Source organism: Symsagittifera roscoffensis, chromosome 7, assembly GCF_963678635.1.
Source record: "Symsagittifera roscoffensis chromosome 7, txSymRosc1.1, whole genome shotgun sequence".
NCBI lineage: Eukaryota > Metazoa > Xenacoelomorpha > Acoela > Convolutidae > Symsagittifera > Symsagittifera roscoffensis.
The window spans coordinates 30,029,758-30,101,846 of record NC_087068.1 but is presented as its reverse complement, the minus strand read 5'-3'; the positions used below and the strand labels follow the sequence as shown (position 1 = coordinate 30,101,846).

At 38.2% G+C, this 72,089-nt stretch overlaps 2 protein-coding genes across 3 annotated transcripts; both read right to left on the bottom strand.

The window, feature by feature from the left end:
• Positions 1-20,170: 20,170 nt before the first annotated feature.
• On the bottom strand, positions 20,171-66,635 carry LOC134851118 (dynein axonemal heavy chain 7-like). 2 transcript variants are annotated; one of them, XM_063867055.1, is made up of 55 exons: positions 66,316-66,635; positions 65,931-66,070; positions 65,549-65,674; positions 64,995-65,161; positions 64,424-64,624; positions 61,255-61,571; positions 60,775-60,937; positions 60,102-60,352; positions 59,614-59,759; positions 57,559-57,715; positions 57,306-57,474; positions 56,706-56,945; positions 56,023-56,268; positions 55,543-55,775; positions 55,070-55,262; positions 54,824-54,847; positions 54,245-54,365; positions 50,740-50,852; positions 50,330-50,497; positions 49,953-50,066; positions 44,427-44,603; positions 44,313-44,342; positions 43,940-44,077; positions 43,370-43,531; positions 42,791-42,957; positions 42,311-42,497; positions 40,089-40,246; positions 39,689-39,826; positions 38,257-38,501; positions 37,637-37,874; positions 37,030-37,222; positions 36,335-36,500; positions 35,728-35,918; positions 35,225-35,358; positions 34,809-34,971; positions 34,007-34,591; positions 33,145-33,422; positions 32,487-32,780; positions 31,756-31,970; positions 31,305-31,462; positions 30,707-30,934; positions 30,161-30,319; positions 29,704-29,858; positions 29,290-29,493; positions 28,613-28,757; positions 28,123-28,273; positions 27,428-27,650; positions 26,462-26,660; positions 24,301-24,438; positions 23,901-24,125; positions 23,384-23,653; positions 22,432-22,535; positions 21,943-22,147; positions 20,957-21,189; positions 20,171-20,480 (listed from the first exon to the last, which is right to left on the bottom strand). In XM_063867055.1, the coding sequence occupies exons 1-55, from the start codon at positions 66,585-66,587 to the stop codon at positions 20,192-20,194; spliced, it is 10,506 nt and encodes a 3,501-aa protein (XP_063723125.1). In that variant the 5' UTR covers positions 66,588-66,635; the 3' UTR covers positions 20,171-20,191. The 2 variants fall into 2 exon arrangements, with proteins under 2 accessions (XP_063723125.1, XP_063723126.1); XM_063867056.1 differs by lacking the exons at positions 20,171-20,480; positions 20,957-21,189; positions 21,943-22,147; ... (3 more) ...; positions 24,301-24,438; positions 27,428-27,650 and having other exon boundaries at positions 26,552-26,660.
• Positions 66,636-66,760: 125 nt separating this feature from the next.
• Positions 66,761-71,384, bottom strand: LOC134851985 (dynein axonemal heavy chain 12-like). Its single transcript, XM_063868260.1, has 4 exons — positions 71,067-71,384; positions 68,122-68,284; positions 67,732-67,826; positions 66,761-67,213 (listed from the first exon to the last, which is right to left on the bottom strand). Exons 1-4 carry the CDS (start codon positions 71,382-71,384, stop codon positions 66,761-66,763), a joined length of 1,029 nt encoding a protein of 342 aa, XP_063724330.1.
• Between the last annotated feature and the right edge of the window lie 705 nt (positions 71,385-72,089).

Sequence of the window (72,089 nt, the reverse complement as noted above, 5' to 3'; positions counted from 1 at the left end):
AATTGATATGTTAAAAAAAGATGTTCTCTTCCAAAACAGGCAAGTTTGTCCTCATGATCCAATCCTTGCAAAAAACTGTAATGGACGAAACCTTAATCGGGGTTTTTTCAAATATATGTACAATTGAGACTTTTCAAATATCTAAAAATCAAAAAAAAGACTCTCTCAGAGTGGATGAATATTGCGATCACTGTAAACCAGTGTTTGAAGCTATGGGAGGCTATTACTTTTTCTATTGCTGTCAGGAAACTCAACGAATCTTGAGTGATGACAATATCGAGAAGGGAAAAAAGAATAGATGATGATTTGAGACGGAAATAAATTTGCGAAAAAAGATTCAAAATCGAAGAGTTGTGAGTGATGGTAAAACTTCGAAAAGAACAAAAAATAGGAATCATATCCGAAATAACTTTCCCTACAAAAGACCTCTCTCTTTTGAATGTTTTTTGGAAAATAAAACAGATGGATGTTTTTAGAGTTATAGTCAGTGTCACTTAATTATAGCAGATGAACTAAATCAAACTTTGTTAAACTTCCTCCAATTTCCAAAAACACTGATATTGGATGAAATAATATCAGGAAAAATGTGCAGAATTGTGCGAACAAAATGATTTACCCGAAGCACCCCCACAATGTGCTAACAACTAAGTTCAAACCAGAAAACGGTTCCATCATTACTCTTCTCTTCAATTTTTATATGGATCCTGAGTTGCAGTGTAAAGCAAAACAACGCTACCTACTTATTCTACTGCTACCAGATGACGTACCAGACTAGTACCAGATTGAGTTTCTGAATCCAACAGTTGAAGTGGACTAATCAAGGAAAGCTCTACATGTTAACAGAATTTTTTTTACAACAAATCAGACAAGATCAAAATTAGCAGCAAAAAGTTGACTAAAAGAGATCTAGAGGAATCCGGATGTGGATATATAGCAAAGTAAGCATGATTACTCGACAAAAAAATCAACTTGGCATCAACAAACAGAAGTTTTAGAACCAGTAATCATATTGTTGCTACAAACGAGCGGAAAAACACTATAGTTTTTAATGGTTTCATCGTAATTTCAGTTTTTAAAACTATTAGACAAAACCTAGTGGTTAGATATTGTGCCATTCTTCCAGATTGGCACAGCGCGACCTTCCGGCGGGACAGAAAAAGACGACTAAAGGCCTTAGTAACGAAAAAAGTATTGCGAAGGAGGGTAGGAGTTATCTGGAATTTTTATTTTTAAAATTTCGATCGAAGAGTGAATATTTCTCAGAAATACAAAAAAGTCGGCCATTTTGACGAAAAGGAACGAAAAAACAGAACAACGACAAATATAGTGGGAATCGGTCGTGCGGGAACACGAGAAAAACGAAGCCTCTTATCGTGGCAATAATACACGAAAAGATCCTTAGCAGTGGAAATTAGTGGAAAAGGAAGCTTCAGTGGGGAAGGATTATTCCGCGGAACCCTCCTGTGCCAAAAAATTGGGAGAGATAAGAACGTTATCTAGAGAAGATTACGGGAGCGGAAGCTTGGTCCCCCAGAGACTGTTATATGTTAAAGGACTGCATAAAACTAACTTTTTAGCTACTCTGATGCCATAGAACTTTGAATTAACACCGGTATTATTTGATATTTTAGAATATGAGTAGCTAGGAAGAGGAAAGGGTCAATCCATCTCCAATGGATTTAATATAGATCTGTCACACAAAAACATATTAAAAAAGGGTATTCGAACCGTGTTTTTAATAGCAATCACGTAGTCTGAGGATGCGAGACTCAGCTATGTGGTTGTGTTCGAATGTAAGCGAAAGCTGATCAAAAGTCGTTTGACTGATGGCCTAAAAATAGTAACTTTTTACTTAGCCCTAGACAGACCAGAAAATCAACTGACAAGGTCGAGACGGCAAAAAACGAGTAGGATTAAGGTAACTGACTCCTGCCAGTCGTTAATAGGTACTTTTTCTACGCTCCGTCGCTGTGTAGTATTTGGGCGAATGTTACATAGACGTTTTTATGGCGCTCCTGGGTGGGCCTGTTAAAGGCATGAGACCATCATGATCAGCAAGCGTTTCAGCGACGAACCTTCCACTCCGGGCGTAAGCCCGAGTTAGAGGCCTTAATGACCGTTATTGTACTAGGGGGAAGGTGCGTACCCTCCGTCTAGTACTATTTAGCTTTTTAACTTAGTTAACACCGAAAATTCCGGAGGCCGGAGGGTTAGGTGGGAAGTCATGAGCCCGCTTGTCCCAAGGTCCCAGGACCAAAAAAAATTGAAGAGAAAGCGTAAAACCAAACAAAAGTAGTGCATAACCAAGAAAAAGCAAGCCAAAAAAAAACATTTATTTGAATACAAAAAGTACCAAAAACAGTAAAAAATCCAAAAAAGACCAAAAACAGTAAAAAACATAAAGTGACAGTTTATATGTTATTTCCGGACGAGATGTGATCTGACCTTCCTATTTGTTGTTGTTTCAGATTGATTTATATCATTTCTGATAGAAGGATTGTGTGTTTTGGTGAAGGGTTGGATACCCTCCCTTGAGTGTAATTTGAGTATTTAAGCACGTTAATGGTGATTTTGCCGGTGGCCGGAGGGTAGAGTGGCAAGCTGACCGACGTGTTCCACACTCAACAAGGACATCAGGGACAACATCCACAACGACTGTTGGGTATCGTTGAAACAATTTTGGTATCGTTCGGGTACTATTTCATCAAAACTTAAGTGGTGGGGGGCACGATTGGCGCGGTCCGATTGTACCCTCCATCGATTACAAATTTCTGAGTTAAGGGTCTTAATTCGGGTATTTTGGTGCAAAGGAGGGTATAGTAATATTCATTAACGACTATTAATAGGTTATTATCCTTACTATGTATTACTTATCTCCTATTCAGACCCGAGAAACACCCAAATTTTGTCGAGAATTACTGATTTTCGACCAAACTATAGACCCCCAAATTTTTGGATAACCGAGCTTTTCCAAACAGCAGAAAGCTTTTATATAGGGAGTAGCTACGTCGGTCGATCCCCCTGACTAAAGAGACCGCGTGAGAAAGGACTCAGTAGAAGTTGGAAAAAACGAAAATTTTTCGATCAAAATTTCGATAATTTTCTGAATTTTGTCAATCTGTTTTGGGGATCGAGTTTTTGAGTTTTTAGAGTTAGAGCAATAAAATTTTTTGTGTTAGGAGCCTGCTGGCATAACGTGCTCGGCTGCCTGAAAAATTCTTGAGTAACCCTCCGATTAGCTCCGTGGATAGAGCTAACGACTTAAGGATTGGAAAAGGAAGGAATCGGAGGGTCCAAATTTGATAGTTATTGGCCAAATTTTTGTCTCCAAACCAATTTTGGTCCGGTTTTTTACACTATTCCAGTGCCGCCGTACAGGGCTACTACGCTCGTTTCAGGTATTTTTAGGCACTTTCAATTGGAATTGCGGAAAAAGTTTCTCAGAACCTATATAGGTGGTGAGAAAAGGCCATTTGGACAAACACGTTTTTGGCAATTTCTCAAAGACTAGCCAACCGATCGGGATAATTTTGGTACCATAAGTCGACGTTTTGGACCACTTGTCCGGACCGCAACCGCTTTTGGGTTGATAATCTCGGAAAAGAAATTTTTTTTAGAATTTGTTGGTTCGGAGGGTACAAATTATAGGTAACCCTCCGAGCGGCAGAAAATTTTATCAAAACACCTTTTTATCCTGCTGGGAAGGTTGACCGTGTCAACCAACCTGTATTTAAGCAAGTTACACCGCATTCAGAGGCTTTATTGCGGTAAATTAACCCTTTTTTCTGATTTTTGCGGGACCCTCCGGAGTGACTTAAGCCCTTTAGCAACCCTCCTTAGTGTAGATTTTCCACGAGACCCTCCGAAGAAAATAAAAACAACACCCCATAGAGAATTTAGCTTGTTTTGACGCTTTCTTAAGCTAGTTGAAGGCCATTTTCAAAAATTTGAAAATTTTGGAAGAACTCTCCGAAGTAACCCTCCGGAGCATATTAAGCCTCTTATTGACCCTCCTTAGTGAGTTAAGGGGGACCCTCCGAAGTCTCTTGGGAGACTAAGGTACCCTCCGAAGTAACCCTCCGGAGTAGGCTAAGTGTCTTAACAACCCTCCGAAGTAACCCTCCGGAGTGACTTAAGCCTCCTAACAACCCTCCTTGTTAGAAACTTGACGAAACCTTCTGTGGCAATTTGGTAAACGGAAAATATCCATTTAATTAAAATCATATTAGGATCTTAGGCGTGCTTATTAGGATCATAGGAGCCCATTTTGACCCGGAAATTCGTGATCAACTTTGGATTCTAGATCGGGTGTATCAGAAGTACCCGAACCAAATTTTTTTTTTATTGTGATTTTGGTTGTGTGGTTGCCTTGAGCTACTTTATAGGAAAGTTCGGGCAATCCGGGAACAAATAAAAGAAGACCTCGGTGAGTGTATTAGGCAAATCACACTCACTTGAGAAGAAAAGTTGTTCCCTGCTCTCGTGCACTTGGAGCGTTCCGGGTGTGGGGGAGCTTTTTCATAGACTTTAGAAATTTTCGATCAGAGGTTGCCTTGAGCTACTTAGTAGGACTGCTCGGGCAATCGCAGGACACCTAAAAGAAGACCTCGGTGGGTGTATTAGGAAAATCCACACTCACTTGAGAAGACTGTGTCCTGGGCTTCGTTCTTTCGGATCGTTCCGATTGAGGGAAGTCTTTTTCTTTAAGACTAAGTTTTATTGATTTGTTTCTGAATCATCACTGCTTTTTACCAAAGATTGTTTGATTTTAACAAAACAGTGACTTCATAAGAGTGTGGCGGTGAATTGATACTGACAAAAGGTCGCTGTCACCTGTAGGATATTCTTATCTGATTATCTATTGTGTTTTGTGTATTGATTATATCTTGTGAAAATTTTGTGATACCGTTATACTATACAACAGGGTTGAGTTAGCATTATATCAATACTGAGTAGGCCCTGTGAATGTAACTTTAGCTGAGTCACTAAGATTGTCATTGAGAAATCTAAGAGACATTTTGATACTTACGAGATCGAAGAGGCATGGTTAAGTAATTTAACTTGAACTTGTTTGCGGTACGTGTGCATCGCCATTAAATTATAAGAATATTGTTATTTGGTGAAAAGTATGCAGCGCAGGGACTCGTTAGGATCGACTACTAAGATTCCCAGGCTGAGCAAGGAAAGCACGCGAAAATTTAAAACTAGGCGTAGCCAGTCCTCGTTTAGCAGCGCTTCCGACGTGTTTGCTGACAACGAATCGACTAAAGGTCAACCTGATCTTTCAGTGAGCGAAATGAAACTAAGGAGCAAGAAAAACCTCGATGGCGATCAAGGGCGGAGCGCCGAGGCCGGACCCGCGAGCGAAACGCTTGTGGACCCCTTTGACGAAGGAGAACATACGCTTATTCGACCCGACTTTGAGCCGAGCGAGGACCTCGAGCGGGAGGAAGTTGAGAGGACGGAGGAGATCTCGGAGCGTTCCGAGGCCGAGCCGCGGGGGGAGTGTTATTCAGGGGAATGTCCAAATCGGAGACCAAGAGTCAAAGGTGGGAAGAGAATTTTCACATCCAGCTAACACCCACTCATCTCTGGCCAAGCAGAGCAACAACGCGATGATGTCGAGCATAAGCCCGAGTGAAGAACAACCGGGTTCAAAGGCCAAGAAGAGGTGGAAGTCTTTGTACGATGAGCGCATGGCGTCACTACGAACTGAAGGTTTATCTTCCGGTTATGACCACCCGGAGAGAACCCATCCGGACGTGAACTTCACACCGTGCCCAAGAAACGACATGAGCGGGAAGGCGTCGTCCGCCTCGCCGACCAGGCCCATATCAGATGAGATAACGATGGGAGCGTCATCAACGTTCGACAGATTGATGACGTCGATGAGCAAGCAAAAAGGCGGTGCGTCATCAAGTACCAGGCTGCAGCCGCAGTTGGCCTCATCTTCTTTGGGACTAACCCCGCCATTTGGGGCAACTGGCGATAAAAGTGACATGTTCGCTGGCGTAATGAATGGTCTGGATGAACTGAGACGGGACATGACCACGAGAATAGATCAAATTGATGAGAGAGCTCACCAGGGTCGAGAGAATCTGAGAGACGAACTAACGCACGTGAAGTCGCAGGCGAGCTTTGATTAGGAGGAGAAGCAATCCCGATGAGAAAAAATCCGAGCGAAACTTGGCGATTGCTTCGAAGTTCATGGACGGAGTAATGACAGAGCAGTTGAAAACGATGTTGGCCAAACACTTCACCCTGTCACTTGACCAGGTACCCACGCCCGATGATTTGCGTATGAAGTCACGCGAGTACTTACTCATAAAACCGAGGGCGCAAAACCGTTACAGCAATTATGGTAACTATAGCGGGACAAACACTGGTGTAAACTCCAGTTGGTACCAACCTCGCGATGACATGGATAAGAGGAGTTCTTGTGCGAATTGTGGTTCGATGGACCATCACGTTTCCGCGTGTTCTGCATACAAACAGAACATAAAGGCAATAGGCTACTTTCTCGACGACGTCGATGCGACCGACGAGGATCACGAAGAGTACGTCAGAGGGCTCATCATGAAATATGGTCCGAGGTGCTTCTTCTGTAATTTGGAAGGACACTTCAAGTCGGATTGCACTCAGTTTTGGGATGCAGTGGCGGACGCAAAACATCCCCGCCACGAAGAGGCGCTTTCGGGTGTCAAGGCCAGTCGAGCCCGTCTGATGAACGAGGCCGAGTCTCGGAGAAAGGAGACGACACCGAGCACCTTTACGACTAAGAAGGTAAAGACACTGCCTGACGAGGTGGTAGCCTCGAACCTGGAGGCAGAGTCGGCTAGCCAACTCAAGGTGGATTACGGTCTGGCGGCAAGGACAGCGTTGCAGAATGTCAAACAGGAGCTAGCCACGAAAGAAGTGGAGCAATGGGTAAGGTCGGAGCTGGAGAGCACGGATCTTCGGGAAAAATTTAATATTCTGGGTAAAACGACGAAAAAAGAAGACAAAGAGGAACCCAGGAAGCAGGGACTAAAACTGAGCGTTATATCTGGTAGAACTTTCGGCATGACGAAGGAGGGGACGAAGATAATGTCCATTATCTCAGTCGCAGGGCACCAGGTGGTCAAGAACTTGAGTGAACCATCCGAGATTACACTAGTCCACCTGGACATTTATGCAGACTACCTGAAGGAGAAAGATCCCAAACTGGACTCCAGGGCAGTGCGAGCGCTGCTCACAACAGGAGGTCCGAGGCTGATGAAAGTGGATGGACATTACATCGAAGTCCATGGCCCATACCCGATCCTAATGAATGTGGATGGCATCAATATCTACACAAAAGCTCACGTAACTGATGCGAACGATCAGATTGGCCGGATATACATTGGTCAAGAGGAGCTGAAGGTTAGACGAATCGGACACAACGCCATGCTCGAAAAAGATGCGGTGCACATAGGTTGCGAGGCCGATCGGGCCGCACACGTGCTGGACGTGCAAGGCAGACAACTTTCAGTAAAGGGACTGCTAGACACGGGAGCAGTGGTTAGTGTCATGCCAGTCAAAACTTGGACCGACATGGGTTTCGAGAGGTCAGATCTCATACCGACAAACATCAGGTTGGCAGCTGCCAATCAGGGAGCGATCTATGTGACTGGACGAACCACGATCATTTCACTGCAGCTCGGAGGGCACTTCTGGAACTATATCAGGATATGCCATTGATTGTACCAAATAGGGAGTCGAATGAAATGGAGAGCTATCGCAAGTTGGAAGAAGTGAGAAGGTATTCCAACAAAGAATTGAAAGTGAGCCGGGAGTTGATTGAAACAGTCAGGGGACAAAAAGACTTTGCAACACTAGAGAAAATGAAGTCGTTCCAATATGTGTCTGGCATACCGGGGATGGCGTATAATCCCTTCGTGAAGGAAGAAGCCAGCGAAGCGTACTTCGACTATGAGCAAGTCATAGTGCTCAACTTCTGGGTCGAACGGATTAAGGAAACTGGAATGCTGATGGTGGAACAACCCAAGCTGGGAATTATTTTAGAAGAACGAGTGGTCGAACCCTCGGTTCCCGAGCTGAAGGGGCAAGTGAGTTTTGATTGTGGTTCTTGGGACGGTCCCTAGAAAACTAGCCTAGTAATCATGTGGGAGCTCATGAAGCCTTCTTGGTGTCCCCATCCTAACGCCGGTTTAATCTGGGACATGACGGCGGATATCAGGTTAGACTTGGATGATGATGCGAGTCTACATGATCTGGCCATGATACACCATCTGCTGGCCATGAGTATGACGAAGCGGAAGAGCAATCCATCCACGGAACTATCCGAGGAAAGTCCATCGAGCAATTGGTTGAAGCAAGGCACCTGTTTAGCTCAACATAAAGGGATGGAAAGACATGTTTGCAACTTGGGACACTGTCTGATTACGCTGAGCGGGCAGCATCGACAACTGGCACGATTGTACGGAAGATTGAGCATATCGGATAAGAGTGGCATGGAGTTGGTCGCGGACTGTCATGGGGTGACGGATGTAAACTTGACCACAGCCTTGGGATTTTGTAGCATGACGAGTTCGATAGAATTGCTTGAGCGCCTGGAGCGTGCCCATGAGCTAGTGACGTCCCTCAGCGTGGAAGTGTTCCCTGGAGCATTGCAGACAGAGCAGAAGATTGGAGGCTGGCGAGAAGCTCTGGAAAACGAAATGAATCTGAAGGATAGTGAAGTCTATCATAAACCTACTGGTTCAAAATATCTGGTGGGTTCAAGCTCCGCACCATATTGCAATAGTAGGTATCCTACGCACATGGTGGTGATGGATGCGAGGACGCAGCAGGTGTTGATTGATCAACTTTTCTCTGTGCCAAAGTGCGTGAGGTTGGCCAGAATGTCGGAGAGGTCATATGATTTGTTGGCAAAGATCTTTCGGGCAGTTCCGAAGAGATCTGAAGGCGATTTGCAAGACGTAGTGGGTGAAGAGTTCCTGAGATTGAACGAAGGTAACGTGAGCGAGTTCCAGAGGCAGAAAGCGAGTGGAGCGTTACCCACTGAACTCCCCACCATAGAAGAGAAAGACGATTTGCACAGAATTATGATGGAGGTGCAACCGTTGCTGGGAGCCTCAGGGTATCGGACCCGAAGGAACATATTGAGAACCGATGGGGAGTATCCTTGCCACTGCTTGGCGCAGACGTTATGGTACCCCAAACGCGGGAATCTGATGCTAGTATGGGACGTGGAGGAGTTGTACTCTACGGGGTTGCCCGATCAGAATCAACAGGTGTCAATCGTTGTGGTTAGTGCCATGCTGGCAGTGAGGTGGTTGGAGGCTAACGCGGTGACAAGTGAACAGGAGACGGCCGTGCCGACTCCTGAGCAGCTGAGCAACGTGAAGATGAGCCGCGAATTGGATCTTTTCAGAACCACCTGCAAGGTTCTGAGAATACCCAAAGTCATTGAAAAAATAAGGTCAAGGCAAAAGTTGATGCCTTGGTTCCGTGCAGTGATGACGTCATGGATGTATGAACGCGCGAAGCGTCATATGTCGAGGAACACGGAAAACTATCAATCTTTCCAGCTAGATATAGGACCGGGAGCCTATAAGAGAGCATTCCTGACGCACAGAAACGCAGTCACCGCGGCGGTGAAGCGAGTAGCTGGAGCGCCTTGTGTAACTGAAGATGAGAAGAAAGAGGTCTTAAGAGCTGACCTAGAACGAAATGTGAGCCTGTGTCTTCACAACAGCTTTTGCAGGAACCGGGAGCAAAAGGTGAATGTGGACTTGCTATCTTGTTGCAAACCGAGGCTGTTGGAACAGGAGAGTTGGGGCACGGCCCACAACTCCATGGACATGTTGGAAAAAGTCTTAGAAGACAGTGAAGCTGAAGATCAGGAAGGAGAAGCAATGGAATGAAAATGATGGAACGAAGAGGACAAGTGAAGACGTGAACAAGAAAGGAAGAGAAGGAGAAAAAAACTTGATTGTCTTTGTGTGTTAAAACTTGAACTAATCAACCACGAACAATGTGATTATTGAACTTGTTAAACTTTTTGTTTTGATCTTGTTTGGTTAGACCAAACTTTGAAAATTGTTGCAATTGTTAAAATTGTTGAAAGAAAATTTTAGTTATGCTACTTATGTATATATTTAGAACATAGGTGAGTATATTTACCTATTTAAACACGACTGAAGTTTTTAACCTGTGTAAGACACAATTTCACTGTGTGGCGAAATGGTAAGTTTGGGTAAACTCGCTCGGAAAGGGTGAGTAACTCAATAACTTTCCTAGCCACAGAGTTTCTTAGTTTTAATATCAAATAGGACCGCATAAATAACTGATTATACGTGGTGAGTGACGTAAAGTTAATTTTAACGGGTGCGTGGCCGTGCCACGTCCCAATTTTTCAATCACAAAGAGCGAAAAGAAGTTTTATGGCAAGATGACGTAAGTAGTCAGAAAAGAAATTTTATCTAGGACACTCCTCATGGTGCAAATTTTGTGAAAATGTTGAAAGGCAGTGAGATGTAGTACGATGCCATTTGTGACACGTAGTGAGTTGAGGTGGAGTAGATAAATTTCTTTTTCTTATGCGATTTGTAAGATTGATTACAGAGAACTGGAACACTACTTGACGATAACCCGGTGTTATGCGATCAATAGGGACAATGATGGGGACCTTCCGGATATGACAGAAAAAGACGACTAAAGGCCTTAGTAACGAAAAAGTATCGCGAAAGAGGGTAGGAATTTTCTGGAATTTTTATTTTTAAAATTTCGATCGAAGAGTGAATATTTCTCTGAAATACAAAAAAGACGGCCATTTTGACGAAAAGGAACGAAAAAACAGAACAACGACAAATATAGTGGGAATCGGTCGTGCGGGAACACGAGAAAAACGAAGCCTCTTATCGTGGCAATAATACACGAAAAGATCCTTAGCAGTGGAAATTAGTGGAAAAGGAAGCTTCAGTGGGGAAGGATTATTCCGCGGAACCCTCCCGTGCCAAAAAATTGGGAGAGATAAGAACGTTATCTAGAGAAGATTACGGGAGCGGAGGCTTGGTCCCCCAGAGACTGTTATATGTTAAAGGATTGCATAAAACTAACTTTTTAGCTACTCTGATGCCATAGAACTTTGAATTAACACCGGTATTATTTGATATTTTAGAATATGAGTAGCTAGGAAGAGAAAAGGGTCAATCCATCTCCAATGGATTTAATATAGATCTGTCACACAAAAACATATTAAAAAAGGGTATTCGAACCGTGTTTTTAATAGCAATCACGTAGTCTGAGAATCCGAGACTCAGCTATGTGGTTGTGTTCGCATGTAAACGAAAGCTGATCAAAAGTCGTTTGACTGATGGCCTAAAAATAGTAACTTTTTACTTAGCCCTAGACAGACCAGAAAATCAACTGGCAAGGTCGAGACGGTGAAAAATGAGTAGGATTAAGGTAACTGACGCCTGCCAGTCGTTAATAGGTACTTTTTCTACGCTCTGTCGCTGTGTAGTATTTGGGCGAATGTTACATATTTCAAAATGTAAGAGTTGCATTGGTAACGCATGTTTAGCAATTTTTGGCGCCTAAAAATTTTGAAACTTGCCATATTGGTATAAACATCATGATGCAGGGGGAAAAAATCTTTAAGCTATCTTAATACCTGGTAATTTGTTTCCTTAGCTTAATACATAGCTTGTAGTAGTTTGTAGACCGAATGAAACTTCTTTGTTAATACATGAGGGTCTACAACAGGCCCCTCCCCCATCTCTGCTCACTCTTCTACTATTCAAATCATTTAAAGGATTTGCTCCGGTTGGAGAAGCTCTCTTTCTCTTTCTCTTGATGAATGACTGCAATCTATTCCTGTGCTCACTTTCGTTCTCTCTTCCTCGACTGATACAATCGGTAGAGAACTGTCATAATTACAAAGTTTCAAAGTTTCGAAGTGAAACAAGAGAATGAAAAATTTGAAATTCTAAGGAGCTCAGAATAAAGTTTTACGGCTCACTTAGGTGGCAACCAAAAAATTTCTGAGTTAAGCTATCAAATTTCAATTTTTTTTATTTGTCACGCCAGAAGCCATGTTACGAATGCCTTTGAAATTTTGACATTTTAGATTAATTGTAGAGACACGGGGCCAAAAGCACTCAAGTTCAAGTCTTATGTTGACTATGTCAATATTTAGTTGTCAGGCAGTTAAGGAATCGTTACCAAGTTTCCTTAATTTAATCGTTATCTTCTAAACAAGTACCGGATGTTTAAAGATGTTTTAAAACAAACCCGGGCAAAATCAATTAAACTCCTGTATAATACGTGGTTTTTGGTCAAAATTTTTACATACTTGGTCGTTAAGTTTTATCAGTATGACTCAAGTCGCTAGCAAAATTGTCACAAAATTTTTTGTATTTTTAACGCACTATCCAACTCTCCTATTCTGCGATCAGTTATTCTCCAACGTTCCGCCTTAAGAAAAAACGTTTTTTTTTTTGAAACGTGAATAGACTGGATTTGAAATTTTTTAGCGTTGATACAGCACCGAAGATGTTGTTACAACACTTAAAGCAATGGAAAAAAAGGGTTAACTTTTATCATCAAAAATAAATTGATATGCTAAAAATGGATGTTCTCTGTCAAAACAAGCAAATTTTTTCCTTACGAATCAATCCTTGAAAAATTGTACCCATACTGCGATAGTAGTATATACTTTAGCGAGAAGCTTAGAGAAGCATGACGGATGGGAATCAATTGTAATCACACGAAAAACTGTAATGGACGAAACCTTAATCGGGGTTTTATCAAATATATGCAATTCAATTGTCGAAACTAATGCCAGCCAGCATCACCCCTATTCAATGTTCCAAATTTCGCCAACAATGTTTTTTACGAGATGAAAATTTGATTCCGTTAAACAAAAATTGAAAAACAGGCATAACCGACTTCGCAATTTTGAGAATATGCTTTCGAGTTTTCGCCAAGAAAAAAGACAAGAACGAACAATTGAGACTTTTCAAACATCTACAAATCAAAAAAAAATAGACTTTTTCAGAGTAGATGAAAATTGCGATCACTGCAAAACAGTGTTTGTTTGAAGCTATGGGAGGATCTTGCGTGTTCTATTGCTGTCAGGAAACTCAACCATCCATGAGTCATGACGACATCTAAAATGGAAAAAAGAAGAGATGGATGTCTTGAGACGGAAAAAAAAATTCGCTAAAAAGGATCTAAAATTGAATACTTGTGAGTGATGGTAAAACTTCAAAACGAAAAAAAATTGGAATCATATCCGAACCAACTTTGGAGAAGCTCTCCTCTCTTTGTGTTGATGAAGGACTGCAATCAGTTCGCGTGTTTAATTTTGTTAGATATTGTTTAGAATTTTTCTTTTCCTCGACTGATACTATCTGTAGAGGACTGTCATAACTACAAGATGGTTCAAAGTTTCAAAAAGAAAACGAGAGAATGAAACATACGAAAAGTTAAGGAGATCAGAAAAGGGTTTTAGGGCTCACTTAGGTCGTAACCAAAACGTTTCTGAGTTGACTATCAAAATTCATTTTGTATTATTTGTCACGCCAGAGGCTAAGTTACGAGTGTATGAAAAAGTTTGCTTTTGTTCAAATAAAAAGATCTAATCCTCATAATTCAATTCATGTTTTTGTAAAACCATTTTATGCATCGTCGTTGACATTTTTCTATTCTCTTACATTGGTTTTTAGTCGCAAACAAAGATGGAGATGGATAAAAAAAATTTGACATTATGCAACTTAAAAGCGAAACCCGAGCAGAGCTACTCAGTGAGTTTGGCGAAGATCTTCTGATAAAATAAATTACATGTTTGCTTTTTCAAGCCTTTCGGTGATGTGGTATGTTGATGACCTTTTGAAATTGTACTAAAAACCAAGGTCTTTCGCCGTGTCTTTTAAAACTGTTTATTCTCCATCAATAGATAAAAAATCGCTCAAACAGTATCGCTTGTTTGACTTTTTAAATCTATTTTGCTCAAATTTGCCATAACTGATGTCAATTCTGTTTTCTGCTGCCCAGGTTCTCACATTGTTTAAATTTGTTTGAGTCGGAGAAAGGTAAAGTCTATATCCAATAGTTTTTGAATTGTCAGCATATAAAGAGGAAAAGTTGTCAAAACTTTCTGGCATACCGTATGTGATAAGTATATTCCTGAAAAACTACTTTGGCTCGGATTATTCAATGGTTCGTTGTCTGTTTTGTACAGAGATGCAAAATCACACATTGCAAAATCAGAGCATAAACTGGTATTTTGTATGACATTTTTTTGGGTTTTTTTGCTTTTTTATTTATCGATCTGATAAATTTTTAAGTCATTTTTAGATCAAAGTCTTTCATTGACTCAAAGTAAACGGCTTAGACTAGTTCTAAATTCATTCATTTCTTGCTTGCAGCATTTAACTCATACTCAGATTTAACTCATACTCTTGCAGCATTTATATTATGCTCAGATTGAACCTTTTTGTTAAAGTCAATTGTGTAAATGCCAAAAACATGGCTTCCAGCCTTGATTTTAAAGTCTGATTTTTCTTTTTGCATCAAAGAACTCATATTGTTTCTTTATTTCAGAAATATCTTTTCGTTCTGATAGTCCGCATATTTCGTAAACTGCTTGATATACTGATTCGAATTCTTTGGTTTTTTTATCGACCGAAAAATAAGTTTACGATACCAAGGAGATGGAATGTAAAAGTCAAGAATTCTTGCTTTGTATGAATGTTCTTTACCAAGTCTAAAATTGTCGCTCAGAGTTTTTTCTTCAAATTTCATCCTGTGTCTGAATTTTTGCAGCAAACTATTTCTGTCCCTTTCAATTTGTACAACTTTAACGTCGTGTATTTTTTTTGCTAATCCATTTATCACAACTTTCATTCCAATAAGACAAGAGTCTGTTTCTTCTTAGTTTGGAGTGGAAGCCTTTTTAATTGTTGTAGATAAATTGCTCTGTTTTTTTCGGCAAAACGGTAATATCTCTCTCATTTGACAAAAAAATCGTTACTTGGTCCAATGGACTGCTTCAAATAAGCAAGATTTTTAATTTCTGAAATTTCTTTCTGAATTGTCAATATTTGGTCGTTATTCTTTTTTATTGAAAGTTTTACATCGGTTAAATCAAATTAGATCGCTAAATTGGCGTTTTGGTTTTCGTTTGTGATCTTCTCGAAAGATTGTTACAATTTATCATTTTTTATAGTCTAAAACACTCATCGCATTTCCAGGAAAAATGTTTTACTTTGCCTAAGCTTTGGAGAACTTCTTTGGGCAATTTGCTACATTCATCGGGCAACCAGGTTTCGCAAACGTCACACGAATGACAATTAAACTCGCGTTCATTTCCACTAAGTTTACATGCAAAATTTTCGGGATCTTCAGTTAATAAATTATAACATTCTGTTTATTAGACGTTTTCCGTTTCAATTTTGGCATTCTCTCAGAAAAAAATTGGGGGAACATTTGGATTGATCTCACCAAGCTCAACAATCCGCTCTAAGGCTCAGTTGAATCTGGCTTCAATCGAGCCCAAACGACCACCGACAGGGATCTGTCGGAGTGTTCTCTCAAAATGTTACCACCAAACCAGTCCACAAATCCACTACTGGGTAAAATACTTTCGAAGCCTCCCACGCGCAGAGTTTCACTGGTCAGCTTGATTTGATTTGATATAGTATTGGGGCAAAAAAATGAAGCAGTTTTACTCGAAAGAAAAACAAAAGTATTTTCAGATCTAATTTTCTTTTCAAAGGAAACCACACGTGCAACTCAACTCTTTTTAACCTCAGGTTTATTATTTTCTTGACATTGAAGCGCAAGAAACACGTGGCAATTGGGGCTGGGTTAATTGAATTAGAATTTCGTTATATAAATTCCTCAACTTCACAGCGTGTTTGTAGTCCAAGTTAATTTGCCTTTGCGTTTCTCCAAGCACTTGAATTGACCTCAGTCTAATTGTTGTGATATAAATATTATAAAGCTTCAGGTCTAATAAACAATTAGAGAAGTCGCTGTGCCCGAGTTAACCGAATCATAATATTGGGACTTAAAATAGGACTTCATCAAAGCATTAGCAGTAACTTTTTGACGAGCATAGTGAAGTGGATGCAGCAGCAAGACGAAAAAGCAGGGAGAAGATCGTTTGCTGGAAGATAACGGCAATTCCAAGAAGAGGATTTCCTTTCTCGAGCGCTACCCATCATTTATGTTCATTGACATTTCTCGGGTTGCAGTTCATAAAACTGTCGGACTGGTAAGAGATGTTATTATTTTACCGATATCATGCGATTTCGCTGCATGCCGCTACTTACCAGAAAAAAAACATATAAACCTAGGCCCATAATAGCGAAAATATTGTGTAATCATCAGAGGGAAGTTGTTTGGGAAAATAGGAGATTATTTGCAAACAATGCTTTTGACCCTCCATTTTTTGTTAATGAGCGGCTTTCTGAACACGATCGTGACATTTTCATTTACTGTAAAAAAGAATAGAAATTATTATCTACCATCAAAAAGATTCAAAACATTGTAAAAAATTACAAAAAATTGACGCCAGTTTGTTCTCGTCAAGGCGTTGGCTTATACGAAAAAAAAACAGTACCTTGCCAGCTGATTGTGCCACTATTTTTCCCAATCGAAGTATCAGTTCGAACTATTCAAATCGACCAAATGCAAAACGTACTCGAGAAGAACCCTAGGTGAATCAAATTACGGAAAGAATGAAAACATTGAAAAATTGAATAAACTTTCTGAGCTTATAGGGAGGTTCATAACAGCAAAGTCATCACCACACTACATACTATTTCCACATATACTAATTTTCATTATTTTTTCTTTGTTATTTACGGACAACAAAGTAGAGGAAGACTGCTCTAAACCTTTAAACATTGAGCTGATCCTGTTTTTGAACGTGCAAGCAATAAGAAGCCATCAAGACCATTTTAAATTTTCTGTCGACAATTTTAAAGATCTGCGGATAGTAGTTTTTCATTTGTGAAACTTGACTAGGAGAAAAGGACTCATTAGACATTTACAACAATCAGGGATTTGACAGAATAATTATCAAAAATCGAATAAACAAGCGTGGTGGAGGTGTTGAAAAAAGGACTTCAATGGGGCATGAGCCCCATTGAAGTCCTATATTTGCTCACGGGACTCTGTTAGGTCCGATGTAAAACATTGTCAGAGGGTAGTCTGCGAAAACAACTTGGAAAAGTTAGTCATCACTCTTGTTAAAATAAAGTCGATTTTGAATGTTTAAGCTATGATTACGCGCTCTCTAATTAAGTATGGTTGAGAGAAAAATCCGTAGCCTCTTTCAACACCGGAACCAAAAAGAATAATCACATTTTGACAAAACGCAATGAGAGCATAGCTGCAACCACCAATAGTTGACTTACAGGCCGATATTCATGTCAAAAAGTTTAACCAATTTTATAGCCCGTTTTATTATTCCGACCATTGAAAATATGGAGGAATTTTGTATTCGGGTGTAATTTAGCTTTTTTTCCAAGCAAAACTAGGTAGCACAGATAATCATCGGACTTGGTTGAGTGATGTAATATATTGAAGTCCTATATTTGCTCACGGGATTGTCAAGAAAAGCCGGTTTGAGGTTTTAGCTTTTTAGCTAACTGCGAGGGAGTAAAATGAGCGAGCAGGCATATTACAGAAGGGTTGTCGCAGACGCAGATTAGTAATAAAAAAGCCAAAAATTGTTTCTTCAAGCTATGAAAAATCTAGTAAAATGGTTTTTAAAAATTTTTCAACGCAATCTTGGGAATAAAAGACTTTGAAAAATTCAAAAAATAATCTGCAAGAAAAATTTAATTTTTCTGATTTTTTTGTTTTTTTATTAGTGATTTTTCAAAAAAAAATGTTTTCCACTAAGCTATTATTTTACCTTGAACATCGGAAAAATAGACTATCGTTCAGATCTTTTCATCACACCACGCACAAAAAATGGAATAATTTTTTATTCCATTTTTTTGAAGTTTTTCAAGAAAATGGTCGGAACATTCTGAATGGTCGGAACATTCTGAATGGTCGGAACATTCACCACGCACAAAAAAGGAAATAGTTTTTATTTTTAATTTTTTTTTGTAGTTTATTTTTAAATGGTTGGAGCGCGTTGCACAACAACCGGCTATTTTTGGTAAAATTTTCATTTAGTTCATTTTTGTTGAAAAATCTCTGATATTAAAATCAAATACTTAATATCTGTACAATTTGTCACATTTGATGGCGAGTAGTACTGAGCAGATCACTCCTACAACAGAGTTAGTTCGAGAAAGTACTCCTCCATTAAATACTGTTTGAGTGTTCGCCAATTAAACGACTTTTAACATGCTGTAACACTTTTTTAAGAATTATGTTAAATATGTTGGGCCAAAAAATTTATAGCCATAACAATTCAAACAATTCATGTACAATTTTTATTTGACGACTTCTTCCTGACACCTCAAAAAAGCCAAATTAAGGTCAAATTTTGTAAAACGCAAGCAAATTTTGGATCTGCTCAACAATCTCCCCCTTTGATATCAACTGAAAATTTCCGCCCCTATAAAGAAAAGCTCGCTGAATTAATATACTTACCAAACTCCCTCTCATTTTTGAAAGGAGGAGAGATTGTAACGTAGATCCCAAAATTTTACATTATTGAACCAAATTGCGGTTTTTTGTAAAATTTGAACAAAAACTTTTTTTTGGCGAAAACCCCTTAACGGCCGACCCCCTTAAAATTAATAAATTTTCACGGTGGCGAAAACAACGTTAAAATAATTGTAGGGAATAATTTTTGGGTTTTAACGTCATCGAGTTTTTCCGTCACCGGGTTTTACCGTTACCTGGTTAAACCGTCATCGGTTTTTAACGTAGTACAATGATAATCTTTCTTATAAACGAATTTACCGAGTGTTCAATTCAGACTTCACATTGGTATGTTACAAATTATAACGACTTTCAGAATCAATTTTGACTTAATTCATATATCAAAAAGCGGGAAAGTTGCTTCAGCAGCATGCAACTGGGCCCAGGTTGGGCTCAAGTCGAGGTATTCTTCGAACCGAACAAAAAAAACGCGTGTGAGTGCACTAGCCGTGCGGTCAGAGGTTCCGCACGCCGTCCTTAGGATCACGATTCTCTTCCAGGATGGGCTGCTGTGACACGTCCCAAATGCCAAATTCCTCGCGGCGTCAGATCTTCCAAGATTCAGACTAAATCCCCCTTTTTTTAGCTTTTGTTTTGCGAAGCTCCATTTTGTTCACTTCAACAGGGTCGTTAAATTGTCATTTTGTAGTCATCGCCAGATGTGGTTATTATTATTGTTGTTGAGACCAATTTTCAAAATGGAGTGTTAGTTGATCGTTAAAAGTTCCGGGTGGTAGGTTGCTGAAAAGACATTGAATTGAAAAATGATTCGGGGTGAGTGCTTCTTCATGGTCTGTGATATCGGCACTGTTTTTCAGAGGTATTGAGTTTTTGAGTTTAACATTGTTTCTTTTTGAGAATGGTATTGAAAAAGTCCAGCATAAGTTTTTTAGAGCCAAGAATTATTAAGATTGTGCGTTTGGCTGTCTGGATTAATCGCTTCCAGGTCCATAAAATGGGGTGCAAATTTCCTTTCAATTTCCATGACTGCAATTTACTTTGAATTTTGTTCTTATCTAGTTCGTTGAGGCATTTTTTGAGCTCAATACTAGCTCCTAAAAAAGTCTTCCCATTGTCACTTTACCTTGTTTTAGGGTTACCTCTTCTTCCTGTTAAGCGGGCAAGTGCATTAAGAAAGGTGTCTCAAATCTGGGCAAGACTCTAAATGAACTGCTCTAGTTGTCAGGCAGTTGAAGATGATAGCGTAGTGTTTCTCTGTTTTCTTTCCGTTTTCAATGAAAAATGTTCAGAAGGAATCTACTCCTGTACCGATGAAAGGGTAGTGAATATTTTTCTGTTGAAATCTTGAAAATGCATTAAATCTAGGATTACGCCATCTTCGGCAAAAAAATAATGGTAATCGGGATTCCAAATGCGTGTTAGTACAGAGATAAGTAAAACTAAACTGAACTCATTATTCACTGAAATCAAAACCTTGTTCTTGAAATTATTGTTTAGCGAAACAAATTTAACATTTTTTAAAATTTTCGTGATGAAAATACAAGTATATTATATCAATATATCTACATTAATCATCCAGCTGGCATAAAAGCGCCACTCCTCTGTTGGTCCAGACGTGTGGTTGTCTTTCAGATGGTAAGTCAACCATCAACAGGAAGTTGGTCGAGTGGCCTGTGGTTGACAATACGCCTCTTCGTTCTGAGGTGCGATACAGAGGACATTGGTATGAGTTGTGGCGACCGCTGCTTGAGGTGTTGAGGTCACTGCGCTCACCGACTATTTTGCTGCTGGGTTTAAGAATGATGGCTGGCATCTTTTGGAATAAAACTCGAGGGTCGGAGTCTTTCAGCGTTTTTCTGAAGTAAAAATGGCATTTATGGCCAAGGAAGGTAGGTTGATGAGCTATTCACAATTTATTTTGTAGTTGATCTTTTGTCGCAAAAAAAACGTTCCCGGGACAACCACAGACTTCTAACTTTGATATTCAAATCAGGATTCAAAAGAAAACCGAAAGGACAAATGATTGTGGTAAAACGGAAGTGTCCATATTTTAAGCAAGCGTTTTTCGATCAAGTTAAATATGGAACACACAAAACCTCACCCATCCTTTTGTAAATAATATTCGATAATTCATATCTGTGTTAGATTTCACCAGCGGGAAAAATAAAACCGAAAAGTGCAAAGGAAGCAGCAGCGGTTATACATAAAGGTCTGAACAGTTCAGTTCGTATGAAAACCCTGTCGTTCGTGAATAAAAATCAATTAAATTATTTCATTTATCAATTAATTAACCAATTGTTTCATTGGTCAATAAATTGATTAGCAGTATCACCTTTCTCTGTCCCACTGACATCCATTTAGAAACAGTCCATTCACGTACACACTGCCACCTGAAGCACACTCCTCGAAACTGTCTCTCTCTGTCACTTCGAAGTGGAAAGTGAGGTTGTCGATTGGACATGTGTTCTGTCTGGCGTAGTTCTGCATACAGGCTGTCAGAAATGCCTGCGTGAAGAAGAACCCCGGCATCCAGAACGTCGCAGGAGCACCGCAGTCGAGCCACTTCTGAAGACATAACAATTTTAATACAATTCTATACCTCCCCCCTCCCCTACCATCTTCTCGAGAATTCGACCCTCTGCCTACCCAAAGCCCCCCGCCCTTTGATTCTATTTTAAGACATTCATTACTGACTGACCCTAAAATTTTTGTAAAGACGCCATCGGTGCCATTTTGTACTAATTTTGAGGAAGGAGCACGCGCCGGAAAAACGCTGTTTTTTAGTAAAAATTTTCAAAAATAGCTGAAAAACGCCTTTTTCGGCCAATTTTTTGAAGTTCGCCTGCGCGCAGAAAAATAGGTCAAAATAGGGTCTTCATAGTGTTTTTTTTTTTGGTCCCAGATCCTTTCTTGATTGTAATTAATATATGACTCGATTGGCTCTAAGCTTGAAGTAAGATTTGTACAATTTCATAGATAAAATAACTCAGCAATTACAATGAAGCAATGTATTCCACCATTTGAGAGAAAAGATCGGGTTTTTGAAGCAATTTTCTTGCTATTTTGCCGCAATTTTTGAGAAATTGTTTCCAATAAGTCAATTAAAATCCCAAACAATGTTTAATTTAAAAAATGTGTAATTGAGAAAGTGTAATTGAGTAGTGTAATTGAGAAATGAAAACATGAAAATGGTTCAGGAATCTTACTGTTCTAATTCTTATCCAAATGAAGCTTCGTCTCAAAAAAACCTAACTATTTAGTGCTTCAATTATAACTGAACAAATGAATTTCAATACACATGATTGTTTGGAAACTCACTTGAAAAAACAACAGCCTTTCTCTCAAGTCCACAATGTAATTGGACAGCGACTTAAGGGAGGGATAGGACTTGACCATCCACATTTGCGGGATCCTGTTGGCCTTCACTGACTTCGAGAGATCTTCCAGGTCTGGGGAGAGGATGATTAGACCCTTGGAGGCCCGCATAAGACTGTCAAGACTGGACCGGATCTGACTTTTGAGGCTAAATCAATTTACACTAACTTCAATCAAATCTTTTAATACCATCGACTAATTGTAAATTCCGATTTTAAATCTTCCTCACTTAGCAGATCAAAAAGTGCTAAAATCATTAAGCATATTCAAAAAATGTTAAAATCATTTAGCAAAAGCATATACTAAGAGGCCTTTCAATCGTTTTATTTATTTTTGTCAAATTTCTTGACATGCTTTTCATTTCGAGCATGGGAGTGCATTGAGTTTAAGAGATGTGGTTAATGAAGTAGTTCCTCTAGCATGAATTCCTACTTGTTGTATCTCTGCAGCTCCTGCACCAGGACTGTGTTCATGCTGTCACTGTACTTTACAGGGTACTTATCCTTGGCCACCTTCATGTCGAACAGCGGCAGCAGCTGAAATTACAAGTAACAATTCTGAGCGAGCCTCAAAAGCAGCAACGCAAAAATAAAACACTTCATTGTCAACTTCATACATATTTGACCTCAAAAATTATCAAGAAGTGAGCAGCCAATTCATATTTTCTAATTGTTCCGACCACTTCACGAAAAAACTATGGCATATAGGTCGTGTTTATTACGACGCATTTTTAATTATCTCAAAGATAGCTTCCAGGGGATTCAGTGTGATATCATATTAAAGCCCTTCCAGTCGTGACTCGGACTCCTTAAAAACTTCAAAAAAGTTGTCGAGAAAAACTGAGCTGGGCGTTTTCGCGTTTTCAGACCAAATTAGACATTTGGATCAGGGACTGACCTTCAGATTATATTCTACTAAACTTTTAACGTTATTTTAGCTACCACTGTCTCGCATAACTTTTTCACCCTTTCTGAAATACTTTTCTTTATTTTTGAATTTGTTTTCTTAAATCGTTGTATTTAGGACAGTTTGTGCTACTTAGACAGCAATCGCTATCCTTGATTACTCTAAATTTTAATTACGAAATTGCACTTAACATATCGCTTGGCGAGCAGGTCCGAAGCATTTTATGAACTGCCTCATTATCAGAAATTTGATGAGTCGTTCGAGGCCCGCCCTTAACCCTATGTAGCAACTCATAATCATAATAATCTCAGATTTTAATTGAACAATTTTTCCATTCAAAAAACGCTTAAAACGGTGACCTGGCAAATATACAATTTTTATTTCAAGGAAAAATTGCCCCAATGATTCGAGGGTTCAGTTCAAACTTGTCGTCTCTCAAATCAGACAGTTATTGCAATTATTAATGAAAACACTTCACCTTTTCAAGTACATTGTTGCACATGGTGACACTTGGATCCTCCCTCTGACCCCCACTGGACCTCTCCTCCGACTTGTTCGCACTGTCACTGCTCTTTTTACTACTACTGCTGCTGCTGCTGCTGCTGCTGCTGCTGTCTACATTCTTCATCTGGTTGCCATACACCAGTTTGATGTTCTCAACTAGAGATTTGGTCTCCTTCAGGTCCCTGGATATGTCCGCGTTCTCGTGCAGTTCGAACATGGAGGCCGACTGGGAGTCGGGAAGGGCCTGGAAAAAAATATTTTTCCTTGATTATAACAATCGCACAACATTTTTTGTTAAATTTCTAAACCTCGTTTCAGACCCATTGCAGGGCGTAAGAGTGTTTCAGCAAAATCAAATAAGAATTAATGAAATTTCGCAATTTTCATTTCCAGGTGGAAAACTTTGGCAGCGCCGGAATTCAAAACCGCGGTGTTCAAAATATTAATTTGTCTGATTAGATTTCACTTGCTTCGAAACACTGAAAGCTGACCTTAATAGCAGTGAGATACTCGTTATAGGACAACTTGGTCCCAAAAGTAGCCACATTTCCGAATTTGTAATTCGAATCCAACACAGACGGACTGAGGTATGAATCCAGAATAGACAACAGACATCGTCGGTCTCGCTGATCTGTCACTTTCCCACCGTAGTTACTCTCCCCCACCAGGTACGTCAGGGCTTCATAGGGCACAGTTTTGTACTCAATTATGAACTCCTGAAACAAATGCAGAATGAGGTATCAAAAATTAATCACAAGATCGGTTTTTTGTCAGATGCGATGCAAAAAAAACTCTCAAAGAGTCTTGAAACTTCACAAAGATATAAATGGACATGATTTTTATCAACGCATGCGAAACTGTTAGCGAAGAAAGTGGAAAAATGGAACTGACTCGCAACTGGTGGATTGAAATCTTGAGGTCTGATTGGTTGAAGCTGTAAGGAATGTTCCAGCCAATGGGGCCGTAGCTCTTCCTCTCGGACACAACCGCGTGGAAGAAGCAGAGACTCAACAGAAGTCGTTCCCAGGCCTGAAAGGAACAAAAATTATCCAAGTAAAAGGAAAACATGCGAAAATTTTCATAGAATACAAATCAAGGATTTCGAAGAAAGCGACAACACATTTGTGATCGGATGGTTTTTGTTGCAACATCACACGAAAGCGATAAATATTTGCCCTCAGCTGGTTTTTACTTTTATGACTTTTTACTTTTTTCTAACATCGGAAAAAACTTATTTGTTTTCTGTGTTCAAAATCAAAAAGATATTTCACCTGCGATCAGATTTGGAAAAATTGGTGGGTGGGGGGAGAGTGGGGGGTGGGGGCGTATAGCTCAAGCTGCCAATTGCCATGTTTGAGATAATCACTGAGTGCTCATCACCAGTTTCTTTTTGACGCCTGGCATAGGCGGCAACTTAAACCTGCTCAGGAAACAGACTAAACTGAATTGAGTCAAACTATAGTCCAAACAACACGTACTAGAAATTATGAGTCACTTTGGTTTTACAACTAAAGGTATGAGGATAATTATCCAAAAAAATACAAATCTTTTTCATGAATTTTTTGAATGAAAACTTTATAAGTGTAGGTTTTACTGAAACTTATCCACCTAAAGCTACCTAAAATACTCTAACGATGGCCATTTGAATTTTCAAAGATATGTTCTAATACAAGCAGTCTTGTTTTTATCTCTGGACAAATTTTGCATTTAAGTTACAGGTTTTTCATAAATTTGTGAATAATGATTATCTACAGGGTGTTTCAGGTAGCTGTAATAAGTATTACACCATTCCGTTTTGCAATGAATCACCCTACGAAAAAACTGTTCGGGAAAACCTGCCCAAGATATAGCCAGTTTGTGCCAATGAGTCAAGGATTTTATTCAACAACTTGTGCACACGCTTTTTGTTGCGGTTTAATAAATTTTCCCTGCATTTTGTGCTGAACAAAATACTTTAGTGCCGAATTGAAATATACGGATGAAATGAACTAAAACTGAATTTTCAAACTGGTTTTTTCTCAATATCAGTAGTATTTGGCCAAAAAAAGACAAGGACAAAATATGCTTGGATTTTTACCAGCGTTTTTATGATGCAAATTTTTTGCAAGTTTTTGAACAAAAAAAAACACCCTTAAAACGGTCAATTCAAATTTTTCAAAACTGAGGAGGTACGCAGTCTAAATTGTAGTTATTCTAATATCAATTGACATTTTGAACTCCTCACATTTGATCAAAATGATTTGACCCGTTTTAAGGATGTAATTTTGGTTCAAAAACTTGCAAAAAAATGCACCATAAAAAAAGTTGGTAAAAAATCATTTTTTTGTTAAATACTACTGATCAGGGGCGGATTTAGGAGGAGGCGGGGGGGGGGGGGGTGCGGACGGCCTTCCTCAGGGATTTGACCCCCTGCCAACCCAAAGCGTCCCCCCTTTGATACTTTTTAAGAAATCCATTTTTGGCCGACCGACCCTAAAGTTTTTCTAAGGCGCCTTAGGCGCCAATATATACTACTTTCAGGGGGAGCGCGCGCAAAAAAAACGCGATTTTTTGTCAACATTTTCCAAAAAGTGCCCAAAAACGGCTTTGTTGACCTGTTTTTTGCAAAAATTTGCCTGCGGCGCAGAAAACTTGGCCACAACAGGGTCTTTTTACTGCTTTAGGAGAGCTCGGAATTTCAATTTGCTCGACCTAAAAAAAAGTCGTCAAAATTTTCGGAAATTTTTTTAAAATTCGCCCCCCCCCCCCCCTCGAGAAAATCCTAGATCCGCCCCTGCTACTGATATTAAAAAAAAAACAGTTGGAAAATTCAGTTTTAGTTCATTTTATCCGGTTGTTTTATTTCGGCACTGTAGTATCTTCTTCAGCACAAAATGCAGGGAAAGTTCATTAAAGCGCTAAAAAGCGTGGTTGTGGATTCCGCGACAACTTTTTCCAGCATTTTCACGAAATTTGCAAAAAAAATTAGAAAGGACACACTATGGCATTGTAAGGAATTTTGTCAGGTATTTTTTATGGAGGACATTTATAATTTGTTGAGCCAAATAGTTACCATCTGCATTTGTTCGTTGCTGGTTCCTTCGCCTAACTCGTGGCTGATGTCGAAGAATGTGGGGTCACAGACGGGGTCATCCAGATAGGCCTGGAGGATGCCACTCTTCAGTCCGGCTGCCAACTCACTCGTCATCTTCACACTGTCTTGGAGTACTGTCACTGGGAAGCGACCAGAGGGATAACTCGTCAGCCACAGTCTGAAAGAAATTCAACATTTTCGACTCTCAAAGATTCCGAAGAATATCTGGTTCTCGAACATGTGAGTCTCAGCAAAAACAACTTTGATAAAACTCACTTGAATGAAGTTTGAAAATATGAATCAGAAAAGATTTAAATAATTTTTGTGCGATTCATAATTAATTGAAAATACTTTTGATTGACAGGAATCCTCCAAAGTACGATCAATATTACACGTTACGAGCTCTTCCACAAAATTTATGATGTTTTTTCCGTACCTAAACACAAATTATAATGGCCCGTAAAATGCTATTTTTATGGTTCGTACAACATTAAGGGTCATAATCATTAAAATCATGATTGATCTGCAAAACTTGATGAGTGATCCGACTTAACTTCCTCCCACGGGTCTTACCCTGTCCCTTCCTTGCCTCAAAAAAAAACATATGAGTTATACGTTTTATGAGTAAGTTTACAAGGTTATGCACAAGGTTAGGGTACGAGGACAAACAGTGTTTAAAACTAAATAGTTACCCTTCATGTCAGATATCAAAACAATGTATGAAGGCGGAACGTTGCAGTAAGGCGAGGGGCATGCAGGTTTCTCCTCATAATATCGATCAAAACTACTTCACTCAAAATGGGGTGCAACAATGATGACTCCTAAAACTATATTCAAAATTAGACCTAAGCATGACTCCTTATATTCGTTCTTTGATCAAAAGCTAGATTATGACCTCTACAATGACCATCGAACCCAGCTCAGCCCCCCCCCCCCTTTTTCCACCTGAAATCAGCATGTGTGGGTGTGGCAGACAAACTGTCTACCAGTTTCTCCAAAGTGGGCATCCAAGAGAGAGCCAAGTGGCAGTTCTGGAGCACCACCCACATCCCTCTATCCCTTCCCCTGTAGATCAGACTCTCTGCGTGCACTCCCTGGCCCTGGCCGAGGGAGATAGAGTTAAACATGCTGCCGAAGAATCCCATGTCTTCCGCGAACTTACTCAGGGCTGCATGTTAGGGCATGGTCAAGTCATTAGGAAGTACTTCATTACTTACAAAGCGCAGAAAAATCTCTGTTGATTTTAGCTCTACAGGAGTGTAAGCTAGACATGTGACAAAAGTTCACAGATTTGCTACTCGAGGCTAAGCATTGAGCCCACCGCAACGTGTAAGGCAAAGTTTTCAGTTCAATGATAAATTTGAAACTACAAGCTAATCTACAAAATCATTATTTTGATTAAGTCATATTACGTTCGCCTCATGTTAGTTCTATCAGATGAACAAAAAAATATGGATTGAAAATTTATTGGTAAAAAAAGTTTGATGACAAGTAATTGTCCAGTTTCTTTATTAGATATCTACTAAACGTTACTTAAAAATTACTGGTTTTTTTTTACTCTGAATCTGATATCTTATTTTTTGTTGGGCATAAATATATCCCACAAGCATAAATATATCCCTAGCTGATTGATATCTTACCGGACATGGGGTCTGATCCCGGGGACAGTATGAACACGAGTGGCTTGGTGTTGCTCGACTCCTGGTAGCACTTCTTGATGTCCAGAGGGGGACTGCTCACGAAGTTCCTGCCCAACTTCTCAGAGATGAACTTACGCACTTGATTCACCAGCTGAAACGATGACATTTGGGTGAAAATTTGCAAGAGCGGATAGCAGTTTAAAAGTTAATAGGGTCGGTAGCTGGTGCAAGCAGTATTTTTTATACGATTCTGTAAATTTCTAATTGCCAATACAAAAATCTTGAGGTGTTATCTTGAAGTTTTTTGAAGTTCCATGTTTATGAATCATTGCTTGATATCATTTAAATCCAATGATGTTAGAGAGCAAAGATATAATATGTTTATATCTTGTGACGCAACATCAATTGTTTTCGGCTAGAGACTTTTGAGTTCTGCGTGAGATGCTGACATCTCCAGCTTTAGGTGTAGGTGTAGGTGTTATCATCTTACCTGGTCTGGTCTGACTACTCTGAACAGAAGTAGCTGTTGGAACTGGTCCAGGGTCTGGATCCAGGGAGAGGGGATATCGCCACTATCCAGCTCTGTCTTGTGGAAGAACACACGCCACGCTTCAAGTGAATCCCTAAAGCTTGACCTAAAGATATCAACACCTTTGCAATTATCGGAGATGGAATTAACCTGAACAAAAATGCATTACCCAAAGATATCTTTCATATTGTTCCATCATCGTCTGTTTTTTAATGATCGCATTTTTTGGTACATGTAGATGCATGTATGCATCCTTGTAATAAATGTTTTAAACTATCTTTATCAATGGCAATTGACAAGTTTTGGATTTTCAAAAATAAAATTTAAGTTTAAGTGTTTTTCATCTATCATTTGGGTATTCTCGAGAATCAAAAAAAAAGTAGAAGAATGCTCGCTATTCAAGAAAGTTTTAATTGTATTAATTTTGTTATTTTGCCATACCCCTACTTAATTTATTTTTAATTGACAATAGTCGAAAAAAACTTCAATTAAACTTTGAAAACGAATTAAGTTTTTGATATTTTTTAAACTATTTCATTCGGATTGAAAAAAAAAGTGCATCGAGAAAGAGGAGTTATAATAAATACATTTCTGGAACCGCATTTTTTAATAAGAAAAGCGGTGCTAGTCATTCATACTTGATATCTTTGAACTTCTCAAGTGTGTCTGCCATGAGTACAATCTGTTCCCAAGACTGTTTCGGCAGCCACTCCTCTGCCGGGTTGTTGTCCTCCTCTTTACTCTTCTTTCCCAGACCATTCTCCCCCACTGCGGCCGCCGACTGGTGTCCGTCTGTGTTTATGAAGAAGCCAAACTCACTCCTGTCCACTTCCTCACGTGACCTGAACAATCACCGAAGTTTAATTTAAATCTGTCGCAGAATTCGATTTGATGTTAGAATTTTGATTAAAACTTCAAAACTCACGAGGCTAAATTTTTACTGGTTTTATCTATAATTAGAATAATATTTTATAATGTTTCTGCATTAAATTAATGCTAAAAAGCAAAGATTTCCAAATAATTAGCAAAACAGTTCGATTTAGTTAACTCACAGAAGTACATTGGAGCAGAGACAGAATGAGAAAATGAGTCGATGTCTATCGAAGAGAGACCTGGATACACTCAGATACAGAGTGTAAGTGAAGTGGTCCGACAGGTACCTCAGCCTCTTCTCCAGTATCTTGCTCTTGTTGCTCTCTCCTATGCACTGCAACAACAAATAACGGCAATTTTTTGAAATTCCGCGAATTCCAATACAAATTAAGCTAAATCCATGGACAATGTCTCTGGAGTCCACGGTCAAAACAAATCAAACGATTGACTTGCCGCCAAAGTTAGTCAGTAAGTTTTAGAAACAATCTTTCTTTTGAAAACTTTCGATTAACAAATTCTCTGTTAGAGGATTTTTACAGGATCAAAAAAAAATGTTGTTAAAACATCGTATTCATCATCTTATTAAATCAACTTTTCCATAAATAAACAGAGAAGTCTATAAAATAGATTACTTACCTGAATGAAGAGATGTATGAACCATGCGAGGCTGAACTGGTACATGGGGTTGATGTTGGGCAGGTCCTCTATGGCGAAGTAGAGGATAGAGGCGTGTAGAGATATGCTGTGGTAGCCCTGTCTTGCCTCTTCTATCTTCTCCTGCGTCTCTTCTGCTGTCTAAAAGGATAAGTTCACACTTCGAAAACTTATTCAATCTCCTGCAGATTCTGCTGTCTTGAATCATTTTGTTTGGGGAAAAAGCTAAGAAAATAATACTTTTATTTTATTTCGTTCATGAATTTGATCGGAAAAGTTTTGGAGATCATTGATGATTTAGCTACAAACAAGGGTTTAAAAGTGAAATTGAACATTTTTATTGCATTTATGACGTTCTTACACCAACCGTTGTGAAACGCCCGAATTCTTACACCAATGCATTAATTAACTTTTATGAGTTTTTCGAAATAAAGCTGAACATTGTATAAATATCCAGTTTTTATTGCTGGCAAAGAATTATAAACCCTGGTCTTTCCATGAAGTATTAATAAAAACTCTTTAACTCACCAGCTGTTTCTTCTGGATATCATTAGCGAGGACCTTCGAACTATCAAGTATCTGCACTGCACTCTCATCTTCTAGAATATTCCCTTTGGAGGAGGAGAGTGTCTCCAGTATCTTGTCCTCTATCTCCTTCAGCTGTTTCTTGTTGTCTGCACTCTGGATTAGCAGCGACTGTCTGGCGTCCTCCAGGTCTGGACGTTCTTTGGCAACTGTGATTCCCAGGAGTTGATCCTAGAACATGAGGTTATATTTTAAGGCAGATGCTGATTTTTTCATCGCAATGGATACGCGAACATTGTAACAACCCAGTGATTATTTAGAAAAGCAAACGCGAGATAACTTAAAATAAAGAAATCGAGCGAGATAAGTTTCTCTGAATTGTTCCTGCGAGAGAACTAGCTTATATATTCAAATAAGAGTTCTAAATTAATTTTTCCGGCCGAAAAATAGCTCGGAAATACCAGATTAATTATAACCCCTCTCAGCAAAGGAAAATAAGAACGAAGTAATGGGGCATCAAAAATCAGGGTAAAAGGTACTGAGATCAAAAGAGGTACGCTAAAATACGTGGAATTCTGTGGTGCATGTATGCTGTATTGACCTGTAGTCCGCTGGGTGTGATCATGAAGTTGATGAGGCAGACTTTGGTGGATATCTGGGGCAGGTAGTGGGGGTTCCTCAGCTTAGTGGTGATGTAGAAGCGGAAGTCACTGTTGTACTCGATGATACTGTCTCCCAACTTAGTGCACTCTATGCCACCTGAAGAGGAACACGGTCGGTATATCTCCAGAAAACAAAACCACTAATGGTAAAAGAATCTTGAATGACGAGAACTTGAAACTAATGATTTTTCCATAAACTCAGAAAGTTTTATTGTATTTTATCCAATTTGCATCTCACCAAATTCGGCGGAATTTTTTTCAAAAGACTATTTCGTATAAAATCTCATTTAGTTTAGCAAAATGTTTTTAAGCAACAGACGGGAAATGAAAAACTGCGATCAAAAAGGTTGAATAAAAATTTAGTTTAGCTCATCGTAATACTGAGCGTACTGTGTTTGAATGTGATCTTTCCGAGTAGGAAATCAAAGGAGGCGTCCAGTGTCTCCTCTATGTTCTCCAGCAACACTGGCACTCCATTCCTCACAGCTGTCTCCAGTTGGAGCACGAAGTCACTGTCGTTCAGCTTCAGCACCACCAGTTTGTTCTCTTCCTCCAAACTGCGGATCCACGTGTTCGCCTGTGACTGGGGGTCTATCATCAGGGGCCTGTAAAAACGAGGGGGAGTACAAGATGAAAAAGAGAGTGAGTATTTAGAAAGAAAGACAAGCCGATACTGATATTATGCAGTGGTCGAAAATCTTTTTTAAAAACTTTTTGTTGTGGTGTCTTTTACCAATTTTAGCTTTTAAAATCAGACCAAAAACTTTCAGCTTTATGAAATGTTTATCTAAAGCCTCAATAAATTATAACCTAATATCACTTGAGCATTGGCTCTGGTTTTACTTAAAGAACATTTTTCTTTCATCTCCGAATAGTCAATCGCACATCGCCAATCTACACTACAGGAATAAACAAAATATAAAAAAAATTTCATCACTTCACACTCCGGGAAATCTTTCCCAAAGTTTTTATGCAACTTGTATGACGCTTGAAATACTACATCACTTCACCCAAAGCAAAATTTTTTAGTGATACCTCAATTCGCAAAATGCTTTTCGTTAACACTCCGGAGGAAGTTGTCAGACAATAAATTTGATTTTCAAAATTTTGAAATGAAGTACCATCGTCGACTGTTAGTTACAATAACTCCATTCTGCACGGAGAAATTATCGCTCGGCAATCCATGAATGTTCCACGATCTGATTGTGATTGGATTCCCGAGAGCACTCTTCAACTCAAAATTAGTGGAGCACGGGATGCCGTATCCCCTGCACTCCAGCTGCCAGTTGTCCACGCTTTCCTGTCTGAGGGCGGCTGGGAAGGGACCCAGGTAGTTGATGATTCCGGCTGACAACAGGACGTCGCCGGGGAGGTTGACGAAAGTGCCGTGGTATCCCTTGGCTGCTTTGGTCCATCTAAAACATCAATTCACACTATTTTTCTCCGTAAATCATCCTGGGTTCACGAAAACGCGCAATCTTTTGTTTTTAAAAGCAAATCATCAGGAACGAAACTGTTTTTATTGGATACGTGATACGAGCTGGTCTCTCCCCCTTCCTCCCCTCTCCCCTCTCCCCTCTCCCCTCTCCCCTCCCCATGCCCCTCCCCCTCCCCCTCCCCTCAACCCTCCCCATCCTCATCCTACTTACATCACGTTGCTGAGCACACTGGAATCGAAATAGCTTTCATTGGTCACAGCTGAACGATCTTCAGAAAAACCTGTAACTTTTGCACCAATAAAAAATTCAATGGTGGATCCAGTGGATACTCCCTCCGTACCTGTCCTTTTCGCCGCCTAATCCAGAAATCAGCTTATCAGCCCTGCTTAGTTTCTTGGCACACAGATCCACCTCCTTCTCCAGTGATATCTTCCTCTCCTCTGTCATCTTCAGTTGATCTTGAAGAGCAGTCAGTTTATCCTGTACCAGTTTCAGCTCGTTCCTCTTGGCGTTCAGAGAGGACATACAGGCCGCGAGGTCTCCTTCTGATTGGGCTAACTTCATCTTCTTTGGGGCGACTAGTTTGGAAATGCGCTCGTACATCTCAATCGCCATTACCTGTTGGAGGGAAGCAGCATTTAAAGTCATTACGAGACCTCATTTCATTAATTAGCTTTAAGTTGAATGTCACTTATTGACGTTTAATATAAAAAAAATTATACAGTGAAATGCATAAGGGATTCGACCTCCTCGCCAACCAAAGGGTTCCCCCTTTGCTATTATTTTTGACATTCCTTTTAGGTGGACCAACCCTAAAATTTTTCAAGAGGATCTTTTGGCGCCAATATACACTTAATTTTAAAGGGGAGCGCGCGCCAAAAAAAACACACTTTTCTGGTCAAAATTTTACAAAAAGTGTCCAAGACGGCGTTTTTGACCCGATTTTTTAAAAATTTGCATGCGGCGCTTAGTTTTTGTTCAAAATACGATTTCTATTGTGTTCTGGGAGCGCTAGGAACTCAACTTGGTCGAATCATATTATCAATAAGAATCATATTATCCCCTGAATCTTATTATCAATAAGAACTGCTTCGAATAGTTTCACCAAATGCACAGTGTGTATGTTCTATTTAAATAAGTCAGCCATTAAAAAGTAAGCGTTTTGAACAAAAACAGTATGCAGTTGTTCAGATTTTTCTTACCCATCTGCAGAGACCCTGAGCGGCCGAGGAAGACTTCGCCACAACTTCAGGTGCAAAATCAGGATTAGTCATGTACTCCTTTCTTATCTTGTCCATAGCAGCCGCATTCACATTATCCTTATCAAACGACTTCAGAGTCGTCAAGAAGTTCAGGTCTCCCAGCAGTTTCTTAGAGGGACCCCAGTAACTGTTGATCTTTGCAGTTCCTCCGTCGGGGTCATTGATCTTTTCAGGCGGGATATCTTTCAAAACACAAATTGCCTCCAAGACTAACTTAACCCCAAGAGGTGGACTCTTCATGCTCTTTAGAATGGTAATATCCGAGGGTTTTAAGATGTCCAGGCATCTAGTGGCTTCTTCAAGTATGGGAATCGCCTCGGCTAGATCGGCTTCACATTCAGTTTTCAGATCCTGTGCTGCTTCTGCGTATTCGTTCGCAATAGCTTCTTCTCTAGTGACCATTTCTCGCTTGTTTTGCACTCTTTTACTCTCCTTCATTGTTGTTTCAGCCATTTTTGTGGCTTCTTTGGTGGTTTCGAGGAGTTTCGGTTGGAGATCCTTGAGATTCTTTTCCATTTCGGCTACCTAAATAAGTTTTTTTCTACATATTCAGATGTCCTGATATATATATATATATATATATATATATATATATATATATATATATATATATATATATTTTGCTCTATTATCATTTGTGCCTTTTTTTGTTAGGAAACTCTTGGATTTTTTTTTGAGTTTGACTGTCAAAATAACTCCCAAGGTAAACAATCAGTCTTGCAAAAATCGTTTTTGTTTTTACCTGAGACGACGCAAATGCAAGTTTCTCAAGTCCAACTTCGTAGCGTCTTTTGGCCTTCGAAACCTCTTCTCGTTTCTTGGCGAGGAGTTCTTTGAAGGAGAGTACAAACTGAAGAAAAGAGCTTGGAGTGACGTAGTTGCGACGATTGAACTCAGCGTACAGCCTAAAACAGAACCAATCAGATGGCAAGCGTTTTTGATTTGCGAGCTCTGGTTTAAAATACTACGGGCTCCAAACTTTTTAACTTCTAAAATAACAGTAAGGATGATTTTGAAAGCCAAGATTCTTTAGAATTAGGTTTGTCAAAGAAAAACTAGGAAATATTGAGAATATCCAACTATCGAACTGATTCTAGTTTTTAAGCCAGTGTTTAATTACTTTGAATGATGAAATCTGTATCAGGGCAATATCCGCACCTGTTGGACAGTTGTGATGCGGAGAGGTGGAAGCTGAGACAGAGGGGGGTGATGTTGGTCTTGTAAGCCTCCTCCAACTTGGCATCACTCAGCAAGGAGTGGGACACTTTCTCCAGCGCCTCTTGGGGCCACTCCTGAAATAAGACAACGGCAGCTAAAAGCCTCATGACCAAATATAACGCTCCTTGATTTATGTTACAGAAACACCTGCGTTGTTTTTTTAACTTTCCGAAATCAATTTGTATTTGTTTCTGAAAGTGTTTTGGATTTTCCAGTGACTCAAATTCGAGTGCTGATTTCGTGGCTCAACAAAATTTTTCGTGGCTTACAAAAAATGCAGTTGCAAAAAATTGTTAAACACGCAATCATTGAAATAAAATCAGATAAAAATTGAAAATAAGGCTACAAACAATAGTGAAATAATATAACTGAGATAAGAAGCAAGCAACATTAGCTCAACTACCGACCAAATTTTCTGATATATTGCTGCATTAACAACTGACCTTGAACCAATTAATGGTACAGCAAGATATCAACGATGGAAATTTCCTCAGGCGGTTTCGGAACGCATCACCGATTGGGCTGAATGCGACAACAATATGCAGCAGTGCCTTCACACGTGACACGAAAAAGGTGAACAGCTCATTGGTCGTGAAGTCAGCTTGCTTATTGCCTTGCTGCGCTCTGTCACGAACTGAAACCATACTTTCTCAACAGAAAATATTTTTCACATCTGTAAGAAAAATATTCGTTTGTAACTTTTTTTCGAACGCCGATATATTCAAAAAATCCTTAAAATAGTTATGAAAATTTCTCCACGAGGGAAAGGACCAACATGTTGAGCCCTTGGCGGAGAACCACTATTGTGCCCCAGTATTAGATCTACATGCAATTTTTTGGAATGACTCATTCACTTTTCTGAGGTGCTTAATGTTGCCTCAACCCCAGCAACGAGCAGTGATCATGGTGGGTCTCAAACATCCTACCTTTCGACTGATAAGAGGAGACGACACCGCTTCACCACTCATCACCCGAAACATTTTGTTACTTTCGCCAGACTCGATTAGTGTTGTTCGATTAATGAGTCGATGAATGATTCAGGTACTTTACCTAGTTCGACTATTTCGTGTTTCTCGTCTGGCGGGAACAGGTTGGGGATCTCGCCCGTGTTGAGAAGGGACTCTATGTCCTCCAGGAATGACTCATTCACTATCTGCGTGTCTGAGATGAGGAACATCGAGGGCTCCTCTAGTGCACCTGCTGTTCTCATGGCCAACTAGGACACAAAAAAATTATAATTAAAATCCGACATTTTGCAAATTAAGTTTCCACTTGAACGTGTATACATAGAACGGGTAATAGAAATTTTGATCAAGAGCAGTAGCCAGTTTTTTCAAAGGGTCCTCCACCTTTGGCATAACAGCCATTTCTTACTGGCCAATCATAAATGTGTTCGGATCTTTTTTACAACCCCCACCCCCTTCCACTATGGTATCTACTAAAGAACCTCCACAACTCTAAAAAAACTGTATTCACCACTAGACATTTTGTTGAGATTCTAGTTTTGCTACATTCTGATTTGTTGAAAATTCGATTAATCTAATTACCCAACCACGCCCTTCTTGAATGGGGGGTTTGTTGAGTAGATCGAAATTTTCTAAACGTTCTTAAATAATCATTTTTACAGGAGAGCTAAGGAGCTATGAATAAGCAAAAATTATCGGTCTGCTTAACTCTAAGTTAACTCTAAGAGTTGTTTTGTTTGTTTGTGAAATTGAAGTGTGACCTTTGACATCTTATTTCACCTTGATGTCGTCCCTCCAGTTGTCTAGATTGTACTTCTTGGTGATCTGTGGCTTGAATGTCTTCACTTGCAGCATGAATGCACTCAGCTGTGCACTGGAGTGTCTCCCACTCCCGCTCACTCCCACTAACAGACCATGACCCATAGGCTGTCGGAGGATACGAGACAGACGACACACGTGCTGCACAAAGTACCTACAGGAGTGGAATATGATAAGCTGAACAGATAGTTGGAAAGTGGAGGATTCGGTCAAATAATAAACGGAAACAATAATCATTTCTTTTTGATTCGCAAATGAGTAATGTATGTTTTGATGTCCAATTTATTACGCGAAAAAAAAAATATTACCTTTTTAAATCAGTCTGATGTTTTTTTTGAAATAACAAAGTTAGTCGAACATCTTTTTTCGCCCCCCTTTCCTCAAAATAATTATATTTTGGTGTCAAAGCCGCCTTTGGCAAAACGTAAGGGTTAGTTGGCTGAGCATAGATGTAAAAAGTTACTAAAGAGGCCGCGTTTTTTAGTGGTGAGCGTGTCGAATTCCCTACACACCCTCCCCCTTCCCTAGCGACCTTATCTTATCTTTAATTCTCTCGAAGAAGACTGACCTGAATATGACAATATCCATCTTGGCATTCATCAGCTGATTATACTCTACCAACTGTTGTTGAATAGCTGCCTTGTAGGGGTCAAACGAGGTGATCTCATCATAAGGCATGATTGCGAAGTCAGCATCCATGTAGAGGTAGTCTCCGAACATCAGGGATTCCATATGGTCTTCGGTCACTTCAGGGAAGTTGTACTTGAGTGTCGAATCGGCCGAGGAGTCGTCCTCGTCTTGAGAAACTGCAACATTTATTGATTATGATTTTCAACACAAAAGCAGCCTTCATTTAAATTACATTTGTTTTTTTAGTGTAGACTAACGTCACATAAATCATAATTCATTGATGAGCTTATAATTCAATTAAAAACTAATAAATTTCGTGGGCCGCGTTCAATTTTGTTTTCCAAATTCTTTTTCTTCATACGATATCTTTTGAGAAAAAGATTCTAAAAACCTTATTTGCCTCAAATTTTTCGATTAGTTCAAAGTTTTTTATAATCGAACAATCAAAATTTCTCTAATTTTAAATATTGGAATTGAGATTAGATTAATCATTGTGTGAATGTAAATAACACTAGCAGTTGAATTTAACAGAGAAAAAAAGAAATTGAAAACTAATACCTGCCGTGTTGGGCACTTTCAGATTAGAGCCAGAAGCATCTCTGCCCAGTCCTCCTATGTTGTTCTTCTGCTTGTGGTTCGAGTTAGAGGACTCCCTGCCCTTGTTACTAATCTGGCCCCCACTGCCGGGGAAGTAGTTGGGCATCGGACTCACACACCAGTCGGGCACTGGGATACCTGTGAGGTGGGCGAAGACGTCGTCGAAGTTGAACTCGAGGATAGTGCTGACCAGTTCTCGGATTTTCCTGTTAATAATTGCCCAGTAAAAACAATTGAAAAAACCGCAAGCGCCACCTGAAAAAAAGCATCTCTCGCCTTAAATTTTGAGCATTATTCATTCGCATTATCCATACTGGAGTTTTTCTTGAGCTTAAAGAAAACAAAATCAGACCTTCAATCCCTTCCAGCGGTCTAATCATCAGCTAGCAAAAATAGTTTTTTAAAATATCGGACCAGCTTATTTATCTCGATGATGAGTGGGGGGGGGGGGGGGGGGAATGGCAGGGAGTTCCGCTTCATAGTGTTGGTTCTTTTGTGAGTGATGATATAGTGCTGATTTAAATTATTCGGACAAACAAACAATATTTGAAATTCTAAAGGCTTTTTTCTCAAAGTGGGTCCAGATTAGACTAAAAGTGAACAAAACAAAAAATGGCTTAAAATTTCACCGGAATTAATATGGTGCAATTTATTTTCGAAATTCGCAGTGAACATTTTTCCCCACAGCTGGTCCTTTCGGCTTTATTTAGTTAATCAAGAGTCACGCTGAAATTACTAAGTTAGTTGATGAGAAAATTATATCAAAAGAAGCCTCTTAGAATGCCCGCCTAAATTTTAGGAAGTAAAATTTCCAAAAATTTGCGCAAAACGTTTAAACTTTGTTTTCAGGCAAAGATTTTGATTTTTGTATAGTAAAAATGACCTTGTTCGGCTATCAACCAAAAATATATTCTCCTATGCAGATTTTGGAGATTGCAATGGACCAAAACGAAGTAACAAAAAACCAACGAACTTAATGAGGAAAGAAGAAAGAAACGCTCAAAAATCGGACCGAATATATTTTTTCAGGAAGCCGGCCAGAGAACCATATCTCGTCTATTCCTTCTCCTTGGGGATATAAGTCCAAATCAAAACTGGAACCACTTCATTGTCATAAACTACTGGGCCTCGTATGACACGTATTTATAGCACCAGGTTTTTCGTGAGGAAACGCCCAAATACAAAGCTCATTGCCACTTTCATTGATCGGACCAATAACGCAACAAAAAGCTTCGCTCGAGAAAATAAATCAGTCTGGAATGCTGGTATATAAAATAAACGGGCTATACTTAGACAGGCCTGATAGCCTTTCATAAACCTTCCGCGAATTGCAGAAATCACCATTAATTAACTAACGTCCCAAATAAATCGATAGTTCAAACGTTACACTCACTGAAAAAGCCAGGTGGAGTCCTTGGCGTCAACCAATCTGTCGTAGAAGACTCTGAGGACCTCGTGGACCCAACACTTGATGAAGATGGTGTCAGTGTATATGGAGTCCTTCTTGACCAGAAACAGCCCATTCATCACTCTAAAAACACATATACTCTCGAGAAAAGGGAAAGAAAAGTATCATATGTGCAAATCGTTTAGTTCCTCGACGAAAAAAAAGTGTGTGTGAAAATTCCCTAATACTTTTTACCTTGCTTTGTAATAGAAACCAAATGCCACAACTATTTAAGCAAAAGAATGTAGAATAACCCCCCCCCCCCCCCCCCCCGCATTCGTGAACTTTGCCCCCATTCGTGGAACCTTGCAAAAGGGGGTAATTGCAGAAAACCGATGTCTTTCACCTGGATATGTCTCTGAGGTTGAATATGTAGTGTGATTTGGCAGGAGTGGGTAGGAGGTTGACTAGACACTCCTGATACACTGACAGAGTGGCAGAGACTAGCTTGCGTCCCAGTTGCTGACAGTGCTTCATGAACCGCTCGTCGTCCAGTTCCAATTTCTGTAACATTATACTGTTACAAACCTCGCGAGGCCCAAAAAGTTAAGTTGCAATTTTGAGCGTCCCAAAAAAGATTTATTGCGACTTTGCGGGACAAAAATTTTTCTGCGCGTCTTTGCATGAGCAAAGAGAGTCCCAAGAAAGAGAAGTCGCGTGTTGTGAAAACATGTGACTTTCCGCGACCAAAACATTCTTGCTTGATTTTCTGCGATCAAGAAAAACTATTGGGGTTTTGAGCGTCCAAAAAAAACGATATATTACCACTTTGCTCTACCGGAAAAACTTTGCCAGTCAATAAACCCGGAGGCCTAAGCTGAAGGTTCATCAATTAGATTGACAGGAGCGCATATAGCCAGCACCCATTAGGCTATAACTTACTCGCAAGAGCTCCACCTTGCGAATTGCATCGCATATGCGATTTAAACCAGCAATCATATGATTGATCGGCACCATCACTACCTGAGCCCCACAATGTCACGAAACCAAGTGTCCCTAATTCTTAATAAGTGTCCCTAATTGTACCCATACAAATCACCAGGTGCGACAAGGAAAACAACAAGGCGACAATGGTTTCGTGCCGACAAGGCCACGAATCCAAAAAATTTGCACGACCCAACAAAAGGTTGAGAACTTCCGCGGTCAAACATTTTTGTTTGACTTGGTGAGAACAAAAACCTCTGCGAGCCTTTGCGCGGCCAAAAAAATTTGTCATTACGAGGCCAAACTGTGCAGTTTGTGATTTGTAAGCGGATTCCGCATCAAGGACGCTCCCTTTGTTCTTCTTTTCTTCTTTCATTTCTTTTGATCGTTCCGACAAGATTTAAGCATGTTTAAAGAATTGTCTCTAGAATCCAGAAACACAGAGACAGAAAATTGTGCGCCTATCCAGTGAACAGTTTAGCCTCGTAATGCGAATTTTTGCACGACTCGGGGGGCAACCGCCTAGTGGGCTGTGTGTATGTATGCGTAGCTAAGATTGCTTCCTTCTTCCACGAATGCTACTTGGTTGTCTTCGCGTGTAAAGCTGTTTTTGCCCAAAAAAATTGTATATTTAAAGATCTTGCAAAAAAGGTTATCTTTAAAGGAGGTTATCTTGCAAGAATCTTGCAAGATCTTTTAAAGAGATGCATCCTCTTTAAAAGAATCTTGCAAGATTCTTGCAAGATCTTGCAAGATAACCTCCCTTGATCGACTGGGGGATGCAGCTATTTTACGACTTTGCGCGATCTAAAGTTTTCTGCGCGACTTTGTGCAATTAAAACGGTGCTGAGCGACTTTGTACGACATAAAAAAGATATGTTGCAACTGAATAAAAAAACCGAAAAAAAAAATCTGCGTGACCATGCGCAACAAAAGATTATGCGCGACTTTGTCCGACAAAGAAGATTGTGTTCGGAATTGTGCGACAAAGAAGATTTTGAACGACTTTGCGCAACAAAAAAGATTCTATGCGACATTGTGCTACAAAGAAGATTTTGAGCAACTTGCGCCTTTCAAAAATATATTTTCGACTCCGCTTTTGAGTATGCACGATTTATGCTGCGACTTTGCCTGAAATATGATTGAATTAAAATTATAATTTATAGTTTTCACAAGAAATTTTGTGGCGATGTTTGACCAGAACAATATAAAGAATAACATTATAATGATACACTTAGGAGGAGGTTTTTTCCAAAGCAAAACTTAAACGTCAAAAAATTTTATTTGAAAATTTTTTTGCAATTTATGCAGCAACTTTGCGCAATCTCAAGCTGCTTATTTGCGGGACTTTTGGGTCTTTGCCCAGCCAATTTAACTTAAGCCGAGTTTTTACTCGACCGATGCTGCAACTTTGCGCGACTTATGTTGCTTCTTTGCGCAATCCAACCTGGGTTCAAGTGAAGATTTTGGTATCACGGCGGCAAGTTTACAAGCATTTATGTTCGCGCCCTTAGTGACAATGTTCGCGCACGGGAAGAAATTAGCTTAGGTTGATTTTCTGTGGTGGGATTTGTTGCCTTACTCCTAGATGGGATCATAAATTTTTCATAAACGATCATAAATTTTAAGTCAGCATGTACTCACCTCTAGATACATGTTGAATTGGGTAGTGAATATTCTCTGCAGTGACTCATTGGAGAAGGAGGAGAAGGCGAGTACGTTGAAGTGGCGCATGAATCTGGGGGACACTGAAGAGGCCCCTCTGAAGGGATTCATTGCCGCCATCACTTGTGTGTCCATGATAGTGGCCTTGTTGTTTTCCTTGTCGTACCTGGCGATTTGGATGGACAGAATTGAGGAAACTTGTTAACCACAGACACTTAATATAATTGAAACACAAGCTGTGTTTATAAATTAATGGCGATCAATAAAACACAACATAACCAACTGACGTTGTAAAAAGCGAATCTTTTTTGAAACTTTGAGTTCCATAAAGCAAATAGCATCACAACGAAAAATCCTATTTGATCAAAAACAGTAAACGCAATTTGGCAATACGAGATTTATAGGTAGCTTTTCCCAAAATTTTATATAAATTTAATATGTTTGAGACCCGTTTCTTACCAAAATTGGTGGTTGAACAATTGTGCGAGTAGTTCAACAGCCGGCTGGGATCCGAACTCCTCTGGCTGTGGCATGTTCACATCATCCACCATCAGCAGGGCCTTCTTGCCCACTGGGGGTCCAAAGAAACCCTTCTTCCTCTTCTCCAACTTACTCATCACGTAGTCCTGCACAGAAACAGAAGTTATTTTAACCACTTGGCAGCATTTTATGAAGAAAGCATTTCAAAACCGAAATAAGTCACCAAAAAAAATCACCCAATTTTTTACCATGAACATAAATTTGTAAACTACTTGAACACCCCGTATGTGGGGACTTCTTTTATGCGTAGAAATCCCTCATGCGCGAAGGACCAAATGCCCAAATGTTATGTCAGCCAACCAGAATTCAGAATTCATAAGTTTGAATGAAATAAGCGACAAAATCCTTTGGATTTTTGGACCATTTGAAGGGCGTTCATTGGATAAGAAATTTCGCGCAATCGGTCCTTCTTGCACGAGAATAGCCCCCTTGTAAGGCTATTTTGGTGGATCAAAAGCGTTAGAAACTTAACTCAATGATGCAAACAAACTAACTGACCAGTGCCTGTGTGGCGGTGGTCTGAGTGGCGAAGTTGACCCACATGGGATGGTGGGTGGTCTTGGTGGAGTCCAACTTGAGGAAGTGACTCATGATCACTGTCTTCCCAGTCCCAGTGCCCCCAATTGCCAACACATTCGAACTGAACTGCACACTCAGAGCCTAAGTAGCCCACTTAAAATGACTTTCTTTTTCCATTTTTCGCACTATGCTTTCTCTGTAATTTAAATGTCAATCTTTTAATTTGCGCACTTTCACTCCAATTTAACTTACTCCAGTACAATTTAAATAAAGATGCAGAAGAGTTTAAGAAGGTCGGGCGTTCGACAGGGGACTAAATGAGATGCAAAGACAATGTAGACACTGTATATCAAAAAGAAAAATAAAAGAAAAAATGTTGAACCGAGACTATCACAGTCAAGAAATAACGAGACATTAATTGAGCCTCATCGGATCGTTAAAAGACTTCAAAGCCACTATTTTTGAAAAAATATCAGGTTCCAAACTAGTAAATTCACTTGCTGATGGCAATGCGATCACGGCTATCAAGTTTATATAAGATGTGTCTACCTGAACTATGTAGTTGAAGCGTATGGACTCTGTAGTGGGTATGGTCACTTCATGTATGGCCTGTTTTGAGGCCATGATGTTGTTGAGGTTGCTGCTTCCGAGCTGTTTCCACGTCACCCATTGGCGCTCGTAATTTTTCTACGAAGAATCAAATTTTATTTTGAAAACATTGAATTGCGTAATAACCTAGTCCAAGGGGTTTGTATAATGTATAAAAGGGGGTTGCTGCGTGAGATACTGGTTGCCTGCTTTCAAGTAGTCTAAAATGTAATAAAACGCTTCCTGTATTTTTGAGTACATCACAAACAATTTACTAATGATGATTCATGTGACTTCATAAAGCACATTAAAAAAAATAAAAGGAAGAATTTACCTCTCCCTCTTCATTTTCGATCAGGCAAGTCTGAAACAGTTATGAACATTCAATTTTGAATCAATTTTCAATTTTTTCAAAAATGAAAAGCAATTTTCATTTAAGATTGCTTACCTCGTAAACAACGTCGAAACAATCCTCGGTTTCTGGGAGGGGTACAAAGTTTTCCAATTGCATTTCTTGGAAGTCAGGAGTGGCGCACAGGCTGCGAAGAAACTCGCCGAACTTCACTCGGCTTTCGTCTGTCAGGTAGTTTCCGAGTGCGTGATTCAGAGCAAATATCATCAGGTTCTAAACAGTTCGACAGTTCAATTCAAAGCAAACATATAAACTGATCGTAAATCGCCATCTTGGTTGCAGAATGTTTTCACAAGATTTCAGAAGGGCTTCTGAAAGCTACAATAAACATTACAAAAAATGGTACAATAAATAGAACAAAAAATGAATTAAAATACACAAAAAGATACATTCAACACACTCATTAAAGTCTGCATTACGAGTCAAACTTACGACATGCAGCAGTTTGAATCTGTCGTGTTTGTGACTTAGGTTGGCTTTGGCTGCTGTTTTCGCAGCCAGTAGAGCCATGTTCCGCTTTCGTATGATAGGGTCATACCTCCTTTTGGCTTTGTTAGCTCCCCCAGGTTTGGCAACCGAGGGTACAGCTATTTTCTAACCAGACAACATAATTGTGCTTTGACGAAAAACCAGCAATGACTACAATTTTAAAATGAACTAGTTCGAAATGAATTTTTTTTATCAAAAACGATCGTATAGTTCACTAAAATAAAAGAACAAATAGGTAATATTAAAATAATGCTACTTGAAAATACTTGAAATTGGCTTGATTTTGGGGTAGCAGCACAATCAAAATTTTCGAAAATCAATTATCATCTTCTCTGCTCTTATACACCAACCAATGCTTTGTCATGAAGAAAGAAAAAAATTCAAAACTCTGATCACGTGTTGTATAGAAAAGTGCTTTAGTTAATTTTCTAGGATCGTTGACCTTCGAGATTACAGCATTTTCTACTAAGAAGTCCTTTCAATTCAGTTATTTCGAAAGTCGTAAGATAGCCGTTGCTAGAAAGTTTTGAACAAAATTTTTTGAACTTTCTTGATTTAACGTTCAAGAGAATTCTGCCGTACGAGCAGAAATTTACGGAAATGACTATTTTGGAGAAAAAAGAGCGCTAATTAGAGTTGACGGACTTTAGTGAAGCCTGATTTTAATGCCGCGTTAGTTTTTAAACTTTCGTTTTGAACCTACCACTGGAAACTGATTTGAATCGATATTTGTGTTTTTAAACAGTTGAATTGGTCAAGAAGGTGGCGTGAACTTTTTCTCCTAAGCCAAATTTAACTTCGCATCATCCAAAAAAGGAGAAAAGCACAGGTAAAATAGCAACAAAAAATTATTTAACGAACAAACAAAACTATTACTTTTTCATATTTTTGTTGTTTTTTATGATTAATTAAGCTTCATGGTTGAAATGCAGGAACCAAACAAACTGATGACTTTCTGCTGAAATGTGTCAAAAAGCTTCACAAATATTCGAGTTTTTATGTTGAAATAAACTTATGAGGGTGCCCAGCTGTGATCTTTAGTTTTCCATTGAACAGTTTTGAGTCCGAAAATTGAAACATCTTGAGCTAATTACAGGGATTTTTGTTTGAGCAACCGACAATTTTTCCGACAAATTTCTCCGACGATTTTTGTTTGTATAACCAAACAAGAATGCTCGTATCATGCGAAGCCCAGAATGTTCCGACTGCCTTTTAAGGTTTATGAAGCAGCAGAAATAACATAAAAAAAATAAATGAAATAAAAGAAAATGAAAATTTTTTTTTCTAAAATTTGAAATTTTTTATGAAAATCATCCCCCCACACGCCATATAAAGTACAAAAAGGTAGATTTCGTTCCTTGTAAAAAATCAATTATAATAAATAAGCTTCGTTCAACCAATTTGGAACGATTTATAAGACGGATTAAATCTCTGCTTACGCGTTAATAGCGCGAATTATATCGCGCGTTTATTGTCCCAAACTGGCCAAAATGGCCAAAATGGCAATTTTTAAACCCTCGTAACTTTAGAAATAATGATCACAGGTGAAACATTTTTTCAATTTTAAGCTCAGGACAACGATACTTTTTGAATGAAATAAAAAAAAATTTGTCAAAAATGGCTAGTTAAAAAGTCGAAATTTGTCTGAAGAAAAAAAAACCCACCCCGAGCACAAATATTCCGTTACTTTCGTATCGAAAGTCGGAACAACAACGCATTATAACTACTTATGCTGTTTTCGATTAAATCATTTTAATTACTTTTATTTCCCATATATCAAACTTTGGCCATAAAAATTGAAGATAAAAATCAAAATAAAATGTAGATAAAACGACAAATATGTGCACAAAATATTCGTTCGACTCATCAGTTGAAAACTAAAAGTGCAATTTCTGTGTCTCGTAGATTCAAAAATTGAAACAAGACTGCTCGTATCATTGCGCAGCCCTGAATGTCCCGACTGCCTTTTACGGTTTATGAAGCAGTATTAACATTTAAAAAAAATGTAATAAAATTAAATGTGTTTTTTTCTCTAATATTTGAGATTATTTGAGACACACGCCATAAAAAACAAAAGGATAAATTTCGCTCCTTTTAACAAATCAATAATGGCAAATAAGTTTCTTTCAATCAATTTGGAACAATTTCTATGACGGATTAAATAGCACGAAAGAGCGCGAAATATATAGCGCGTTAATTGTCCCAAATTGGCCAAGATGGCAATCTTTTAACCCCCATAACATTACGGAAAATGATTACAGGTAAAAGATGTTTTCATTTTTAAGCTCAGGATAACAATAGCTTTCGAATGATTTTTAAAAATCCGTCAAAAATGGCCTGTTAAAAAGTCGAAAATTGTCTGAAGAAAAAAAACCCACCCGAGCACAAACACTCCGTTACTTTCGTTTCATAAGTCTGAATAATAAGTTACCCAGAGATAAATTTTAGAAGAGGAGCCTTATAGAAACAAGACTGCTCGTATCAGGGCGAAGCCCTGAGTGTTCCGACTGCCTTTTAAGGTTTATGGAGCAGTAATAAAAGAAAAAAATGAATGAAAAAAAATTAATTTTTTTTTTGAATTTTGAACTTTTTTATGAAAACTATCCCTCGACACGCTACATAAAGATAAGAAGAATACATTTTGCTGCTACTAACAATCCATTATGGCAAATAAGTTTCTTTTAACAATTTGGAACGATTTCTAGAACGGATTAAATCTCCGCTTACGCGTTAAGAGTGCGAAATATAGTTAATTGTCCCAAATTGGCCAAAATGTCAATCTTTAAACCCCCACAACTTTACGAAAAATGGTCATAGGTAAAATATCTTTTCAAATTTAAGCTCAGGACAACAATACTTTTCGAACAAAATAAAAAAAATCCCGTCAAAAATGGCTAGTTAAAAAGTCGAAATTTGTCTGAAGAAAAAACACTCACCCCGAGCACAAATATTCCATTTTTTTCGTATCGAAAGTCGGATTAAAAACTGTTGTCAATTGATAATCGTTATCGTTAGAACTTCAATGTGTGTATAATAGATATTAGCTTTCGACAGAAAGCTGCTTCTTTGTGAATTTTTTTGAATTGGTAACGTTACAGTCAAAGTTTTTAAGACTGACACAGTTATTTCGATCCCATTTTAATTCTGAATCCAGTGCCTTTTTTTTCCAGTTTTCGAAAAAGGTGACGGAAGATTCGTGCTCGGGGTCGTTTTTTATGCAGACAAAATTCTACTTTTTAGCTAGCAAATCTTGAAAAAAAATTTCAGAATCATTCAAAAGATAATGTTGTCTTTAGCTCAAACTTGAAAATATATTTTATCTATGATAATTTTTATAAAAACTTATGGGTGTTTAAAGATTACAAATTTGAGCAAATGAGACAATTAATGGCCGGTATGTTTCGCGCTATTAACGCGTAGTCGGAGATTTAATCCGTCTTAGAATTCGTTCCGAATCAGTTGAAGCAGGCTATTTGTCATACTTGTTACGTCACTAGGTGTGAAATCGATCACTTTATACTCTATGTGGCGTGTGGGGGGATAATTTTTGGAAAAAAACTCGATAAAGTTTCTAGGTTCGTTAGATTTTTTTCTTCATTTTTTGGTGAAAATTTCATCAATATTGTTAAAACAAAGACTGCTCCAAAGACCTTGAACGGCAGTCAGAAAATTTGTGAATTTAAGGTCCTATTTCTATAGAAATTAGGATTGATAGAACTGTCAATTCATCTCTAATTAATCTAAACACGCTCAGTTGACAAAATCATATCACTTATTAGCTCGAAGCGACAACTCGTGGAATGCGGCATTTGGTTGAAACGACAATTCGCGCTTTTTGAAATCAATGAAAACTCACATCAGGCAATATTTCGGACCAGCGAGAATTCAAAGCAGTAGACTGAGCGGTAAACACTAGTTCACGCGCACTACTTCTCTCCTGTCGAATAGGATCGCAGCGCAGCAAAGGTTGCTATTTGCCAGAACCTTGTTGCTCGGATCATTGAAATTTGGAATGAGCTTTGTGTTCGAGTGTGTTTAGTTTTTTTTTCTTTTTTTCTTTTTTTTCATTTTGCAATTCAAACGCCATTAAACGCCTTTTAATTTGTAATTTAAACTCCATTAACAAATTTTGAAATGTTTTCCTCAGTGTAAAAATAAGGTGAGCGAACAGGCTTATTTTAATTTTCAACCAAAGTGATTTACCACAAATAATCATCCATTTGTGTCGAGTAATAAATTAACTTAAAGCCCTTTCAGTCGTGATTTATCGACATTAAAAATATCAAAAGTTTTTACCAGTGTCAAGAAAAACCGGTTGATATTTTTGAACTTTTGTCTAATTTCGAGCAAGTAAAGCAAGTGAGCGGCCTTATTATGGAAGAATGAGCCATAAAATTTCAGCTTCACTCCAATTAATTTTTTAAAAGGTTTTGGCGCCTTTTTTGAAATAAAAAACAGTTTCTGCAAAAAAAATTCGAAAAAAAAAACAAAATAGATTTTTAAAAAATTTCCAAGTTTTTCTACAAAAACCGTTATTCGATCTGCCTATCGTACTGTGGCTGTCGAATATGCCAACATTGTTGGTTTTCTTTAGAGTGTTTTATCACACCACGCGCAAAAAACATGAATAGTTGATGAAAGACGTGAAAAAAAAACACTTTTTATATGGTCGGAATATTCTGTGATACTTGCACAGAAACCGGCTTTCCTTGATACGAATTGCTGTTTTTTCTCTAAATAGTACCGCTTGAATGCTCTTGACCACTTGTAGCTTTTAATCGATTGTCCCCTATTCAATTAAACTGTGTAGATCATGTGATGGCCTGAAGATACCGGAATCCAGCCATGCGGATACGCACTAAACGTACCGAAGGTTGTATAGGTTTCATTCGCCCACTAGCTTAAAGACCGTATTTTTCTATCGTATCGATATTAAAGGACCATTTTGTGCTGGCTAAGGTGTGTGTAGACGGTTGAAAAATGCAGATCCTTTATATCTTCTATAGTTTACTGAACACTTTGCTGTTTGCTGAACAAGTTTACTGAACAGTTTGCTGGTGGATGATGACTCACCACTTGCCAGTCGGTGAACTGGTCGGTATTTCTGCCCAGATGTTGACTGATGAGTCCCTCGTACAGATTTATTACACTCTGGGCCAGGTGGCTTTCAGAGCACACAACCAGCATCTGAGTACATGAAATATTTGACATTCAAAATTATATTCAACCAAGGGTGAAACGAGGACAACTGTGTATTATTTCACAGCCAGAGAAAAATTGGCTTATCTTCTCTTCGTCGAAAAAAGATCTTTGACGAGACGAAGATAAAAAAAATAGTTGGTTCTGAACTATTTAAAAAATTTTTAGCACCAGTTATTAGCATTACCTTAGAAAATTAATTTCAACTTCAGTATGAACAGTTTTTCAACTGAAACTTTTCACAATCTCACCGAGCACTGTGCGTGAATGAACTCGAACAATTTGGGGAGGAAGAATTCAACCATTGCTGCAGTGTACCCTGACTCTGTCAGTTTGGTCTGTCTCTTCAGCCAGATGTTCACAAGGGGACGCCAGCCCAGTTGGGACTGTTCAGTGTAGATCATACCACATCGGGATACCTAAACACACGACAGCACGACAGTCTTAATTAAAGTAAGCAATTAACTCGCTGGTACTTGAAACAACCCTCAGGTATCATATAAACCGGCCAGACATACGGAGCTGTTACATAACATTGCTGCGAATTGTCCGATTAACTACAAAAACTCTTTCAAACAACATGGGTGGGGGAGCAGGGACATCACATTATCACAAGTGTTCAGTTACCGATTGAACGCAAGATTTTGATCTTTTTACTCACCGTTGCGGGGGATGCCTGTCCCAGATCCATCGTCTCGAAGATCAAGGTCATACTGTCTGTCATCTGCACAATCTCACCACTCATTAGACAAAGTTTCTTATTGTCGTCCAGCACTAAATGGAATAAAGAAGTTTAGTAAATCAAACAGTCCACAGTCTTTTTGACCCCTGATTGGAAAAAAAGGTGAAGAAAAAGTTGATTATAAAGAAACATTAGCATGAGAATTGCATTCTCGCGCAAAAGAAACGACGTCTGTTGCGACTCAAAATATAAATACCACAACTTTGTCCAACCAACAAATCCTTCGCGACCTTGAGTACCAAAAAAATTATATCGCAAAAATGAGCGAACCAAAAGTTAGATACGTCACAACTTTGAGCGACTAAAAAACGTTGAAAAAGTAAGCTTGATCAAAAATTTTGTGAGACTTTGCGCGACCCAAAAGAGATATATCTCGACTTATTGTAGTTTTCTCTCTCTCTCTCTCTCTCTCTCTCTCTCTCTCTCTCCGGTATATTTTAACTTCAAAATTGAACAAAAAAGTTAATAAACTTAAATTACATTACGAGGCCAAACTGTGCATTTTGTGAATTGTAAGCGGATTCCGCAACAGGCAAAAATTAGATTTGTCGCGAAATCCGCAACATTGCTATTTTTTTGATCTTCTCTTCTGTTTTGGATTCCACGTACAAATAGCTGAAACACTGTGCTGCTCAAAATCGTTCCAAATACAGGCAAAAAAACGTGTGGAATCCTGAACCAGTTTGTGGAATCCATGAACAAATAATATTATATGTGCTTACTAAACTTAAGCTGTCGCGGAATCCACATTTGTAAGTGAAATCCGCAAATTGTAAGCGGAATCCGCAAACTGTAAGCGAAATCCGCAAACTGTAAGCGGATTCCGCAAACTGTAAACGGAATCCGCAAATTGTAGGCGGAATCCGCATAAGTTTGCGAAATCCACGTACATTTGCGAAATCCGCTTACATTTGCGGAGCCCGGAGCAAATAAGTATATTCGCTCGTTGCGGACTACGCAACAAAATCAATGTGCCGACAAACTTACGTTAATAATAATTGTACGCGAAATCCACTGAAGTTTCGTCTGTGGAATCCACTTACATTTTAGAACAAGTTTAAAGACTTGCCTCTGGAATCCAGGAACATACAGACACAAAATTGTGCGCCTACCCAGTGCACAGTTTGGAATTGTAATGTTATGCATTATACTGTTCCTTGTGATATATTGTTTTGATACTTGAAGAGAAGAAAAGCATATCAGTCACTGGAATGGGAAAGCAATGTAGCAAAAAATAATTTTCTTCTATTAAATTGCTAAAACTAAAAAGATTTTTTAATTTTTTTTCTCATAAACAAAACATGTTAAACTTATGATTAAGATCTTCGATCTCAAAAATTTGTCGAAAAAATTTTCAATTTTCTGATTCACACTTAGTTTTCCTCCCTAAAGTGACAGATGCTTAATGCATCACTGAGATGAAAGTTTTGTCTTGAGCCGAAACTTCTCACAAATATTCGAACAAAAACTACTTTGTAAAAATTTTCTCAAGTTTCCGGACTTTCCCAGACCTCTTTTTCTAAGCTTTATTGTTACGACTTTCGAAGAAAACGGAATTTTTAAAACCAATTTGGATTTGATTATAATGATCTATCGGATACTTTTTGATATAATAAATATTGGCAAAATATGACTTTTTAGGCTGATCAAATTGTAAGTGTTACAAATTGAGAAACCTAATTAACTGCCTCAAAATAATCTGGAACAATTTTAAAGAGCGGGATAAATCGCCACGCTTTTAAATTATAAAATGAGTAGTTTAGTCAGACTTGTGGCAGGATCGTAGAGCGATGTATACACCCGGTTGGGTAACAAGAGATAAAGAGATCGAATCAATGAGAGACTAAGCGTTTTGTAAAATTGGTAAACAAGAAAACCTTCCCGAAAGTCGGCACAAGAAAACCTATTGCACTGCATCAGAGTATGCTTGAACGAAGTTTTTCAAAGAAAAGTAACTCATTAACCAATTAAATTTTAATAAAAAATTGAATATTTTTTCGTGCAATTTATTTGTTTAAAATTTACCGCAAGTTTGTAAAATTGGTAAATAAAAAACAATTGTAGCCGGTTACTGTGCAAGTAGCACAGATTTGTCCGACCACATTCTTAAGAAAAATTAAATATGTTTTCTCAAATTGGTGTCGTTTTTTTCTGCTTTTGTGATAGAAATTTAGAATTTAGGCATATTTGAGAGTCATAGTATCAAAGGTCAACCGAAAAAAAAACTTTTGAAAGAAAATGGCCAGAAAATTTAAAAAAAAAACGCGAAAAAACACAAAATTTTTTAAAAGTTTTTTGCGGCCGTTTTTTGAAGTTTCAAGTTTTTGATTCCCAAAATTGCGGTAACCAACTTCAAAAACTACTTTCACCTGGGTAAAACTAAGTTTTAACGGCCTAAATTAAGCTTAATTAAGCTATTGCAATTACTAACTACCTTAATAACTAGCTTGAAATAAGACCAAAAATCAAAAATTTCACACTGGTTTTTCTCGACACTGTGAAAAACTATTTGAACTTTTTTAATGACGTTCGAATCACGACTGAAAGTTCTTTTATATAATATATAACTCAACGCTGTCCGATTATTATTTATGGTAGCTGATTTTGCGTGGACAACAAAAACCACCCCGATCATATATTTTTCTTCGAAAGTTGGAACAAAATGTCTATTGCACTGCTCATATCAATTAATGTTTCAACGAAGTTGATGAAAGTAAAGTAACTCAGAAACCAATGAGATTTTAAAAAACAATCGAAAAATTTTTTTTGTAAATTGTTTCGTCTAAATTTCCCGCAAGTTCTTTTTTCCAATAAAAGCAATTGAAGTAGAAAATACAAGAAAAAAGCAATCTAAATTTCCCGCAAGTTTTTTTTTAACAAAAGCAGTTGTAGTAGGAGAACAAAAATAGAAAAAGCAATCTATATTGTTAAGACAGAGCGTTAATGCTTGTCAAAATGGGCTAAAAAAATAATTTTATAAAAATAGACCTTACGCCAAAGTTCTTTCTTTCTCTTCGAGAGTCGTCGGAGCATAACAATTGAAAAAAGAAATCTCTTTAGCTATTGGTACTGGTGCACCATTACCATCAGCTAAAAGGTTTTTTATATTGATAATTACTTGCAGTTTTCAGCAGGGATGCAAAACGACTTAAAATGGGCAATAAGTGCCAAAAATAAATAAAAAAAATTGGCGAAGGCCAACTTCAGGAGAAAAGTGTTTCTGCTTTAAAAAAAACTTTAACAAAAAAGTTTATTCCCGGATTTGATATCACATGCTAATCGCAAGAAAAAAAAACAGCATTGAAAAGAATAATAATTAGTATGAATATAAACTATAGCCTCTCGCATGTTTCAAGCTAGCGTGTACCACATCAGTAACAAATTGAGCTCCATCCATTTAACTGCTATAAAAAAAACTTCTCACCCGTGTTGAGGTTCTCAATCCAGACTGAGTCTATTGGTCCGTCGAATATGATCCACTTGCGGTGTGCCTTGGGAGAACTGGCGTAGTCACGAAACACTCTGCCCAACACACCCTCACGCCACTAATCGAGAAAATGCACATATTAACCCTTTTTTTATCGAAAGCTGCTATATACACAAACCCAAACTAAAAATAACAGTCACAAGCATGGTAACTTTGTTTTACTATTTGATGTCTATATGCTGACTAATGTGAATAATGGCAAAGTATGTGAACCAAACTCAAATGTGAATAATGGCAAAGTATGTGTTATTCGTTTTCTGTTATATCGAAACTTATTTTTTTTTAAATGAGTTTTTGTCGCTCCCCCCCCCCCCCATCACAAGTATTAATAAGTTTTGGCCCCTGAGGTGTTTTCAAAAACAAATTAATGTTGCTTGGCCCAAAAAAGATGTCAGAAACTAGCTACAAAGGGGACCATTTGCGTGCTCAGGTAGAATGGGGTGTCCACTTTCCCTCATACATCTGCCGCCGTGATAATAGATGATCAGAATTAATTAAAGGACATAAATACGGCACCTTAGATTGTTCGTAGTATCCAGTCTGAAACAAATAGATCAAAGTCAAACACTTCAGAGCAAATAATAGCATAAAAAATGACACATCTTTTAATTTTGCTTCTCTTTTTTATTTGATATAGGGCATGATAAATTTTCAGCTAAATAGCATCAACATTTTGTTCAATTTCAAACTATAAATCCGATAGAATTTTTTGTGCAATTTTTCCAAAAATAAGTATGTTTCAACGCATATGAATATAATTACATCTTGAGTTGAACTGTCAAAAGCGCCGTACAGCTGAGCAAGAGTGATTGCCTTAGGGTTGATTGTGGAAAAGACCACGCCCTGTTCGTTGAAGGAGGCACTGCTGGGATCCAGTGCGATTAAGTTCAGTGTTTCAGCCAGCACTCGTAGAATAGAAGTCTTGCTGCCATATGGTTCACCGACCAGCATAAACCTAAATGAACAAGTATAGCCGGTTGATAGCTATGTTACTCCTTCCCGCTAAAAAACATGCATTTCTGACTTAGTTATTTTTTCTAGAGTTACAGAAGAACTTTGGTCTATTGTTGAAAGAATGAAAACCGGAAGGGATGCATGTTCTAACTATTGATAAGGTTTTTATTCTTGGTGCTAAACGCTGTTATCCATTGCGCTAATGATCATCAGCCTTTGTAAGTTATAAATCAATCTGCAAAATAGCGCCGGAACATTGTTCCAACCAAACATAAACTAACCCATGTCTGACCAGCATCATCTCATAAGTCTGGGACACTTTCTCCTTGAACGCATCTGTCAACTCCCTGCTCAACTTCTCACAAGCCACCCCCACCGACGAGAAGAACATGTCATAGTAGGCTGGCTTCATCGCCTCTATGTCTGTAAAGAGGTCTTTGAGAATGCCCTCGAACAGAGGCACATCTTGGGCCAGAAATTTCGGAAGGTTGACGTCACGCACTGACCTGAGGACCTAAAAATAAACATTTGATTCAGCAAATAGCAAATACCTAATCAAAAAAGATGTTGATTTTATATTAGTTGCACAAAAAGTGATCACTGAGTTTTCGCCACTTCTTATGAATATTGTGAAGACATTATAAGAAGTTAAACTCACAGATTTGAATTAATCGATTAATACTTTCTATTGTTTTCCGCTTATTATTTTTGGTTAAACTTTTATAATGTTAATCTGTAGAATTCGGACTCATCCAATTCACCAAAACATCCTCTGAATCCTTGGGCAACTTCAACTTGAAGTTTCGCGCAGCCACCAGCACAGCCTTAACCGCCCTCATTCCGTAGTCATAATGGGGCTGACTGGACAACTGTTCCGAGCACAGCCTGTAAGTCATCACTATCTTCCGCGCCAAGTTCTTCGCGTCCAGGAATCCGGAGGAGTAGAGGGATATCTCGCCTATGAGGGCGTAGTCTGGCACCATCATTGCGACCGTGCGAAACAAAACCTGGAAAAATTTGCATGAATCATCAGGCCAGGTTTTTTGCATTGATGGACTTCATCTTTTATGATTTGAACAACTTTCAAGTAATGAACAGGTCTGATTTTGCAGATTTTGCATTAAGAAGATGAGTAGCGGAGGAAAACACTGAAATGAATTTTGCGGCTTTGAGATATATAGACTCGCTTATAAATTTTCCTTCAAGACCAGCTCATGAAACTTTTTGTTTTCAGTGTTTTCAATAATCATTCAAGATTTTTTGAACAAATTTTTATCACAATAGTTAAAAAACCCCAAATTAATAACTTTTTGAACACTTTTTGGCCATTTAATCAAAATTTACACGAAATGGAACTCAGAATCGACACAATAAAAAAAATGATGTCGACTAAATATGATGATTTTGAAAATCATTACCAAAAACATTAATTTATTTATCAAACCTTTAAGTTATCAGGCAGCTCCGAGCGACCCTGATATCCTGGATTCATGGTAATGGCCACAAAGCAGCTCCTGCTCAACTCCAGCCGCGCACCCTCGAACTCGAAGAAAAGTGTGCCTGCTTGAAGTGCCTTTTGAATGACTAGTATCTGTTGCGCCACAACTGAGAGCACTTCCACCTCTATCCGGTTAAATTCGTCGAAGCAGGCCCAGCAGCCGGAAGAAGCAAGGCCTTTGAAGAACTAAAACAAGTTCCTCAAGTTGCTTTTGAGGGGGAAAAATGGTTTCTCAAAAAAATAGATGCTATCAAAACTTGGCAATCTATAAGATTCGACATCAAAACAATGCACAAAAAGAGAATACGGCGCAAGTATAGTCATAAACATATAAATCGAAGATATAGCAACAAAATTTTGCCAGATTTCGATGAAACTTTTTAAAAAAGAAATGGTAATCAGCTGTTGAGCCAGGGAAGCATGAAAATTTTGACCGCAAATTTGTATAGCATCATGCAAGAAGACTGTTTTAATTTGTTCTACTGGAGTTCGCCTTTCGGCTGAACAACCTGAGCCCATGAAGCGATGATAAAAAAAAATCTTCACTTTTCCCATTGCCAAGTAGTCCAGCCCATCAGAGCAGTTGAACACTATGCACTGTAGGGCCAGTGCTTTCGCCAAATCCTTGGTTGTTTCCGTTTTACCAGTTCCTGCAGGACCCTCCGGCGCCCCGCCCAATTTCAAATGGAAAGCGCCAATCAGTGTTCGGTAACATCTGTTAACAGAATTAGAGTACCTAGCACCTTCACAATTACGATCAAATAAACCTTCAAAGCAGTGCTCAGTTCCGATGTCCTACCTGTCAGTTAGGGGAGTGATGACGAGTCGAGTGGTGTTTCCTAGGTACTCGTTTCCATATGGCACTGTGGCGTTTATGAGTCGAACCACAGCACTTCCCTCTTCGAAGTAGTATCGCAACTGTGCCAGCCACTGGAAGTCATTTTCAGAGTGCACTCCTGAATTTCACAGCTGCTGATTTAACGACTATTTAAGTTAATTATGCGTTCATTACATTTAAGTTTAGTTTAACAGAAATAAATTACCCAACGCCCAAAATTTAGATCCGCTTCAATGGATTCAAGCAGTGGCAACTTCTTGTTTTTCGACTGCTATCAAAGAGTGTAAACGATCATAGCGCATTTTTCCACGCAAATTTAGATACCTTCAAGAAAGCTCGTAGAGGTTTAATTATGGTATCATACGGTAGCGTGCAGAGGTGAGCAACCCCTCCCCTGAATTCTAGTTGTCAAATTTTTCCAAAAGGTCGACATCAATTTTTGGCTGACCAACCTCAAAAATTTTCTAAAGGCGCCTTTGACGCCAATGTAACTAATTTTGAAGGGGGAGCACGCAGAAAAAACGCTAATTTTTAGACAAAATTTTCCAAAAAGTGGCAAAAAACAACGCTTTTTGTGGCCTGTTTTTTGAAAAAATTGACTGCGGTCTGCGGCGCAGAAAATTTATGGCAAAATGAGGTCCTTATATTATTTTCGAATAGCTCGGAAAATCAAATTGATCGACCTTAAATAAAAAATTGTCCGAAACTATGATACTTGCGCAGCGACCGGGAAATTTTGTTGTTCCTACCCTTGAAAATGGGAAAAAACTTTGTATTCGAGTGTGTTTTAATTTCTTTGTTCCGACCCTTCAAAAAACGTGGAGATAATTTGTTTGTATTGTTCTTTTTTAGTTTCGTTCTTTTTTTGTTTTTCACGCAAAATCAGGTACCACAAAAAGACATCAGACTGGGTTGAGTGAATTAAAACCCTTTCAGTCGAGTTTCGAACACTTGAAAAATTTTCCAAAACATTTTCAAAAAAACGAAAAAAAAACTGGTTTGAATTTTTTAATTTTTTGTCTTTTTTGAGCAAGTAATGCTATCAAGTAACAATAATTTGTTATAGAAAAAAATATAAATTTTTCTCCAAAAAATAATGGTACAAATAATAAGAAAATTTTTGTTTGGTATTCATTTTTTGAAAAAAAAATGTTGTCAATCTTACCTAATTCACTAACTTTCTAGGTTTTTGTATAGTTCTCAAAAAACACTACGCAATAGAAGCGACACCATTTTGAAAAAAAAAACTAAATTAATTCACCCTTAATGTTTTTATGAATATAGTTCAAAAATTATGTGCTACTTGCACAGCAACCGGCTATTCTTGCTTCTTTTTTGTTTTCCATCCGAAATCAAGTGCCATAAACAATCATCGGACTGGGTTTGATCATTGTTAGAACCCTTTCAGTCGTAATTCGAGCGACATTTGGAAAAATTTTCAAAAATTTGACAAAAACTGGTTTAAAATTTTTGAGTTTTAGCCAAAGTTCAAGCAATTGAAGCGATTGAGTTGCGCTTCCAATATATGAAACTTAGCATTTTAGGCTAAAAAAAAACATTCTATTTTACTATAACAAAAACTAGTTTTGGAAGCTTTATTTAACGCTTCCCTGGTAAAAAAAAAATTTCAAAGTTGTCAAAACATTTTTTGGAAAAAAACTTTTCGCTTTTTTGTTCATTTATTTTTTGAAGACAATTGTAGTCATTTATGCCGAGTTCTCTGAGTTTCTAAGCGTTCGAATAGTTCTATCATCACTCGACGCTGAAGAAAAGTGAGTAATTTGAAAAGGAAGAAAATTTTTTGTTCTGTGAATGTGGTCAGAACATTCTGTGCTACTTTCACGGCAACCGGCTATCCTTGTTTTCATTTGTTTAGGATGCATTTAAGATGCGTTTTGACAACGAAGCAACACATATACACACAGCAGCCATTTTTAACAAAGCGCAATCATAAAATTTAAATTTGAGATTCCAATCTATCTGATTTAGAGAGTAATAAATCTCAAAAATAGATACCTTTCTGCGCTAGTTCCTTCACAATGTCTCTGGCCTTGACCTCGATAGTGACCAGGGATCCCAGAGTGATTCGGAGTCCGGGAGGGAGATCTCCCCTGATGATGTTCACCATCTCCTTCACTTCACCCTCACACACGTCGTAATACCTGGAGAGCAGATTAAGTTATAAGAAATGAAAAACTCCAGCCTTCTGAGAATCATTTTGAATTTGTGGAGCAAAATTAATGGGCAATTATTTGACCTGATAGTATCCATTCTTTTCAAGAACACTCGAAGCATCGTCTCAACGAAATAGGATCCGGTTTGATCCAGTCAAAAAATACACTATACCAACTGGTCTTTTTACAGTACTACTATAATAATTGAAGTAATTGATTCTGCAGTGATAAAGTAATTACTTCATTATCGAAGAAGTCAAAAATTGAAACTGAAGACTATTAAATTCGTAGTTTGAAAAATCTGAAAAGTTTGAAAAGTTAATTGCTTACCTGGAGAGGTTGCCGCCCACTTCTTTCAGTTCTCTGTGCACCTCAGCAGTCCACACAATCTGGCTCACACACAACACCACCTGGGCAGGCCACTTCACAACCCACTCCGCCCTCTGGTCCGGACTGTACTTGCCCCTGGCAGCCGCTATCTTGGACCTCACAGTGTCAAACATGGCATTCTGCACTTTGAGCAGCCACTTTTCCACTGAGCCGAGACAGTCCACGATACAGAGCGGTTTATCGAAATGGACCTGCAAACAAAAATCATTATTGAATTGATGGCAGTGTCGCTAACCAGGAATGCTTAAATTCATGTTCCTTTCTTAACAAGATTTTCGAGTAACGACGTCTTTTTAGTAAAAACCTAATTTGAAAATTCTTAGACCAAATAAATATAGTAACTTTTACAAAACAGAAAGAGTCTAACAAAAAAAAGAACACAGTAATGTTTTAGTTAACTACATGCTCTTAAGTCCATGGCTCTATGATTCAAGCATAACTATTAATTCTTGTCAGGTTTCAGACAATTTATCAGCGAGGGAATGGACCGACATACGAGCTGTACAGCTCATCACGGGAAGCCGCTGTTGTGCCAGTGTTGTGCCCCTTTTAAAGAACTATAAGCAGTTTTTATGGTAACTTTTCTGGGCTGGCTCAAGCAATAATAATTTACCGCTTCGTCCTCGGGTGACCTTAGTGCTGTGACATCCATTTTGGAGTTGAACTCCAGTTTGCCTATTCCCTCGAAGCACTTCTTCAGGTGGGGCTGCACTTTGGTGGGGTCCTTGGTTTCCGACAGAATCTCAAGCATCTCATCATTAGAGAGGAAGAAGAACCTATGCAACAATACTTATCTGAGGATTTCATTTAACTATAGATGTAATAGAAACGTAATTTCCTCGAGCAGGCTGAACAAGGTTTGATATAAGCTCTGAGATACGCAGAAATAAAACTGTTGTTATTATTTTATTCTAGGCCCAGTTTCAAGCAATCAAACTAAACTAATCTGTCTGAAAAGGCGCAAAAAAAATTCACGCAATTTTTGTCCTGACTTTGTAATTTTCTCAAGTTTTTAAGAAAACGATTGAAAATTTTTTATCGATGAAAATTTGGAGCTCCATCATAAGTTTTTTTTTAAAGCGAGGACACCCACCTCGGGAAGAATTTTCTCTTCTTCTCCAAATATATGTTCAGCCCCTTGGTAATCGCATCCAATTTCTTAGCACTCTCCTCTAGAATCTCATCCACCCCTGGCATACTAATAGCCGCCATGACATGAGGGTCCTTGTCGAAGTGAGTCATCAACTGCTGCCAGTATGAATTAACAGTCTGGAACAGATTCGCTTCTTCGTACATTTGGTCCACTATGTCTGGAGAACTGAAGATGGGTTGCAGGTAGAGCCATTGGCCTTGCAGTTTGAGGATCTCGTCCATAGTGTCTTGTAAGTTGATCAGCAACGCTTCCCATTCCTGCGAAAGATATTTTTAACTTGAGCAACCAGAAGTTTAACCTAACGGTTCCATATTTAAGCTCAGCTAAGCTATGAATAACTTGCAGAAACTGAACTCACTTAGCAAATTGTAACACAACTGCGAGACTCGAGCCGACAACCATATTTATGCAAACAAAATTCCTCTACGTCTTGAATCATAATTCCACGATAGAAACAAGTTCATACTTACCCAGAAATATCGCGAGAGACTGATTGATCTTAAAAGACACTTAAGAAAACATAACTGATGTTCATGCAAAAGAAAAAAGCAAAAAATGATGCTATCAGGTGGAGTCACTTGTGATAAAAAGGCAGATTGTTAGAGAGCCAATTAGAATGGAGTATTCAAAAACATGAAAAACTGCAATTATCTGACCGAAAACAATCAAATTTAGAACATTCAAAGCAATTTTGACCGAGAACAAAATTATGCAATCGGGTTGATACATCTTGCGAACTTTCCAAAACCAGGGCTGAAACTGTTTGTGAGAACACCTGGTAGTTATCGGAATGAAGAGCCAACGAATACGTAGCGCGCTCATCACACTGCCACAAGGAGATATATTTTTGCAGTTTGTCTATTTTGCACCAAAATTTCCAACCATATAGTTTTGAAACACACATCAAACAATTTTTTTTACAAACTAGTGTCGTTCTCCTGCGTGGTGTGATAAAAAGATCTGAACAAAAACTAGAATTCAGAAATGCTCGACAGTCGTAGTCAAAAAAAAGCAAACTGGACAGCATTTTTTGAAGAAACAAATAGAAATCAATTAAAAAATTTGAAAATTTTTTCAAAATTATTTTTGCAGAAACCAAAATGGCGTTAAAAACTGCAAGCACTCGAATAAAAAAATTAAACATATATGCACTATTCTAAGCGACTTAAATTAAGCATAAATAAGCCTGCTCGCTCTCTTTACTCGCTCGAAATTAGACGAAAAATCAAAAGATTTAAAAGAATTCTAATATGATACATCACTCAACCCAGAACGACGATTATTTTCGGTACCAGATTTAAAGTGGATAAAAAATTAAAACAAAAGAACCAAAATACACCCGGATACAAAGTTCCTCCAATTTTTCAATGGTCCGAACAATAACAACAAGACAAATCTTTCGAAAACTAAGTTGAAACTGTCGCACTCTTTTGTCTGTTCAAGTTTTATCAGAATCATAAAGTAATAAACACACAGACATTAAGAAACTTTTTCAATCTTTTTGCAAAAATTAAGACCAAAGTCCGACAAGGAAAAAATTTTAATACATCAATGCTTAGGGTAAGAAAACCTAGTTTTGTGAATTTTTTGTGCATATAACCGCTTGTGTGAGAGTTAATTTACAATTTTTGAAATCAAATACAACAAAAAAGCTGATATTTGGCGAAAGATAATTTTTGAAAAACTGAAATTATTCAGCTTTATGAATATTGTTTTTTTTTTTAATATCGCACAGAATGAAAACGAAAAATAGCGTTAGTTGCGTCTAATTAGATTAACTTGGATAGAAAAAATTCACTTTTTAAACAATAGCAAAAACTTAGAACATTTCAAAATAAGAAGGCCAGCTACGTCAAACTAAGCAAATAATTAAATAAATATTTTAGAAAATTGGAAAATAAGCAGCAAATAAAAAAACTTGTAAAAAAACTATGGAAAAAAACTAGGTCAAAGGTTAGAAAAAAAATTTTGTATTGCAAATAGAGTTTCCGGCAAAGTTTCACTAATTTATTCCCCAAACACAGCAAAATGAAAGTAGTTTAAAGATGGAAACAGGAAAAGATAGAAATAAAGGTAGCGACGTGAGACTATATCAAGATACAATTCCAATGGCGACTTAGTCAGTCGATTTAAACCACAAAATATTAGATTTGAAATTTTCGCGGATTCAATGATCACAAACAATTGAAAGCGCTGAAGCAAAACGTTTTAAAGATAGTGAATAACCCAACTAGTTATTATAGAGATCAATGATAATTGAATCAACGCACTCATCTAAGCTGCAAAAACTAAACAAAAACGCACAAAGCTTAGAAAAAAATACAAATTCCAAATTAAATCATATCTAGTAAACATGGCTTTAACCCTCCCTTATTACCCTCCCACCCTGCCAGCTTCTCGAAAATAATATTAAAAAATGGTAAGCAATAATTTATGAAGTTTCTGCGATTCTCAGAGGAAAAAGGACCTATCAGGCCTGTCTAAGCCGAGTATGTTTCTTTTATTTTCCCTCATTTCAGAATAAGTTTTTTCTTGAGAGAAGATCTTTTTTTCTAATCAAGGCCGTTTTTGTGCGTCTAAAACTTTCACGTAGCAATATTGCAGCCAAAATCAGTCAGTCTGTGGTACGTCTGAAGCTAGAGGTCAACAGAGCTCGTACTAACATTCTATGATTGCATTGGCAGGGGGTCAGATACACGATCATCTGATCTCAAAGATAACGCCTCTTACGTCGCGCTAGGCTCCTTTGCAAACTTAGACTCAGCGACATTGAACTTAGCCAATACCGCTGGAGGCTACGTAATAGTAAGTGGAACTTTTGTCTTCGGAGCAATTTGGTACACTACGCTATTGTACGGAAAATTTTCGCGGTTTGTATATTATTTCTTTTGCAAAACAAAAAATCACATGGGCATAAAACTTAAGTGAATCAAATAATGATTATAAAATTCATCAAAAAAATGAAAAATTATTCTCAATTAGACTTTTAGCTTTTTTAAGAAGAATAAAACACAATTTTTATTTTTCAGTGCTCACCAAGAAAAAAACTTGGTGATCCAAGAATTAAATTTTTTCGTCTTGATTTTTTCACCTGGTTCCATTCAGATACCTTAATGTCGTTTGCAAATGGTTTGATGAAGGGAGACCCCCTCATAGTCTGTGTCTTTATTATGTGCTCATCCAGTACCAGCTGGATCTCATCCACAGAAGAGAGTATCCTGTAGTCGGTGTCCCTGTACTGCAGGAGGGGGAACTCCAATTCATTCCACTCCTCCTTCATCTTCTCCATACTTTTCTCCAGAGAGTACTCCTGAATTAACAAACAAACAGAAAAAAAAAGAAAATTGCGAACAAAACAATTTGCGAACAAAACAATTTGAATTTTTTTTGGAATTTGTTGGAAAATCACCTAGAATATTTTTCCCAAAACGCGAATTAGAGTCTTGATAGTTTGTGTTAGGACAGTATAGCTCGATGGGGAAACCATTTAACTTAATAAACGCAAATTTTGCTTAAAATTTTCTTTCGGTCTTTGACCAAAACATTGCAACTTTTCTTAATTGATTAAAAAGATAAAGTTGTTCAAGGTCACAAATTCACAAAACCAAATCCGTTTATTTAAAAGGAAACCATGATAATGTAACATATAAGATATATAAAAGACGTGAACAAAGGCTGACCTTGGCTGCTCCGGCACTGACGTTCTCGAACTTCTCCTGAAGAGACATGAGGTCTAGTTTGAGCATCTTGCGCATAGAAGTGGACACATCTGGCATGATGCTCTTTCCCGCTATGAAACTCATCTCTTCCCAGTGACGAGTGGTGATGCCAGGAGTACGCAGGATACCTGGGAGTAGGAACAGTTATGTCACATCAGTTGCATCACTACCCGAGTTACGTCACACCAGTTGCATTACGCGAATTACGTCACAAAAGTGAAGAAAAAAAAACATGGAAAACTTTCAATTTCAACTGCAAAGAGGCAAACTTATACCAAAACTTTATCTAATCAGCGAGTGCTCAGATTTTTTAAATCCATGTGTAACATCATCTCTAAAGCCATGCAAAACCAATAGATTGTCGAGCCTTGTAAGAAAACATGCTTGAAGAAACACTTCCAAAAAATGAAAAGAAAACAAAATTACACTAAGAGTGCAATTGGCAGATAATATTACCATATCTGATTTCATGAATCAATCCAAAAAAGTATATTGAAATAGAGAATTGGACAGACCAATGAGTGGGATGAACTCCTTGAACTTCTTGATGTCATGCAGGATCCTCTGACATACTAAAATGGCCGGCATCTGCTCCTGAATCAGTCCCCCATCGTCGTTTTCCTTCTTTTTCTTCAGACCCTCTTAAGAATAATCAATGTAAGTGAATCATTGTTATGTAATTACCACATTTAGATGAGATAGTTTTGATCCGCCAAAATCGGTGCAGTTCAATGTCGGTGGCGTTGATATGCCAATAAATGATCATGTTAATTGTAACAAACCAACCTTTCATAGCTAGAAAAGGGTTTTAAATAAAATTTGAAATACAGTGACCGAATAAAAACAATGATTAAAACTTTCTTTAGGAGTAATTAAGACATGTAAGATTGTGTTCACCTTTGTTCCTCTTCTCCATCATTTCACGCTTCTGCAGCTGGTTGAAGAACTTAGATATCTTATAGAGTTCGGTGTAGTACTCTTGCACTTCACTCGAGATCGTTTCAGGCTGCAGGTCGAAAAAGGATCCGTCCATCCACCTGTTAATTCACGTCATGTTAAAACCAAAAAATAATAATAACGAAGCAGTATTTTTGTCTAATTTTTATTAACGTAATTTTGCCTTAGTTGTTTCATCTCAATTCAAGAAACCTTGAAGCGTATGATTTCCTTCAATTTGTGATCATAGGTTCAGATAATGAACACCCGAAGATGAATGAAAAGCATGATGTGTCCGAGTTTTTGTGTTTCTAAATAGAGTTATTCATCAGGCAATCATCTTTACTTTTTCTCAGATTTCTGCCAACGCGTCACAATTCCAAACAGCCGATGATAGGGTTCCACCATATTCTGAATCTCCTCCACATCCGAGTAATTCTCAACAGTCGTCTTAAATAACTGCTCCTCTTTTTGGACAAACGCGATATCCTCTTTAACGTCCAGCATTCTTTTCTGGATGTTTCTGACTTCGTTCACGTAGGTTCCCATTTGGTCCATATCCTTGCAATCGCGCAGCTCGGAGGCTTTGATTCGTAGTTTGGCAAGTTCGACTAACATTCGCTCTCGGACTTTGGCGAGGAGATCTTCTCGATGACGACGGACTTTGTCGACAATCTAATACAATAGATTTTAATTAGAAACAAAAGATCCTAATAGAAACAATTTTACTGATATTGCGCAAACAGCTTTCGATTACAAATTATTCTCATTATGACAAAAATCTAGTTTCTTTAATCAATTACCTCGTCATGTTTGTCAAAAATGGGTGCCGCCCTAGTAGGCCACGTGACCGCAGAATTGATCAACTCCACGTCTTCAGATGTGAACAAATGCGTATCAGTCAGGACTAAAAAGTGCTTCAAGGTCATTTTAATTTTGTCAGTCAGCTGCAAAGATCCAATACTTCTTGCGTTTTCAACAAACGACAACTGTTCCATAAGTTCCTCAGTAGTTTTTGCACTCTTGAGACACACGTCTTCAATTTCGTTGTAAGCCGTGCAAATGCCTTGGTTAGTTTTCCGAATTTCATCGACCAGTTTGTTCAGGTTTATGCCTGCGAAATTTTTGGCTCTGTCGCATAGACCTCTTTTGATGTCCTGGCATCCGATTTCAAAGAGAGAGACGGTGTGAATGGCGTCTAGGATTCGGATCTCGTTACAAGTTTTCCAAAACGACTGTGCTTCCTGAAAAACATTCCTCCTTCACTGGAGTTCTGTGACCCTTTATCAACTAGAATGTCCACAGTGTTTTTCAGGTGGTCCGAACAACTTTTCATGAAAGAGTTTTAAGGATGTTTTTCTTGTAAAAAGATCTAGCAAGATGGCCCTCACATGTAAGAATTTTGCTAGCAAACCATCTTTTGTCGACTAGGAAGATATTTAGGTTTTTCCAAGAAAACTAAAAAGACGGTCCAAAAAGTAATGAAATGATCGCCGATTTTCGGTTCTCTAATTTAGTTGAAGCAAAAAGTTTCGGGCGACACAATTAAAATCGAAAAAATACGTTATGCCTCCTTTAAATATGTGCTTCGTGGAACCTTTCTACCAAATAATCGTTCCTCTCTAAATGCATCCTTAGACATTGGTGTCCTAGAAACATCTGAACAAAAAAGTTTGTTGTGGAAGACGGATAGGTGATTTGTTGACCGAAGTGTTCAAAACCTGGAAGGGAGAATTGTGGCAAAAATGATCAAGTGAGTTACCTTCTCAATAGTGGCAAATGTCTGCTCGGGATCATTGAGGAACTTCTGCACACTCTGTGCTGCTTCCCCGTCTATCAGGTAGCTGAACTTGTCAACTGAAACAAACAAACAAAAAACATTTTGTCGCAAACTAGAAGACTAAATTGGTAATCACAAATTTCATGAAATAAATTTGATTCATCAGTTATTGACTGCGTAATGGTAAAAAATTAAACCTAGCTCTTAGCTTTTTTGTTTCCGAACCCTATTGTTCTCAAGTAGGTCGATAGGCAACTAACTGGTCTTTTTGGGGTTCTTCAAAGATAGACTTAATTGATTTTGTAATGATAGGCAAATTTATTCCCTCTTGTAAACGAACGTATTTATTTTTTTTAGTTTTCGTGAAATTACCAAATTGCATCTTCAGGTATTCGTCTACGTGTTTGAACTTTTCTTTGACAGTGTTGATCACTGTCTGCTTGTGTATATTGAGGAGCTCCTCGCTCAATTGAGTGTTCACAAACTGGGGTGGACTGTTTTGGGCGAAAGAAGACGCCATCCACGACTGCAGCGTCTACATAAACAAGAGTTGTTTGTGAGATCAACATTTTTAGGACGGACAGTTTATCATCCAAAGAAAGTAAAATAAAGCCCCCCTCCAGTGATTCGAACCCCTCGCCACATAGAGAATCCTCCGTGGTACTAATGCACGGCATCTATTTTTTTAAAGCTGACAACACTATTTTTTGCTAAAAGCTCCTTCCTCATTCAGTGTCAGTGTGTAATAATTTGAAGGGATGAACGCCTGTCAAAAAAAATCTGTTTTTTTTTGGTCAGAACCTTCCAAAAAGGGCCTAAAATTGAAAACAATTTATACACAAAGTCCTAGATAAAATCCTCTCCCCTCAATAAAATCCTAGATCCGCCCCTGGTGGGCTTCGAACCTGCAACCTTTCGAGTTTGTGAAGCGGGGACCTATCTTCTACACAACCACTCTCTTCAACTCACAACACTTTGTCTCTCCTCCACTTACCCCCCCCCCCCACCCCCCATCCTGCCGCCATACACTAGGACAACTTTTGTATCCCAAAAACCTAACGGATTCATGTATTTGGGCAATAATTATCCTCGTTATTTTGTAGAAAAGGACCATTTTTGAGAGCTGTAACTTTCAAATAATCTTGTTTTTGGTTTTAATCTGAAATAAAACCAGATATCAACAAAGATAGCCGGTTACTGTGTGCAGGTGGCACAGAATGTTCCGACCATGTTCTTAAGAAATAAAACAAAATTTTTTCAAACTATTGTCGTTTTCTTTCTGCGTGGTGTGATTAAAGGAGCTGAACAAAAAACTGAGATTAGGTATATTCGACAGTCATAGTAAAGTAAGTAAATAGAAAAAACAATTTGCAAAACATTAAAATAAACAAAATGCAGAAACGCATATATGTGGTTTGAATCACGACTGTAAGGGCTTTATTATGCTATATCACTCAATCCAGTCCGATGATTATTTGTAGCACCTAATTTTGCATGGAAAAAAAACTAAACCACACCCAAGTACAAAGTCCTCCCCTTTTTCAATGGTCGGAACAAAAACTACTAGGAAATAAACCTTTTCAGTCGGATTTCTTTTGTTCTTTGCTCTTTTTGCCATCTACCAGATATAACAAGGATAGCCGGTTCCTGTGTAAGTAACAAGAATGTTCCGACCATAGTCTTAAAAAAATACAAGCAAGTTTTTCAAACTATTGTCGTTTTTTTTGGCGTGCTGTAATAAAAGAACTGAACAAAAAACTGGGCATTAGTTATATTCGACATTCAAGTTAAAATAAGCAAATTGATAAACAATTTTTGGTTGAAAATTTACTAGAAAAACAAAAATAAATCAAACAAAAAATTTTCAAAAGTTATTTTTAAGTTTTTGAAATTTTTTGAGTTTTTGAAAAATATGATTACGAAAAAGCGCTAAAATGCTCAAAGAATACTAACAATACCCAAGTAAAACTAAAGTTTTACTTTTCAAATTAAGCTATTGTAAGCTTTTGAGGTAATTAAAGACTGCTCGCTCGCTTTATTTGCTCGAAATAAGACAAAAAATCAAAAACTACAAACCAGTTTTTCTCAACACCGGGAAAAATTTTTTTCTCCATCTACCAGATATAACAAGAATAGCTGGTTACTGTGTAAGTAGCACAGAACGTTCCGACCATTATTTTCAAATTGTTGTCGCTTTTTTTGGCGTCCTGTAATAAAAGGAGCTGTACGAAAAACCGGGGACTAGTTATATTCGACAGACATGTTAACATAAGTAAATTGAAAAATTATTTTTGAAAAAAAAAATGCTAGAAAAACGATTAAAATCAAACAAAAAGTTTTCAAGGATTTTTTTCAAGTTTTTCAAGTTTTTTGAATTTTTGAAAAATATCATTCCAAAAAGGCTCTAAAATGCTCAAAGAATACTAACATTACCCAAGTGAAATAAAATTTTACATTTTAAATTAAGCTATCATAAGCTTTTAAGCAGTTAATCAATTGAAACAACGAAAGCCGGTTACTGTGCAAGTAGCACAGAATGTTCCGATCATAGTCTTAGAAAATTCAACAAAGTTTTTTCAAATTATTTTCATTTTTTTCGGGATGGTGTGAAAGTGAAAAGAGGCGTTGAACAAATAACTGGGGATTGAGTATAAGCAAATTGAAAATAAGCAAATTGAAAAACATTTTTTGCAGAAAAACTATTACAAAAACAAAAAAAAATAATTTAAAAAATTCTGAAAAGTATTCAAGTTTTTGGCAGTTTTTCGATATTTTGAAACTTTTGATTCCAAAAAAAAAACGTTAAAATATTCATGGTAAACTAACGTTACCCAAGTAATGCTATATTTTTACGTTTTAAATTAAGCTATGGTAAGCTTTTAACTCCGATTATAGGCTTTTAAACCCAATTATAGGCTTTCTAAGCTATTGTAGGCTTTTAAACACTCGTCTCTCGACACAGGGAAAACTTTTTTGAAAATTTTTTATGTGGTTCGAATCAAGACTGTAAGGGATTTAATATGATATATCACTCAACCCAGTCCGATGATTGTTTGTGGTACCTGATTTTGCGTGGAAAACAAAAATCTAAAAACACCCGAATACAAATTTCATCCCCATTTTCAATGGTCATAAAAATAAAAAAAAAGTTACAAAAAAACATTTTTGCAAATTTGATCAAGCATATGAATTTAGGAGTTGAGATGTCTAAGACATAAAATTTGATATCAATGCCCTTTATTTGAGAATATTTTGCTTTTTAATGATTAAAAAAATTCTGGATAAGTCTCGAATTGGCATAAAAAGTCAAAACCCACCTGCACGTTTTGCATACGAGATGCAACTTCATCAATAACAGACACCAAACTGTTCTCCAATTGCTCATAGCGTGGCAAAAACTGCATGCCTTCGTCATCCAATACCAAATCGACCTTGAAAAGGGGTAGGAAATCTGAGTTCTCGGGGAGGAACAAGTTGGTCCATTTTGCTATTCCATTTCGAAGGAACTCTTTAATCTGATTGGATAATAAAACAGACACGCAGTTGTAGAAGTTTTTCAGCTGGTCTGATTTGTAGCGGACAGAGCACTCGTCTCTCATCATGAGGTCGATGACGTCAGGAAACCACGTGGTCATCAGTCGCTGTTCGGCTTTTTCGAGCATGGCGACCACTTCGGTTTTCAAATTCTTAACTGTCATTGCTCCTTGCTCCCTGTAAACATCATTTTTTAGACTTATGTGAGGAGGGGGGGGGGGGGTAAAAAGAGCCAGATGAAGCTATACACTTAGATCACGTCAAGCTGTCCCATCATCAAACTTTTTCAGGGGTTCGTTTTCCATCCGCATACTCGCATAAGTATTAATGGTGGATAATCAACAAACAGCCATGTCTACAAACCGCCATATCTTGAAGCCGAAAATTACATCAGAATTACGTAAATTACATCAGAATTATGTAACAATTGCATAACAACAATGACAATCTGCTGTTATGTTGCATAACAAAATTAACTTTCAGCTTGTTGGAATGATAGTCCTATTTTCGGTTTGTTGGCCGTTGGACTTGTTGGCCTACCACCGTATTAACTTTGTGGTGTGACGATTGGCCCTGCAGGGATAAATATGGGGACCAAATCCGTTTTGAACAGCCTAATCAGATGCCAATGTCAAACTTTGCAGCCAACGTTATAAAAAAGTTTTGCCTTACATAGTTATATAATATAATTAGTTGGCCTGCTATCCGGCCAAGCTATTCTTCTACCAAGGAGCAGTGGTCTCAATGTACCTCATTATAACTCCACCTCTGATCCGAACGAGTCGAAGCAGAACCAAGGACTCATG

Bases quoted from the DNA above. Each gene is read 5' to 3' on its own strand.
- LOC134851985 (XM_063868260.1), bottom strand. From the start codon at position 71,384: ATGACCACGTGGTTTCCTGACGTCATCGACCTCATGATGAGAGACGAG. The intron at 67,827-68,121 runs GTAATTTCACGA...TGTTTGTTTCAG, and splicing joins ATACCTGAAGATGCAATTTG to TTGACAAGTTCAGCTACCTG. The intron at 67,214-67,731 runs GTAACTCACTTG...AATGTTTTTCAG, and splicing joins CATTTGCCACTATTGAGAAG to GAAGCACAGTCGTTTTGGAA.
- LOC134851118 (XM_063867055.1), bottom strand. From the start codon at position 66,587: ATGTTAGTCGAACTTGCCAAACTACGAATCAAAGCCTCCGAGCTGCGC. The intron at 37,875-38,256 runs GTATTAGTTTTC...TAAATGTTGCAG, and splicing joins GAAAGTGCCCAACACGGCAG to TTTCTCAAGACGAGGACGAC. The intron at 33,423-34,006 runs GTAAGAAAAATC...TCCCTCCAACAG, and splicing joins CTCAGGGTCTCTGCAGATGG to GTAATGGCGATTGAGATGTA.